Source organism: Euphorbia lathyris, chromosome 10 (assembly GCF_963576675.1).
Source record: "Euphorbia lathyris chromosome 10, ddEupLath1.1, whole genome shotgun sequence".
Classification (NCBI taxonomy): Eukaryota; Viridiplantae; Streptophyta; class Magnoliopsida; order Malpighiales; family Euphorbiaceae; genus Euphorbia; species Euphorbia lathyris.
The window spans coordinates 24,592,765-24,664,853 of NC_088919.1; the positions used below are offsets into that span (position 1 = coordinate 24,592,765).

General features: G+C 35.4%; 2 protein-coding genes across 2 annotated transcripts; both read left to right on the top strand.

Annotated features, from left to right (window-relative positions):
- The first annotated feature begins 19,346 nt into the window (after positions 1–19,346).
- Positions 19,347–24,005, top strand: LOC136209461 (cyclin-SDS). Its single transcript, XM_066000928.1, has 7 exons — positions 19,347–20,480; positions 20,789–20,956; positions 21,632–21,798; positions 22,339–22,467; positions 22,631–22,811; positions 23,033–23,077; positions 23,742–24,005. Exons 1-7 carry the CDS (start codon positions 19,428–19,430, stop codon positions 23,772–23,774), a joined length of 1,776 nt encoding a protein of 591 aa, XP_065857000.1. The 5' UTR covers positions 19,347–19,427; the 3' UTR covers positions 23,775–24,005.
- A 614-nt stretch (positions 24,006–24,619) lies between these two features.
- On the top strand, positions 24,620–27,237 carry LOC136209448 (PHD finger protein At2g01810). Its single transcript, XM_066000912.1, has 3 exons — positions 24,620–24,982; positions 25,334–25,574; positions 25,680–27,237. Exons 1-3 carry the CDS (start codon positions 24,682–24,684, stop codon positions 27,070–27,072), a joined length of 1,935 nt encoding a protein of 644 aa, XP_065856984.1. The 5' UTR covers positions 24,620–24,681; the 3' UTR covers positions 27,073–27,237.
- Positions 27,238–72,089: the final 44,852 nt, after the last annotated feature.

Below are 72,089 nucleotides of genomic sequence, written 5' to 3' on the forward strand. Positions count from 1 at the left end.
GGCATCTTCATTAGTCAGACCAAGTATGCCAAAGAAATATTAAAGAAATTTAATATGGAAGAATGTAAGCCCATATCTACCCCAATGTGTACTGACACTGTGCTTTGTGCTGATGAGAAAGGTAAGTCAGTAGACAGCAAGTTATATCGAGGTATGATTGGCTCTCTACTTTATCTAACTGCTAGTAGGCCTGACATTCAGTACTCAGTATGTTATTGTGCAAGATATCAAGCTGACCCCAGTGAATCTCACTATATAGTTGTCAAAAGAATTTTTAGATATTTGCATAGCTCAGTTAATGCAGGTTTATGGTATCCAAATACAAATGACTTCACACTCATTAGATACACTGACGCTGACTATGGACGAGATAAGCTAGAGCGTAAGAGCACTTCAAGAGGGTGTTGTTGAAACACCTTTCCACAAGATTTTGATTTGACAAAATCATCCATGATTAAGAGGCAATTAAATTTAAATGCTTTGATTTAACTGTACTAATGTGTTTGTTCAATATTGAGTGCAAAAATATATATAAAGTAAAGACAGGACAAAAGTCAGCACAAGCAAAGCTGAGTAGAACGGAACTCAGCATGACAGAATGTAAGCGGAGTGGAGTAGAACTTAGAAGCAAAACGAAGCTGACTAAAGTTAAAGATTTCTTCAGAAGCGGTTACACAGAGCGGAGCTGACCAAGAATGAACTCAGCTTAGAAGTTGAACATCTGAAGATTACGAAGAAAGCTGAATGACAGTCAGGACAGCATGAAGGATCTGTTCACTAAAGGACAAAGTCTGCAAATCTTCTGCACCAATAATTGGAACCTCGAAGACACATAAAAGACTAATTCCAAGAGTCATGGGTCATTGGATTATTGGTAAAAGACAACTGGCACAAACAGACAAGCCAGACGCAAGAAGACAAATCTGACGCCTGAAGAAAATAGAGAAAGGGAATGGCGGAGCAGTCTGAAGCTGGCCAGAAATTGTTCCCCAAAAGAGCCGTTTTGGTGTTAACGGTAACAACAATTCAAGATCCAAATCTGCAATTTCCTTCTATAAAAGGACAATGAAGAACCTTGGTTTATTACTGAAGAATTAAGAGAAAAATACAAAGAGAGAAAATCTTGAAAGCACTCAAATACAAAAAGATCTTACACCAACTTTTCATTCTCTGTGTAAATGCTAGATTGATTGTTGTATAATCATCTAAAGTGTTCTTTAGCATAAAAAGAACAAGTTTGTGATCAATAGGAATATTGAGAGTGTTAAGCTGAGTGCTTGGTTGTAAGCATTCAGTGGTAGAGAAATCTAGGTGTTGGGTTGTAGCACTTAGTAGGAGTTGAGTAGACGAATAGAGGAAGGTACTCTTGCATATTCAACTGCCTTGTAATTGGTTTGTGCTCTACCGTTAAAGAGCTCAGTATTGGATTCAAAAAGCCCGGAGGACTCTGGGGACTGGACGTAGGCAGAGAGGCCGAACCAGGATAAGTGATACTGAGTAATCTCTGAACTCTCTCTTATATTGTATGTGTTGTTTGCTATATTTACTCATCATATAAATTGCCTAAGCTGACCTTGAGAAAATAAGTGGTGCTGAGTTAGAAGCTGACCTCCAAGAGTGTCAATTCTCAACTCACAAGAAAACAACTTTAGTCAACATCTGACTAAAGCTGTCTTCAAACATATCTCACCAAGCTGACCAAAAGCCGAGTTAATAAACTCTCAAAATTACTTCCAGTCAGCTTAATTAAAACGCGAAAAAGTTATATTAGTTCCTAACCCCCCCTTGGAACTAATTACCAGGGACCAACAAGTGGTATCAGAGCCTAAGCTCACTACTCAAAGATTTAACAATCTTGAGCTGATCCCTAAAAATGGGTCAGAATAGCACTCGGTTCCTTCCAAGAAACCAAACAACACAGATACTCCCTGAGGGACTATCAATCACTAGACCTCCCCTATTCTTTGGGTCAAATTATACATTCTGGAAGAATAGGATGAAAAACTTTATTCAAGCCACAAACATGAGTGCATGGCTTGCAATTGTTCAAGGTCCACATGTGCCATACAAAACTGTTAACGATGAGAAAATCGTTAAAAGTGAGGCTGAGTGGACAGAGGATGACCTCAGAAAATTACAAAATAATGCTTCGGCTATAAACATGCTTCACTGTGCGTTAGATGCTGCAGAATACAATAAGATTTCAGGTTGCAAGTCAGCACAGGAGATTTGGAAGAAGCTTGAAGTAACCTATGAAGGCACAAGCAAAGTTAAGGAGTCTAAAGTCAATCAACATATGAGACTCTACGAGCTGTTTGAGATGAATGAGAATGAAGACATCTCAGAAATGAACGCAAGGTTCACAAATATTATAAACGAGCTAAAAAGGCTTGGAAAGAACTTCACTGAAGAGGAACAGGTGAAGAAAATTCTGAGAAGTCTGCCTAAGAGTTGGCAAGCAAAGAAAACAGCCGTAGAAGAAGCTCAAGACTTGACTACCTATAAATATGATGAGTTGATCGGATCCCTGCTGACCCATGAAATCTCTATGAAAAACTTTGAAGCTAAAGAGAAAGAAAAATCAGAAGATAAGAAACAAAAGTCACTTGTCATGAAAGCTGACTCGACTGAAGCTGAATCAACTGATGATGAGGAAATAGCCATGTTCACCAGAAAAATGAAGAAGCTGTTCAGAAGGAATGATAGAAACGGCAAAAGGTCATTTAGAAGAAATGACAAGTATAAAGCCGAGTCAAGTGACAAGTACAAGAAGGACAGCTCGAAGTCTGTCACATGCTTTGAGTGTCATCAAACTGGGCACATCAAGTCAAGTTGTCCCAACCTCAAAAAGGAGAAGAAGGGAAGCAAAAAGGCTATGGTAGCCACATGGAGTGACAGTGATGTGTCAACATCATCCGAAGCTGAGCAAAATGAAACAGCCAACATATGTTTCATGGCAGATGATGGAGCTGACCAATCCCAATCTGAGCAAGATGACCTCTCTGAAGATTCCGAGCAGGAGGAAAACAACAATGAGGTAACATCCTTACTTTTGCTTAGAAATGAAATGGTAAATGCCCTGAGTGACTTATATACACTAACTAAGAAGTGTAACAAAAAGATTAAGGCACTCAGCAAGCGCTGTGATGAGATTGAAGAGGTCAAACTGAGTGACCTCCGATATCTTCTCCAGGACAACTCTGACCTGCATACCAACATTCAAATCTTACATAAGTTTGTCACGGAGGTTCAATCTGAGTCAAGGAAACTTAGAAAGGATATCACAATGTTACAGAGTCAAGGGAAGGGCTCAAATAGAAATAAACCCCATGCTGAGTACGCAAATACTAGTCAGCGTAAGCAATTCACTCAATGTGAGTGTTGTGGAAAAAGGGGGCACACAAAGGATGTGTGTTGGCATAACAAGCGGATTGTCCAATGTGACTTCTGCGGAAGAAAAGGGCATACCACAAAAGTATGTTGGCATGCCCAACACAATAATGCTGACCATACTCAGTTCAACCCACAAAGGGTACCTTTTTGTGATTTTTGTGGTAAGCCAGGCCACACCATAAAAGTATGCCGTCACAAGTTAAAATATGATTTTGCACCTGTTTATACTAACAAGAAAGGACCCAAAAGGAATTGGGTACCTAAAAATGAATAGTTTAAACTGCAGGTCAGCTTGACATGCGTGGAGAAGTCAAAACTATGGTATATAGACAGCGCATGCTCAAGGCATATGACAGGTGATGAAACTCAGTTCATCACACTAGAGCTTAAACGAGGTGTAAGTGTAAGCTTTGGAGACAACAAGAAGGGTAAGATAGCCGGCTCAGGTACTATCGGAGGTAACCCAACTATTGAGTCTGTCTCCTTAGTTAAAGGTCTCAAATACAGTCTGCTGAGTGTAGCTCAGCTTTGCAAGAGCGGCAGAAAGGTTGTATTTGATGATACTAAGTGTCAAATACTCGAGGGAAATACAAATGAATTAATTTTAAGTGCCCCTCATGTAGAAAATGTATACATGTTAAACTTAGAAAAACAGTTTTCTAAAAACATATGCTTAGTGTCTAAAGAGGACAACTCCTGGCTATGGCATAGAAGACTTGGGCATGTCAGCATGGACCTTCTTGCCAAATTAGCTAGAAAGCAATTAGTTAAGGGATTACCCAAATTAAAGTTTGAAAAAGATCAATTGTGTAAAGCTTGTCAGCAAGGCAAACAAAGTAAAAAGTCATTTCATAGCAAAAATATTGTCTCAACCAAAAGACCATTGGAATTACTACACTTGGATCTTTTCGGACCTATCCAGCCACTCAGCTTGGGAGGTAAGAAATTTTCCTTGGTTATTGTAGATGATTTCTCTCGGTACACTTGGATCATCTTGCTGAGCTGCAAGGATGTAACTTTTGAGATGTTTACCACACTGATTAAAAAGCTTGAAAATGACAAAGACCTAAGAGTAGCTCAAATTAGAAGCGACAATGGTGGAGAATTCAAAAACCAACAGTTTGATGAATTTTGTGAAATCAGTGGTATTGACCACAATTTCTCCGCTCCTAGAACACCTCAACAAAATGGGGTTGTTGAAAGGAAAAATAGAACTATTGTCGAAATAGCTAGGACAATGCTGAGTGAAAATAGGCTTCCAAAGTACTTCTGGGGTGAAGCTGTTCACACGGCATGTTACATACTGAATAGGGCTCTAGTTAGACCTATACTTAAGAAAACCCCATATGAACTTTGGAAAGGTCGAAAGCCCAACATTGGATACTTTCGTGCCTTTGGGTGTAAATGCTTTATACTCAATACAAAAGACAACCTTGCTAAATTTGATGCTAAAGCTGACGAGGCGATCTTTTTAGGATACTCAACAAACAGTAAAGCATATAGAGTATTTAATAAAAGAACTCAGGTTGTAGAAGAGTCTGTACATGTTGAGTTCGATGAAACTGACCCTACAGGTAAGTCAGCTCAGCCTGAAGAAGATGAACCAGGCTCAGCTTCCGCTGCTCATCCAGAAGCCTCTGTGTCATCTATACAGGAGCTGACCTAAGGTAAGCAACAAATTGAAATATCATTTGCTGACCAATCTATTCCTGTAGAGATTGTAGAAACACCTCTTCCAAACGACTCAACACTGCCCAAGGAAATAAAGATCCCAAGAGGACATACAGAACAGGCCATTCTTGATGCCGCCAACAACAAATTAATGACTAGAGATCAGCTTATAAAATACCTCAGCAATGTTGCATTCGTCTCAATATATGAGCCAAAGAACTTTGCCGATGCTGAGCAAGACGAGTATTGGATCAATGCTATGCAAGAGGAACTTGACCAATTCACTAGAAATGAGTTGATGCAGGTCTATGGTATCCAACCTCAAATGACTTCACACTCATTGGATATACTGATGCTGACTATGGACGAGATAAGCTAGAACGGAAGAGCACTTCGGGAGGATGTCATTTCCTTGGAAGCTGTCTAGTATCTTGGTTCAGCAAGAAGCAATCATCCGTAGCTCTGTCTACAACTGAAGCTGAGTACGTGGCTGTTGGAAGCTGTGTTGCATAAGTCCTATGGATAAAGCAACAGCTTGAGGATTACGGAGTCAAAACAAAGACAATAGAGATCAAATGTGACAACAAAAGTGCCATTGATCTATCAAAGAACCCAGTCCAACACAGCAGGATGAAGCATGTTAGCATAAGGCATCACTTCATCAGAGATCATGTATTAAAAGATGAGATCAAGCTGACCTATGTGCCAACAAATGATCAGCTTGCAGATATCTTCACAAAGCCCTTGGCACGAGAACAATTCAACACACTAAGGGAAGCCATTGGTATGTCAAATCCACTCTAAATAATTCTGTATGATTGAATGATTGCTATACTGAGTGGAAATTTGAATGAATGTGCAAATGCCATGCTAAGTAAATTAACAATAAATGTCTACTCTCTATTAAGTTTAAAAATAGAAAAATAACCTCATGCTAAATAGACATAAACATTGAGTGGTTATACTGAGTAGATACAAATGTTGAGTAAATATCCTATGCTGAGTAGATAGACATATTGAGTCTTCATCCTATGCTGAGTAGAAACACATACTGAGTGCTCAAACGTATGCTGAGTTATTTCGAGATAGACAAAACATGGGCACTCAACATCACAAATGCTTCGAATTCTAGAAAAATAAAAAAGAAACCCACTTGCGTAAAATGAACCTACACGTGTAACCTCTGGCACCTTGGAAAGACGCACATTAATGGCAAATCCCATGCACCGAAGATGTTATAAATGATAGAATCTTTGTCGGTTGAACGTCCCTAGGTAAAACGGCTAGTTAATGAATAGGGGCCGCCGTAAATCTATATAAAAAGTGGAAGAATCCCCACTCTTCACTCTTTATGCTTGTAATCTCCTGCAATCTAACTTCTCTCTCTCCTTAAAACCTCAAAACCTTCAACAATGGCTTTCGGCAAAGACAAAACCCCTAAAACTCAAACCTCAAACAAACCCACTCAGGCTGACCTCGCCGGTTCCTCACAACCAGTGAAAAGAACCATGATTAAGGTTCACAAAAAGATTGCCAATCTGGAGGTTCTAAAATGCCGATGGTTTTCTCCAAGCTTTGTCTCGTCTGAGAAACCATTCTGTGAATGGATCGAGAAGAACAAGTGGAAAGGTCTCTTCTCTCTTTCAGGAACAACCTATCCCAGGTTAGTACGGGAATTCTACTCGAATCTACATGTTGATGCAGATGACTCTGACTATTTGGAGACCACAGTTAAAGGTCAGAAAATCATCATAACCCCTGCTTATCTAGCCACCTTACTAGATTTACCAGACGAATGAATTCAGTTTAGAACGACGAAGGAGAAAGTGCCAAAAGACACGGCTGAGAAGCTCAAGGGGTTCTGTAAACCCAAGGATCATAAGGGTGAAATTCCCAGCACCTGCATGGGTAAAGAACAAAAGATGGCCCACTACATGCTGACCACCTTTATCTTCCCCAAACTCAGCTCAGCTTCATCCGCCTCCAACTTCGAGCAGTGCTTCATCTGGCACATGCTAACCTACACTCCACTCAACCTTCCCGTCTTCCTAGTTGGAGCTCTTCAACGAGGTGGTAAGAAACTCCGCTTAGGATCTCTAATCACAAAAATTCTCGAAGACAAGCAGATCGAGACAAAAAATGAAACAAGTAGCTTGGGGAGTGAAATCACTGCAGTTCTACTGGATGGACTGTTGTACAATCAACCCTTAAAGGGATATGAAGGAGCTGGAGATGCTGAAGAAGATGAAGAAGCTGAGCAACCAGAAATTGAGCTCGAAACTGAGCCTGCAAGAGATGTTGAGGCTCATGCTGAGTCACCTAAGACAGCTCAGCCTGAGAGGAAGAAGAAGAGGAAGGCTATAGAAACCTGCTCAAAAGACATTCATGCAGTCCCAAAGAAAGTAAGGCTATTATCAAAAGAAAAAGCTAAAGCTGACAAGGCTAAGGAGCAAGCTGAGTTAGCTGAGAAAAGAAAAAGGAAAGAAGAGCCTGAGGATGAGGAAGAGGAAACTCCAGAATCCCCTTTAAAGAAAAAGAAAAAGGGTAACTCCTTAAAGATAGTGGAAGCTGTCCCACTAGACTGTGCTCAACCTGAAGGTCATGGAACTGACCAAGAAAAGGAAGCTGTGGAAGAAACTGAGCCACATGTTGAGCACCAAGAAGCAAATACTGAGCAGGAAGAACATCCCAATGTTGAGAAATCTCAGGATGATGCTGAGCAAGGAGAAAGAGAAAGTAATGCTGTTGAGGGTCATGTTGAGCAACTTGTAGAAGAGACAGTTGCTACTGAGTCCTGTGAAGGTATTCGAACAGACCATTCACCGCCAAGAGCTGAGACACGACGAAGACTCAAAAAGAAAGCGCAAAAGAAAATTGATCTCATGGACGACTTTCCTATTGATGAGCTTGAAACTGACCTCTCTACAATCCAGTTCCAGTACTTCTCTAATGAGACTGAGTCACCACCAGAAAATCCTGTAGAAAAACAAGCCTCTGTTACTCAGGATGAGGAACAAGCCAAAAACCCTATAGATCCAATCCAAGCTGCTCAAGGTGACACACTTCCTATTTCCACTTCACCTCTTCAAGCTGAGCAGATTAACTTGTCTAATCAAACTCCACCTTCAACTCAATATGTTAATGACCCAGCTCATCCAATCAATCAAAGTCCAGGTACCAATCAAGGTACACAATCTGGCAGAGAGGCAACTCCTCCTCCACTATCAAACTCAGTACCAGCCTCTGAGTCTAACACTGCTAGATTTGCATACTTGAATGCTACTAAGTCTGGCCGACGTGTCATTGCTTCTGCTCAGTCCTTGCTTCAAGATTTCAATACTACTCAAGCTGATGGTCACCAATCTACTCAAGCTGAGTCCTCCCACCTGTCAGGTATTACTCAGCTTCTGAATGAACTTCGAGGACTAAAGGATCTGGTTAGCGTTATCACTACGGTTCAAACTCAGCAACCGAATCAAGGGCAAATAGCAAAACTGACTGAACTGATGCTTACAATGGCAACCCATATGAATTCCCTTGAAGGGCAAGTTCAAAAATTGTCGGCAGTCAATCCAGGGTATGCAACTTCAACTGAACTGCACGAATATTTTGTTAAGTTACATGCGGAACTGACCAAATCTGGTGCCACTGCCCATACTGAGTATGCTACCTCTGCTGAGTTGCATGATTGCTTTACCAAGCTGAATGCTGAGCTGACCAAATCAAGTCCACCCGGCAATGCTGAGTTTTCCACCTCTACCGAACTTCAACAATGCTTCACCAAGCTTCATACTGAGCTGACCAGTACACGTGACTTAGTATCCTCCTCTTCTCAGTGCACTATTGACCAACTAAGTGAAGCAGTCAGACTCCTCAACATAGACAGAGCACAAATGGATGTTGATCTTGTCTCCAACAGTGAACTCATGAGCTTTTCACAAGCTATCATGAAGGCAATGCGCATCAACAATGCCCAGTGCATGTTTTATGATTCTGCTTTGCTAAAACTGTACCATCAATCTTTTGGTCAGATCACAAGCTCACTCACCTGCCTGAGCAAATCCCATGAATGCCTCCTCAGCATGATCAGCAGCTCCCTTCGAGTTCCTAGGCATATCCAGGACGATAGTGTACCAGTCATTGATGGATTGGGTGAAAGCACTAAAAGGCTTCAGCGCTACTCCCATTATCTCTCATCTGCAGCACGAAATGAAACCTTCCTCTACAAACCCGATGATGGCAAAACGGGGGAGACAAGTCAAGGAGGAACTCAGCCTCAGCCTGCAGGTAATGCTTCTGGAAGTAAAGAGAAAGAGAAAGGCAAAGGAATTGCTCATACTGATCACTCGGCTCAGAAAAAGAAGAAGTAGAACTAGCTTAGTCAATATCTAGGACTTAGCTTTATATCCTGTCTGTCTTTGAATGTATGTTTTTTTAAGGTCAATATATAACAAGTATTAGTTTTCTTCCTGACCTGACTAATAAAATTTGAACAAACAAATCAAGAAGTTAAATACACTCAGTATGCATTAACACCAACTTATGCAATAAACTGAGAGACAACATACTTCTAATATTTTTGAAATACTGACTTAAATCCAAACAAGCTCAAAACTCAAACTAAGTCAGTATACACAAATGTCTTAAGTCTAATTCAGTTAGATCTTGGAAGGTTTAGAATTAAGTTAAGACAATATGTGCAACCCTTACGGGGGAGTCATTTCAAAAATCAATCATGGGGCAACTTATAACTGAGTTCCGTAATCATGTATTTTGCCAACATCAAAATGGGGGAGTTTGTTGAAACACCTTTCCACAAGATTTTGATTTGACAAAATCATCCATGATTAAGAGGCAATTAAATTTAAATGCTTTGATTTAATTGTACTAATGTGTTTGTTCAATATTGAGTGCAAAAATATATATAAAGTAAAGACAGGACAAAAGTCAGCACAAGCAAAGCTGAGTAGAACGGAACTCAGCATGACAGAATGTAAGCGGAGTGGAGTAGAACTTAGAAGCAAAACGAAGCTGACTAAAGTTAAAGATTTCTTCAGAAGCGGTTACACAGAGCGGAGCTGACCAAGAATGAACTCAGCTTAGAAGTTGAACATCCGAAGATTACGAAGAAAGCTAAATGACAGTTAGGACAGCATGAAGGATCCGTTCACTAAAGGACAAAGTCTGCAAATCTTCTGCACCAATAATTGGAACCTCGAAGACACATAAAAGACTAATTCCAAGAGTCATGGGTCATTGGATTATTGGTAAAAGACAACTGGCACAAACAGACAAGCCAGACACAAGAAGACAAATCTGACGCCTGAAGAAAACAGAGAAAAGGAATGGCGGAGAAGTCTGAAGCTGGCCAGAAATTGTTCCCCAAAAGAGCCGTTTTGGTGTTAACGGTAACAACAATTCAAGATCCAAATCTGCAATTTCCTTCTATAAAAGGACAATGAAGAACCTTGGTTTATTACTGAAGAATTAAGAGAAAAATACAAAGAGAGAAAATCTTGAAAGCATTCAAATACAAAAAGATCTTACACCAACTTTTCATTCTCTGTGTAAATGCTAGATTGATTGTTGTATAATCATCTAAAGTGTTCTTTAGCATAAAAAGAACAAGTTTGTGATCAATAGGAATATTGAGAGTGTTAAGTTGAGTGCTTGGTTGTAAGCATTCAGTGGTAGAAAAATCTAGGTGCTGGGTTGTAGCACTTAGTAGGAGTTGAGTAGATGAATAGAGGAAGGTACTCTTGCATATTCAACTGCCTTGTAATTGGTTTGTGCTCTACCGTTAAAGAGCTCAGTATTGGATTCAAAAAGCCCGGAGGACTCTGGGGACTGGACGTAGGCAGAGAGGCCGAACCAGGATAAGTGATACTGAGTAATCTCTGAACTCTCTCTTATATTGTATGTGTTGTTTGCTATATTTACTCATCATATAAATTGCCTAAGCTGACCTTGAGAAAATAAGTGGTGCTGAGTTAGAAGCTGACCTCCAAGAGTGTCAATTCTCAACTCACAAGAAAACAACTTTAGTCAACATCTGGCTAAAGCTGTCTTCAAACATATCTCACCAAGCTGACCAAAAGCCGAGTTAATAAACTCTCAAAATTACTTCCAGTCAGCTTAATTAAAACGCAAAAAAGTTATATTAGTTCCTAACCCCCCCTTGGAACTAATTACCAGGGACCAACAGGTGTCACTTCCTTGGAAGCTGTATAGTGTTTTGGTTCAGTAAGAAGCAATCGTTAGTGGCCCTGTCAACAACTGAAGCTGAGTACATTGCTGCTGGAAGCTGTGTGGCCCAAGTCCTATGGGTTAAGCAAGAGCTGGAGGATTATGGAGTACAAACTGAAACAATCGAAGTCAAATGCGACAACAAGAGTGCCATTAACTTATCCAAAAATCCAATCCAACACAGCAGGATGAAGCATGTCAGCATTCGCTATCGATTCATTAGAGACCATGTACTCAAAGGTGAGATCAAGCTGACCTATGTTCCAACAGATGAACATCTTGCGGATATCTTCACGAAGCCTTTGGCTCGTGAGCAATTTAACATACTAAGGGAAGCTATCGGTATGTTTAATCCTCTTCAATAGTTTTTAACGCTTAAATGAATGTTGAATGATTATTACATGCTGAGTGATTAGTAAATATTGCATGCTGAACTAATATGAATAACATAAAATCACCTTATGCTGAGTATACATACATACTGAGTGATTACCATGAGCTGAATTATTAAGCATACAAAAATCCCTTCTACGTAAAACTGAGCACTCAGAACTTTAAAAACGTTTAGTATTCTAGATACTGAGTAAAGCCAGTTGCATAATAAATGTTAGCACGCGCATTAAAGTAGCCACCTAGGATGACATAAGCGTAATAAATAGAAAACACATGCGCCGAATATGTCATAAATGCCAGGGATAACGGTCGATTGATCAACTCGAGGTGAAACCGCCATTCCGACCTATCAGATCAACCCAAAACAACTATAAATAGTGGACGATTTCCCACTAAACTCTCTTTACACTTGAAATCTTTGGCATTCGATTTCTCTCTCTTTAATCCCAAATCCTCTAAACTCTCTCAAGAACATCATGTCTGACGATTCCCAGAACAACTCTGGTCGGGATTACGACGATAATAACTCTGATCTAAACCCTCCGTCTCCTGCTCAGCAGGACTATAAAGAGACTTCCACTGAGTCTCAATGACATGGTCAGCATGACCAATCCAAGGTCAGCACTCCTAACAAAAAGCCCTAAGCTGACCAAGCAACTCCCTCAAGGAAGAAGAAGGAAAAGAACAAGCAACCCCAAGAAAGGGTTTTTCTTCCAGTCTACAAAAGTGTGCAGAAATTTAAAGTCTTCCGTTCCCATTGGTTCTCCAAAGGATTTGTTGAAGCTGAGAAACCTTTTTACGAGTTGATTTCTAAGAACGGCTGGACCGAGATATTCTCTCTTCCCGGCACCGCTTACCCACAGTTAGTAAGAGAATTCTACGCAAATCTGAGGGTTGCCGAAGATGATGTTGACCACTTAGTCACTAAGGTCAAAAACAAGGACATCACCATCACACCATCCTACCACGCCAAACTTCTAAAACTGACGGCAAAAGGTTCAGAACTCAGGACCACGAATGACTATTTACGCGTCGATTACCCTATCGAGTTCTGTAAACCAAAGAACCACAAAGGAGAAATAGCCAGTACTTGCATGGGTCAGCCTCAAAAGATGGCTCACTATATCCTGACCAATTTTCTTTTCCCCAAGGTCAACTCCTCCTCATCAGCTTCAAACTTTGAGCAGTGCTTCATCTGGCACATGCTGAACTATAAGCCGCTCAACATGCCCGTATTTCTAATCGGTGCTTTCCAACGTAGTACCAGAACACTCAGGATGGGTTCCCTTATCACCAGAACACTCCAGGATTACAAGGTTAGTATTGTAGAGGAGATTGAAATTTCTGGTACTGAAATCACCGCTGCCGTACTGTTCAGTTTAGCCTACAACCAACCCATCAAGCCCAAGAAAGGAAAGGGGGCTATGGTTGAAGAAGATCCCACTGATGAAAATGAATAAGGGGATAATATGGTTGAAGGGGATAATATGGTTGAAGCAGCACAGGATGCGCTGACCAAGAAAGGGAAGAATATGATGGGTGACAAAGAACCCGCTGACCGTACTAGGCAAGATAAGAAGCGGAAAGCTGACCAGTCCGCAAAATATATTAGCACAGCTCCGAGGAAGATTCGGATAATCTCTAGTGCGAAGAAAGCTACTGCTGAGCAAGCTCAAGAGGAACCTAAGTCAGCGGAGAAGAAGAAAAGGCAAGCTGAGCCTGAGGAAGAAAGTGAGGATACACCTGACCAGCCTCTGAAGAGGAAGAAAACCTCTGGGTTGAAGCCGATTGAAGCTGACCCACTTGACTTCGTGATCACCAAGGAATCACACTTTGTGCGAAGTCAAGAGATTGATCTGGAGAAAACTCCTTGTGATCAAGAGGATGAACTGGGTAATACTGAGGGATAGCCTCAAGCTGACAAGATGGGTGATGCTGAGCAAAGTAAACCAGTTGATGCTGAGCAAACTGAGAACACTGCTGAGTCACCAGTGAAGGACAAGGTTGTGGAAGGCCTTGATACTGACCTTAAACTCTCTTCTGAGTCCATTGAGTCCATTTATGCTGATCCGTCTCCACCAACCAAAACTCCTAAGGACAATACGGATAAGCGTTTCAAACGCAAAGCTCAAAAGCCAAATCTTATCGATCTGTTAGATGATTCCCCACTCAGATATCCAATCACTGACCTAACCGGACTTTAGTTTCAGTTTTTCACCACCGTCGTTGAACCGACTCCAGATCAAATCAAGGAAAAACAAGCCTCTGTTTCTCGAGCTAAGGAACAAGCCGACCCAACAGTTCCTAAGGGTCCACTCTCTGCCGACACTTCTGCTCAACCTTCCACTGAGCAAGTGCTCGAAGTCCTTGCTGCTCAACCCAACGAGCTAGCAAAGGAAACTCCTGCTCAAGACAGCTCTGAATTGCCTCAACCTCCTAAATCTACTCAACTTCAGACTGACACTAAGCAGGTCATTGTCTCTGTTGATCCACCTCTTCCTACTCCTTCAAAGCAGAATGAGCATCTGTCAGCTCCTGCTGCTGACCAAGCTGGCACCTCCACTTCTCAGCACCAAACACCTCCTCCATCCGGTGCTGATAAAATTCCGGCCTCTGAACCACAAACTGATGAATCCTATGCCTACTTAAATGCTTCTGAGTCTGGCAGGAAGATTATCGACTCAGCTCAAGCTCTACTTCAGGATATTCATCAAACTAACGCCGATGCTGCTGGGTCTGATCATGTTGAGCCAACACAACTCTCCTCTGTCACTCAGCTTCTAACCGAAATCAAGGGTCTCAAAGACTTGATGAGTGTCATGACGTCTTTTGCATCTCAACAACCCAAGCAAGAGTCAATAGTGAAGTTGGCCAAACTCCAGATGATGGTGAATCATATGAACTCCATCCAAGGTCAACTCAATGCCTTATCAGCTGTGAACTCAACATATGCAACCTCTGCTGAGGTCAACCAACATTTCTCCCAGCTGACCTCTGAGGTGACCGGAGCTCGTGACCTTATCTCCTCCTCCTCTTAGTGTTCCATCGAACAGATTGGTGAAGCCATTCGCCTACTCAACCTGAATAAAGAGGAAATGGACACTGACCTAGTAAAGACAAACGAGATTCTGTAATGCACTCAAACCACCCTTGCGCAGGTCCGGCAAACCAATACTCAACGTCAACAATACGACACTGCCCTGCTCATGATGTATCATCAATCCTATGCCCGGATGATAGAATCGATAACTTGGATCGAGAAATCTCAAGAGTATCTGCTAAGTATGCTCAGTGCCAATATTAAGATCCCCGCTTCCACCATGTCCGATGGCATGCAAGTCTTCCAAGGTCTTAGGGAGAGTACGAGTCAACTCCAACTGTACTCATCAAAACTGACTCATGTTGTTCAATAGGGAACCTTCTATCCTCCTCCTCCAACTCCCGATGCTGGTAAAACGGGGGAGAAAGAACGCCCAAGGCAAGCTGCTGGAACTCAGCAGAAAACGGGGGAGACATCTAGGCCAGCTGCCGGCACTCAGCAACAACGAACTGCCCAAACCAAACCAAAGACGAATCAAGTTGAAGCCAACATTAGGAGATAGTGCTAGCAATAGTCTATAGTGCTTGTAACTTATTTTGTATGGCATGTTCTTGTTATGCTGAGCTATATAATTTGAAAGCATCTTTTTATCCAAACTGACTTATATATATGCGATGCTTACTTGTTATGCTTATATGCTGATCTGTCATACTTAACCATTCATTGAACAACAAATTAAAGCTTGTGAACATAAGAAATATACAAGTAAAAATTTACTCAGCACACAACTCTGATGCTTATATGCGACACCGAGTAAAAACTATAAGTTCCAAGTATTGACCCTCTTTTGAAAGCTGACCTAGGCTCATCTGAATTAGATCTTGGAAGGTCTAGAATTGAACTAAGTCAGTAAAAGCATGTCTTAATTTCACTCGATTAAATCTTAGAAGGTTTAGAGTTAAATTGAGTCAATAGATGCAACCTTTACGGGGGAGTAACTTCAGAAGTATAAAAGGTAAATCGATCATGGGGAATCTCAATGCTGAGTTCCATAATTAAATATTTTTGCCAACATCAAAATGGGGGAGTTTGTTGAAACACCTTTCCACATGATTTTGATTTGACAAAATTATTTAAGTTAATCCCATGATTAAGACAATTAAATTTATGTGCTTTGATTTAATTGTACTAATGTGTTTGTTCAATGTTGAGTATATTGATAAATGAGAACGAAAATAAAAAGTAAGACAGAATGAAGTCAGCATGAGCCAAAGAAGCTGAGTAGAATACAAGTCAGCGTCAGAGAAGAAAAGTCTTCTTCAGAACTAACGCTTGCAGACGAAGCTGACCGAGGAAGCTGAGTAGAACGTAACTCAGCATCATCAAAGATGAAGATCGAAGGCAACATCTATTAAGTCAAGCTGAGTGTTCATCAGGACAGCGCCAATGATCCGTTAACTAGAAGACAAAATCCGACAGAGATCTGCGCCAATTCAGAAGCTTTGGAATTATGCAAAGAGACCTTTTCGAGATGCATGGGTCAACTGGCATTTGGCTAAAAGACGAAACTGACGCTAGAAGACGAACCTGGCGGAAGAAGATAAGCCTGACGCCTGCTAATTTCAGACGACAGGATTGGCCTACAAATCTGTATGCTGACCAATGAATGACGCAAGAAGACCGTTTGAATCCAACGGATATGTCCGAATTCAAATGATTGAAGCATCAGATTTCACTATAAAAGGACAAGTTCATCACTTGGATCCTTTGCCGAAGTACAAAAAGAAAAACAATACATACAAGCACATACAAACAAGAAAAGCAAATACTTACACCCAAATCCTATCTCTGTGTAAAAGTCTAAATTGAATTTGTATTCATCTAAAGTGTTCTTCATCTAGAAAGAACAAATTTGTATCAATTGTAAAGATTGAGAGAGTGGTGCTGAGTACTCGGTTTTTATTACTCAGCGGTAGAGAAAATCTGAGTGTTTGGTTATAGCGCTCAGTAGGGTTGAGTAGACGAATAGAGGAAGGTACTCTTGCATACTCAATTGCTTGTAAACGGTTTGTGCTCTACCTTTAAAGAGCTCAGTAGTGGATTGAAAAAGCCCGGAAGGATTCTGGGGACTGGACGTAGGCGGTGAGGCCGAACCAGGATAAGATTGCTGAGTAATTTCTAACCCTTCTCTTGATATATATATGTATGTGTTGCTTGTTTAAATTACTTAGTATATAATCTGTATAAGCCGACGCTGAGTAATCAGAGTGCTAAGTTGGAAGCTGAGCTTAAGCGTTATTTCCCAACTCACAAGTAAAACAGTTCTAGTCAGCCTCTGACTAAAGCTGTCTTGCATCGCGCTTAGCCTTGCTGACCTAAACTGAGTGAAGTTGTTTAATGAATTAAATTAAGTCAGCAATTAAGCGAAAAAGTTACATTAGTTCCTAACCCCCCATTGGAACTAATCCTATTACATTACACGGGACCAACAGACCGGTCAAAGAACCGGAAAGGACAAAGGGTCAAGGGTTAGAGGTTCAATCGGGGTTGAACCGAGGTTCAACCGGTATTAAAAAATTATATAAAAAATAATATTTTATCCATATTTTAACTTATAAAAATTATATAAATAAAATTAAAAATATTAAAATTATAAATCCAATCATGAATTAAAAACATAATAAAAATAACCACGGGATTGTGGTAGAGTGGTAAAGGCTCCTCCTCCCTTAACCAAAGGTCCAGGGTTCGATCCTCGCCTTTGGGAGTGGTAAAAGCAATTTTTTTTATTGAGTATAAAATGTAACTCGACCAGTCCGGTTAATCGCGACTGGTTCAGACGGGTCACGATTCAACCGACCGGATTAGATGGTTCTGGCCGATTTTCAAGCATTTAAAAACCGAACCACTTTCGGTCCGGAATGATGACTGGTTTCGGTCGAACCGGTCGGTTCGATTCGGTTCTCAAAACCATGCTTTTTTATGTTGATAATTTTTTTTTTTTTGGAGAATATGTTGATAGTTTTTAATAACTGAGATTCCAATAGTTATTGTATTGTAACTAAAATAAGTTTTGAATTTTATAAATAAAAAGTTAGAATCAAAGACGTCCGAAATTGGGAGGCCCTAGGTGGGCGCTAGGCCGGCTCCTCTGGTTTTCCTTCATGGAAAAATATAAGAGTTTTGTTTATCATTACATATATTTGACTTATTGATAGATCATAAAGTTATTAATGGAGAAAAAGACTATAAAGTCAATTATGGACGATGTTTGTTTCTTGCCGTTGTGTCAAAACCAGTTTCAAACACTGTCTAATATTTCCTATCACGGTCTATGATATTGAAAATGCGAATTTAAATTTCTCTGATATACTTTTGTAATATGTGTCGAGGTATATTATTTAATAAAATAATTATTTTACTCTTAAAATATACTGATATTTTGTTTTCTCTAATACTAATAAATAGTACTCCCTTCATTTTCGGATTAAGTTTATGTAACATATTGTAGACTAATATACATTTTATTTATCTTTATTAGTAATTCTAATTTTTTTTTTATCATTCATTAAATTGAACCATTCTTTATACACTGAAAACTTAAAAATAAAAAATATATAATTAATTATGAATTAAAACTTAATTAATAAAAGTAAAATAAGAAAAAATTACCTTAAAAACTAAACATCATAAATAATATGAAATTAAAAAAATAAATTATGACCCTGTTTGGGAATTAGCTGTTAGCTGATTACATTAGCTGTTAGCTGTTAGCTGATTACATTAGCTGATTTGACTAGCTGTTTGTGTAAACCTGTTTGGTAAAAATTAGCTGATTGATAATAGCGGTTTGTGCAAAAAAGACGAATAAGGACATTTCTTTTTTTAATTTTAGGACCTGTAAACTAAAAGTAGGGTTAAAGAAGTCCATTAATTTTAATATTGCAAAACGCTAATTGAAAAAGCTCCTAAAAGGAGCTTTTTCAAAATTAGCGTTTTCATCCCAAAACTCTCTCCCAAACCTCTCTCCACCAAACACTCCAATCAGCGGTTTCAGTGGTCAAACTGCTAAAGTTGGTCAAAAACGCTCTTTTTATCCCAAAACGCTCTTTACCAAACAGGGCCTATATGTGATAATTTAGGGCCCGTTTGGTTGCTACTTTTCACGCTCCTGTTTGCCTTTTCATTTCAAAAGGGAGAGTTTTAGGTGTTTGGTTAGTTATCTCCTGTTTGCCTTTTAAATCTGAAAAGCAGCATTAGTTGTTTGGTTAGTGACCTCCTGTTTGCATTTCACATCTGAAAAGCAGCCTAGCAGAGAATCTCTGCTTTTCGGAAAATCAGTTTTTTCAAAAAGCAAACAGCAAACCGTAACAGTAAATGGCAACAGCAAACAGTAACAATAAACAGCAAACAGTAGGTAAAACAAACGGTGAGCTTAAAATTGAGGGGTATATATTTCCTTGTTTTTGAAAGTTAGCATAATTAATTAAATACAGTATTCAGTGCGTGCAGAATAAACAGAATTTCATGTGGGTCCAAACGCACACTATAAATCTCCCCGCATACCCTCTACGCACTTCACTCCCAACTTCCATAACTGCTCTTACTCAGCTTTTCACTCAGAAATCAAAACCAGTAAAGCACCACCTCTCTTTCTCTGTTCGCTGATCAAAACTATCAGAAAATGAAGCTGAGGTCCAGTAAACTCAAGTCAAAAGAGGAACTACAGCCTCAAATCATGAAGAAGCAGAGAACCAAAAGATCTCGCCGGGTCCGCTCTCAAATATCTTCGATTCTTATCTCCAATTTGATCTCACTCTCTCCTCAAAAGAACAAAGGTTTTCCTGTGGATGCGAACTCCTCCTTGCAAGGAGATGAAGTATCTTGCAATTTGAGCAGAGTTTTAGTCGACTCTAGCGCCAGGAAGAGAAAATTACGTGAGCCGTATGAAAAAAAGAGCAACGACGATTTGCAATTACGAAGGAACACGAGATCTTACTTTAATCAAAATGGAAGGAAAATAAATGAAGTGGAATTGAGTGAATCATCGTGTGTGGATTCGAATTTTGGAATTGATTGTGTTGTTTCCGGAAACAGAAGTACGAAGTTGAAGAGGAGAATTGAAAGCGCCAAGGATAGTAAAACGAAAAGAACTTCGATATCGGTTAATAAATCAGAGATTTCTTATGTTGAGCGTTCTGCACTCTCCGGCTCTCGAGATTTGGAAAAGTTGCCGTCAGAGAGTAACGAGAACGACGCAGTCTCTATTGCTTCCGTAGTGGATTCTAGCTTCTCACGTAGAACGGACATAGAAGGGAAAAAAAGAGCAATCGAAGCAGAGTTTGAGATTTTGAAAAATGATGCAGTCTCCATTGAAGAGTCTGTAGTGAAGCCAAAACAGAACAGCTTGAAAATCGAAGCAGATCTCTCCTGTGCAGAGCATTTTTCTTTCGATTATGCTGTTTCAGAACACTCTTCTAGTCATGGTACAGCATTCTCGGAGTTGCAATCGGAATTATTCGTCGACTGCTCGTCGGAGCTCGAGTTCTCAGATTACACGCCGTCAATTTTCTTGGATTCTGGAAGTGAATTCTCTGTCAAATCAGCCGATGATTCTCCTCCTTCCCGTACTTACTCATTTTTGCTCGAGTTTAGGCAGCAATTCTCAAGATCAAGCGTTCCTCTGGATAGCAAAAGATCCTTGTTCGCTGAAGCAGAGTGCCTAGAACATCTCAGCGTATGTCCTCTTGACTTTTTGAACTATGATTCAAGTTGTGATGTATAATTTCTGGCATTTTCAGGGAATTCAAACAGAACCGTATACTTTCTCTTTATATTTCATGCTTTCTTTTAGTGAAGTTTGATTGTACTTTGCTATTTTGTGTGTTAAAATCCTAGTTCACGTGTTATTTTAATTAGTTATGATGCATATTTATCTTTTAATATTTAGCAAAACACATAAATATATATAGTTCTTCTCTCTTTTTCTAGGCAGCCAAACACATCGATTTTTATTTCAAATCCATTGGAATCCTTCTTTTTCAGTTTGTAAAGTTCGTAGATGAGGATGATGAGGAGAGCTACCGGAGGTTTAGAGAAAGGGAGAGAAGGAAATTATTTTTGTACGATTACGTGGACATGTATCGCACCACGACGGAGTGTGGTGATCTTATCTTTCATCAACGACTGCAGATGGTTCACTGGATAATTGAGGTGAGTTTCTTCTCCACTTTCTTTCTAGTCTTTGATCTCGTACTTACTCTTGCTCCGTTTTGGCGACTCGAGGCAGTTTACTTGTCTCTGTGATCAGTAAAGTAACGTGTACGATGACAGCTGGCATGTTGTTTCTGTTATAGGAGCGAATCATTCCCTAGTACCATGTATTGGAATACACCCAATTATATCGCTACAAGTAATTGAGTAAGGGTACTTCGTGTTGCCTGTAGAAGTTTTAATTTGTTACGGATGATCGTCTCTTCTTCTAGAGCACATTAGTATTTCTAGCAGATAGGGAACTAACTAGATTTTATCCATTCATACCCAAAAACTCGATTCTCATTTCTATTGGGTATTTATTTAAGCTTTGGCAGTGGAAATCCTTAAGGGTGCCTGTGTCGTTTGGGTTTGGCAGTATTCTTAAACCATGGCTGGACGAGTTCCAAAATCAGCTTCCGCGTTCTTGATGCACAAAATTGTCATACCTTTACCTTTATGTTACAGTTATGCCCCTAATCGAAAGAAATAGGGAGTAACTGAGGGTAATATGGCTTCTATTGTTATTATTGTCATGTACTAATACTTTTGAATACTATCTAGTATTTAAACTGCATTGGAGTTTATTTTTGATAAATCAGTCATTTATTGGTGGATATTGCTTTGAATGAGCAGCAATCAACTGCTAAGGAGTTTCATCATGAGACGATGTTCCTCGGAGTCAGCCTCCTGGATAGGTTCCTAGGCAAAGGATATTTCAAGAACAAAAGGAACCTTCAGATTGTTGGAATAGCCTGTCTTACATTGGCCACTAGAATTGAAGAAAATCAGCCCTACAATAGGTAGTTATCTTCACCTTACCTTTTCTCTTTTTGCGATTAATATATAGAGACAGAGAAATAAGTCTAGTAACTTTGTAACAGAATTTTCAACACACAATTATGAATAGGAGGATTAAAAGAAAGTTGATGATAAGCTCACAATATGGGTTATACCAAGTAAAAAAATTCATTACTAAATGGCCTAACAGGTTTCGCTCTACCATTTTACCCTTTTAAGTTTTCCGATGAAAAATGTATCTTCAATTTACAAATCAACATTCGTCATATCATTAAATGTTTTAGCTATACTTTATATGAATGAGAACGAGCAACTCGTGAACTTGACATGTGCAGCTCCCAATTGAACTTGAAAACATCAACCATAGATGGATGAAAAATCAGAAAAACAACATGATGCATTGGCATCCAAGTTATTTGTGGTCATATCATAGCTGCAGAGTCACTTGAGGAACAAAGATATGAAATATGCACCTAGCTGCAAGATTTGTGCCAGAAAAAAAGGGACTCCATTTTAACTTAATTTCACTGTTGACAATTCAGTGTGAGGCAAAAGAACTTTCACATAGAGAACAATGTGTACAGCAGATCTGAAGTAGTAGCCATGGAGTGGCTGGTGCAGGAGGTTCTTAACTTCCAGTGCTTCTTGCCCACCATTCACACCTTCATGTGGTAATTTCCACTCTTCCCTTGCATTATATATCCCGTCTGTCTTCGCTCAGCAACAATATGCAAATAGCATCTGACTAGACATATGATTCCTTTTGTTCTTCCTATTATATATTATTTTAGTCAAGAGCTTGAAATATAATATCCAATCATGAACGGATTTTAGGTTCTACCTGAAAGCTGCTAGAGCTAATGCAAAATTAGAGAGGAGGGCCAGATACCTGGCAAAGCTAGCGCTATCAGATTATGAGCATCTTCGGCACTGGCCTTCCACAGTTGCAGCAGGCCTTGTCATTCTGGCTTCCCTTGAGACTGATCAAATTGAATCATACCAAAGGGTCATTGAGGTAAATAGTAAGCATAGAAGCATTGCCGCCGAAGTTGTTGAACTTATAATTACATATCAGTAGCTTGAAAATATACATGATTTAAGCTGTTAATAGGGTGAGAAAACATTAAGTCAATGCATTATCATTTTGGACTAGATTCTTTCACTACTAGTAATATCCTTCTGTTGTCAATATATAGTATGCTTCCGGATTCTGATTAATCGCCTAATCAATTGCAGGTTCATGTCAGAACAAATGAAAACGACTTGCACGAATGCATAAAGGTAAAAGACCAATCATAAAGCCATTCCACGAGCATCTCGAATGGGACATAATGAACCACTCATTATACTAATCTATTAAACTCTCTCCAATGGAACCACTCATTGATATTGAGTAGTTGGTTAAACCTTTTGACTATCTTTATGTATATATTTTTAATTTTTAAAATAATATCATATAGTTGGTAGTTGAGGGCGAGCCTTGGCGCAACGGTAAACGTTGTTGTCGTGTGACCAAGAGGCCACGGGTTCGAGTCTTAGGAGCGGCTTCTTGCCAAATAAATTGGCAGGGGAAGGCTTGCTCCCAGTACACCCTTGTAGTGGGACCCCTCCCCGGACCCTCGCTCAGCGGGGACGCATAGTGCACCGGGCCGCCCTTTTATAGTTGGTAGTTTCCGGTTGTAGAATTTAACCATTGGAGTGGATAGTTTAATAAATAAAGTTTATTAAATAGATCTTACAATGATGATGCAACATGTATATTGAGTAGCTGATGGTATGAACCATTGGAATTGCTCTTAGTTTCGTTTTTGATAGACTTTTACATGATTTTTCTTTTAGAAATTCTTATGTTAGCTGTTATAACTATTAATTTACACTTTCCAAAAGTACTATCATGGTGTGACAGTATCATTATTAATCATCGATTATGCCAATTTTTTAACAGACATTGGAGTGGCTGCTACAGTATGTAAGCTAGCCTTGGCGTACAGATTAGAAGAGATGACTCTGATCTCAAATTTTTGTAACTTCTTGTACTCCACAGCATAAATGTCCGATTCATATTCCATTATAGCATAAATGCCTGATGTCATCTGTCCAAATCAAAGGGTGGACAGATTTTGTATTCAATATTCATGTATCAGTTACCTTATCTAGCTTATCTTCAGCTGGAGACATTATATGGCTTCATAGCATAAACTTCTGCATATCGTCCTTTTTTATATATATGAAAAAAGGAGAGAGTTCTCTTAAATAAAAAAAAAAGGAGAGAGTTGTAGTATGCTAATGTTTACAGATTGTGTTGTGTTCCAAGATAGTATCTCCCTTAACATTTTCGCTATGCATTTGGAAATGCTAGGGCTGAACTTCATAAACATAAGCAAATTATATTATTTGGTTTCAATATATTAGGTTTTACGACAAACCATTGTTGAATTGTAATACAACAGTCAGTGAAATTTAATTTGACGTAAGTAGTTCAAATTTTTAACTTATAGAAATTTATCAAGTGCGATTTTTAATTCACATATGATCTCAAGTATCAATTGTAAACAATACCCAATTTGCGACTTTCAAGTCAGACTAATTTCTGCAATCAAAAGCAAAATTTGGTTTTAGTGGTAGAAAAAAATGGAAGAAGAAGAAAAAAACGTGTGTATGGCGAGTCCTTTAACATTCCCAACTTTTCGCAAAAAGCTAATAAAACGTGAGAATCGTATAAAGCAAACAAAATCTAGTTAGTTATAAAACTGAAATGACCAAAATACCACTCCGCAGCGCATCAAACTCTCCCGCCTCTCCCCTTTAGAAAACCTTCTCTTCCACACACTCTCTCCACTTCTACGTGAACTGAAGATCTTGCAGTTTTCCTCTCCTCTCCTCAAATGCCGATAACCATATATGAAGCTTGCAAGAAAAGGAAGAGAACTCCAAATATCTTCTCTCTCTCTCACTTCGCCGCCACTGAAACCGCGATGGACTTTGGCGGTTCTTTCAGGGATAATATTAGGGACTTTCTCAAACGGTGCTCTGAACAAGAAGATTATAGTGTTGGAAGCAATCCTGTTTGGTGCACATTGCTTGTCAGCGAATCCAACGGCGTCGTTTTCCCTCTCTACACTGTTGAAGATACAGTGAAAAACTTATCCTCGGGGCAACCTCCTTGTGACTTGTGCAGATTCGTGGGTATTTATATGATCATGCTGCCCTGATTTTGTTATCATCTTTTCTTCCGGTTTTTAACTTTTTATCATCTCTTTTCTTCTGATGATCATGGATTTGCGTTTTCATTAAGATATGCAGTTTTGATGTTTGAATTTTTGATTCTGTGATCTATTGATTTTCTTTTGCACTTTTCACTACCAATTTTATCTCAGCTTGCTATTTTGGTATTTGAACTTTGTATTTCATTTGTTTGGTTCTAATCAGTTGTGAATAATTTTCCCAAATTCAATCCATTTGTCTTTGTCTGGTTTCTTTTTTTGATTGAGTTTCTCTTAGTTGGTTAGCGAGTTTGAATGTTGATGAATTTTGTAGGCTGGGGTCACCATTTTGTCTCCAAGAGAAACTATCACTTTATAATTCCAGAGGATAGTAAATGGAACAAACCTCTTAAGAAGGAGTCCCTTAAGCTTCAAACCCATTTGTTACATGGTGTCATTCACTGCAATGGCTTTGGCCACCTACTCTGCGTGAGAACTGAATCAAACTCTAACTATCTCCATGGAGAAGAGCTCATGAATCTCTGGGGTCATCTTTGTGCAAGTCTTCTTACCCGGTACTAAAATCATCAAAATCAAACAAGTTTCCTTTAGTTTCATATCAGAGTCAATTTTTGAATTTCTGCTTGCTTTTTCCTAATATGGCCATTTTTTATGTTCAGGGACATTTCAGTGCATGATCTGTCAAAGAAGGGATCCATGGATCTCAGGTTGCTTTACGGAGTTGCATACGGGCGTTCTTGGTTTGGGAAATGGGGTTACAAGTTATCCCGTGGAAGCTTTGGGATCACAAAGCAGGATTACAACAGAGCTCTTGAAATCGTCGGTTCAATAGACCTCAGTAAGATTATTTCTGACTCTGCCATTAAAAGCCAAGGCAAATCAATTGAACAAATCATTCAAATTTATAGGAATATTAGCGAGAGCGAATTGACAACTATCAGTGAATTGCTCAAATTCATGCTTGCTTTTGAGTCAAAACCCCTAATCCAAAGGAAAACAGCCTTAGCATTAGCTACAATTTCGTCTAAATACTCAACAGAACCAAATCAACAACCCGAAACTCCTTTGCCTAGACATTCAAGTAACACTGCATCACTTGCTTCTGTTCTTGCTGCAATGCAAACCAGGTGGTCTGCAAGAAGATTGGAGCATGTAGTTAAGGTTATTTTTGAAATTCTGGAGGACTATGGGGCGAAAATGCTTCGAGAAGAATTGAGAAACGCAATCAGAGGTAAAGCTGACATTGGTGACACTGGTTTGATTGATTTTGTTCTTAAACATATTAATAAGGTCATCCTTGGGAATCAAATTATAGTACGTGCAAACGAGCCGCAAAGCAAATTGTTAGCATTCTCACTTGAGGATGCATCAGAAGTAGCTAAAAGTGAAAGGGAAGTAGAGTTAGATAGCGATATTCCAACTCTACTACCAGGACTAAATGTTTGCAAGGATTTGCTCTTATTATACAAGAAAGTTTTACTTGGTTACTCAGAGTATGATGCAGTTAGTATGGCAGTCAGAATAATCTTAGACAGCAAGCATTTTGTAAAAAAATCGGATACTAATGATTCATCATCATCATCGTCGTCGTCATCATCCCTGAGGTTAATGTACCAAGTGAGACCAAGTTATGATGAGTTAGTAAATGAGCTAACTCGGCCATTGCCTCCAGGTGAGCAAGTGGTGGTTCCAGAAAATGCAACAGTTGGTGAGTTCAAATTAATGTTGCAAAATGCATTAAGGGACACATATTGGTTAATGGATGAGTTTGTAGTGAAGGATATAGAGATTGATGAATTAAAGGTATGGGTAAGAGGGCATGGGATGAACTTGGATACGAAATTGAGGTATCAAGGTGGAGATAATGATTGGACAATAGATTGTAAATGTAGGGCTAAAGATGATGATGGAGAAAGAATGGTGGCTTGTGATGTTTGCCATGTTTGGCAGCATACCAGATGCAATAGCATTAAAGATGATCATGTTCCTCCTCCTTTGTTTCTATGTCGTATCTGCACAAACAGGATCAACAAAACTAAGACCAGCAAGTAACAAAGTAATCAAGAATCATCCAAATTACTTGGTTAGTTTTCTTTATCTAACTACAACATTAGGATTATTCTTTTTTTTTTTTTTTAATTATTGATAGGAAAATATTTTTGTTCATAAAAGATTACATTTTACAAGTCAACTTATTGTTTTAGTGGGGCTAGTGAAAATTTGATTATGTATTTAGAATTAAAAGGTTAATTGCTTTATATATATATATATATATATAAATATATATATATATATACATATATTTCATTTGATTATATATGATTTAGATGCAAAAAAAAATAATAATCATGTTAATCGTATTACGTCAATCGAGTTGTCTATATAAATTGGAGTAAATTTCAGTCATGGATTATGCTTCTGAATTTCAAATTTGAAAATTATGCTTTGAACTTTGTACTTTATTACATAATGACTCTTTTTACTGATTATTAAGTCAAAACAATTGATACAACCTCAAAATGAAAAAAAAATCAAAGAATTCAAGTTTGTTTAGAACCACATTACAATATACCATTGTTTTTTATTTTCTAAATCACTACTTTTGAAGTTTTCTCCCTCTAATAAACAATCACTTTGTCCTTTCTAACCAAATAATATTTAAATGACATCAAAATCAAAAAGTTAAAAAAAATCAAAGTTGCTTATAATATCATTTCCATCGGCTCTATCATGAAGAGTTGCAGCTCTATCATGAAGAATTGCTTGCTATTGAAGTGATCATCTTGATCAATAGTAAAAAAGGTTATTAAATTAGTAAAGTACAAAATTCAAAGGTCATAATTAAAATAATGTTAAATAATAAAGGAACCATGGGTGTAATTTATCTATATAAATCGTGGTCCTAATAGATATGAAGTGATATCGCTGAATCCTGTAAGTCCTCTTGTAAGCCTACTATAAGACAGAAATAGGATCAAAGGAGGGGCTGAAGCCCGACTAACTTGTTCTAATGCCTAAGTCAGCTTAGTAGGACGACTTAAGGATAAACGCAACAATAAATCAAAGCTATAATGTAAGCTTAGTGAATGAATGGAGTAGTGTATCTTGAGGAGTGCCTTACCCTATTTATACTGTGATGGAGCTATGAGATGTGGTTATAAGCTTTGAAAGTAATGTTATGTGTCACCTGTTGATAGGTAAACATGTGCATGTAAATCGGGGTTATCCCTCAAGCCCACTTAGTCCATGATTCACGAGATTGGGCGTGATTGCTATAAAGGGCTATCCTTGATGGGGTCTATAGAGATTTCCGGAGCCAAGACCATAAGATTGGGTCGTACCAAGAGTAGGTTCTCTATGATGACTCCACACTTTCTTTTCCTCGAGTGGTGGTTCTGAAGTGCTAGAGCACGTCTATCTATGTTTGAGTGTCTTTTGAGTTGACAGAGGTTTGTCTTTGCTTGCCACGTGTTGCGTTTCACATTCTTTGAGGGGCGTGTTAAGAGAAATTAATGCTCTTTTATCATTACTATTAGTAATGATAATGGCTGTCATTTCATTTTTTTCGTCCATAATATAAAAGGGAGAAGGGGTTTCATGAGTTTCTTTTTACATTTCGCTTATTATCTTCTTGGTCTCATTTTTCTAGCTATTAGATTTGAATGTAAGTATTTATTTATCTTGCTTTTGATCTTCCCGTTCTTTTCATTTTCTATTATAGCTCCTAAGAAACAGAACCCAAAGAAGCCTTCAGAGGTCGATAAGGCGTTTGAGAAGAAGGCGACTGGGAAGAAGGTTTACCCACGGGCTGAGAAGCAACCCTCTAAAATTATAGTCTTTCTTATTTGGTCGTCCTAATTCACAAAGGATGGACATCCATTTTCGTTATGTCTCTTGCAAGGTGAACACTGACCATAATGACTATTTTGGGTATTTATACCCAACATGTATAACTGGGGCTACAATTCCCCCTACTCAACATTATTGTAGATATTCTGAGGGAGTTTTCTCTTTGCCCTTCCCAGATTTCTACCAATTCTTGGGTGAAAATTCTGGCCTTTGCAAAAATTACACAAGATTTTGGGGATTAAATTGAATGGGTCTATCTTTCGCTGCATCTGGACACCCATGTTGAGGGCTATAAATGACCTCATTATTTGGAAGATGTAAAAGGACCAGACCTTTTTTCTGGCATAGAAGAAAGGCAACTTTAAAGGCTTCAAGATGAAGTGGTTCTTGGTTGGTTCGAATGAGAAGGATGGAAATAGCCCGTATTCCAGCGGCTTCCTTTTCCGCATGTATTGGAACCTGAACCCTGAAGATCCCGAGATGGAGCTGACTGAGGCAAAGAAGGGGACTATGGAGTAGCTAATGGGTTTTGATATTGAATGGGATTGTGTAGACATGATTGAGATGCTTAGGTGATGCATGCTTTGTGTTTCAAAGGCTCGGATGGGATATTTTATGCTACTGGCACGAATGAGTATGCCATACTTCTCAGAGTTGAATTGTTTGTTTTGCATTACAGGTATTTATCATGTCTAACTTGAATATTCATGCTCGTATGTTAGCAATGAGAGAGAAGGAGGTCGTGCTAGAGTTGTTGTTGTTGTGGCTGGGTGTGTTCTTTCCCCGAGGATGAATAAGGCTTTAGAGAATGAACCTACCCCTGTTGTGATGGGGTTGGAAACAGTAGAGGATGTTATTTCTCATGAAGATGCTACTTGGATTGGATCTGCTGGTGTGGTTGGTCCCCGTGAAGATGCCTCACATATTGGATTTGTGGGTTAGATTGGGAGAGGCATGGTTCGTTTTGGACTCATTATACATGCTTCACTATTGTTAGACTTATTCTTCCCAACCCTATGGGGTTAATTCTGAGCCCGAGACCATTTTTAGTTACATGCCTCCAGTGGAGGTTAAAGTGTGTGTGTGTTTGAGGCAGATGTGGCTGCTGAGCAGCCTATTGTGGTGCCAAATGTGGAAGTTCCAGCTAGGGATGGTGGGGAAGCCACCGAAGAAGTCAATGTGGTTACATTGTCCGATTCAGATTCCTCCTGGAAGGATGTCATGGAGAGGGCTCCTTAAGGGACCGGGCCCGATCCTCAAGTTCCTTTGAGGAAGGTTGTGGGAACTGTTCCAAAGGGGGCTTATTAGGGGAATGTGCCTAAGGTTCAAGCTCTTTTGCAGGAGGACATGATATTGGAGGGACCGTCTTTTGTTGAGGTTGAGGCCCATGTTTTGGTCCGCGTCTAAAGGCTTAAGGTTAATCACAAACGCAATAAGAGGAAAATGTCTACCTTAGAAGATGCTTCTTCCAGCCGTTCAAGGAAGACGACTTGATCTTCCAAGTGGTCCTTAAAGGAGAAGGACGTGGAGGTGGCTCCGAAGGATGGGCCATTGACTGCGGAGGAAAAGGCTCGGTTTCACAGTTTGACATTTCCAGGGTTAGTGGTTTTGCTTTAATCTTTTTATATTTCTTAGGACTTTTTTTGACTTTTTTATTTCTTGTCTTAGCTTTGTGCCTGACATTATGAGGATGATCGAATTACCCTAAGTAATTTCGAGATTGCCCACGATTCGGTCGTCTTGCTTTGGTTTCGACCGAGGGCAAAGTTTTTCTTCAGACGATGATCAACAAGATGACCAATATACACATTACTCATGTTGATAAAGTAAGTCGCCATTTGATTAATTTACCTTTGTATCTTGCACGATCGTAACCTTTCATTTGTTATTAGGCTTTGACATCGACTGAAGAGGTAAGTCATTAATATAACTCTTTGGCCCGACATTACGTGAGGCTGGAAATTCGATTAGACAGAACACAAAAAAATCTTACAGCCTCTGCTCTCCGTGTGTGGGAGCTCAAAGCGGCGGAACAATGTTTTGCAGCGTCTTTCCGTCGAGTGGAAGAGCTGGAGAGGGAGTTGAGCTAGGCCTAAACGAGTGTTGATTTTGCCGAAGAATTGAAGATGACTGAGATTAGAGTAGATGAAGATGCTACTTCAGCTGTTCGGGCTTGGAAAGCTGCTCGTGCCCGGGAGTAGGAGTCTTTAAGTCTTGTTGGCATTTGGAGAGTAGGCTATATGGTGTACAATATTGTGAGGCGAAAGGAAGCTCATGCTAAAATTGTCGTTTGGATAAAAGGATGAAGGAGGAGAGGCCAGGTCGTGTTTGGTGGGCGGAAGCTCACTCCATTGTGCAAATTCATGCGCAAGGTTTGGAGGAACGCCTACGTGGATAAAGTCATTCGCTTGTGGCTACTAAGCGGGGTTTGGATCAGGAGCTTTTTCTCTCGCAATAACTTCAGCGCTCTGTATCTCATCTTGACAGAGATTGTTGGCTGCTGAAGAGCCATGGCAGAAGCTTGTGAATATAGGTGGGCAAAAAACCTGGAAACCGGTAACCAAACTGAAAACCCGTAAACTAAACTAAAAAAACGGTTAACCGAACCCATGGTTTTTGTTTAGGGTTGAAAAATTAGTGTGAGTTTTGTGTCGGTTTCGGTTTGAGGTGTTAAAAATCATGGTTTACGGTTAACCGAACCGTTTAAAATATATGTGTTTTAAAATATATATACTTTGTAATGGCATACAAAATACATACAAAATAAATACAAATTATACACTTAAAATTTAAGACAGACACTTTGTAATTACAAAATATATATTTAATATATATATATATATATAATAATTACATACAAATTACTATTACATAAAAATTATATACACATTATATACTTAAAATTATATTCAAATTACCAGACCAGTATACTAACTTATTATTATTAGTATTATTATTATTATTATTTTTATGAAAGATTGGGACGCGATTAAGAGGTTAGACATCCCAACTAGGTTGGCACCCCTAATGCACTTAATCAACCCTGAATATTATTAATAAAAAAAGAAAATTACAAAAGGGGGAGAAAATTAAAGGAAACGAATATGAGCAACATTACAAAGGTCATCGAAAACATGAAATTGGCAAAAATAAGGCGCAGAGTGCCACCAGTGGAGCGCTGACGCAGATTTGCCAAAACAGGCAAGACGATCCGCAGCTTGATTTCCTTCCCTGAAGATATGAGTGATTTTGCAGTTCATAGTCGAACAACGTGATAAGCAGCTTAACCATTCTTGCTTAACCCTCCATGGAACCGCAATAGATTTTTCACTGAGCAACTTAACCGAATATGCCGAGTCAGATTCAATCCACAAATTGTGCTAGCCTCTTTCCCAGGCAGCTTCAATAGCAAAGACGATCGCCATCAGCTCAGCCGTATGAGCATAAGAATCAGCAATGGGAAAGGCGAAACAGCCCATTACAAAACCTCTTCCGTTTCTGAAAATCCCCCCAGCGCCAGCGATGCCAGGAGCACCCTCAGCAGCCCCGTCGGTGTTAACCTTAATCCAGCCTGTCGGGGGCAGACACCAGCGCACCGTAACGAAGTCCGGTTCCGGAGGTGGCCTGACCCGAGACGTTGAAGAGGAGGTCCATTTAGGCTCATGGAAGAGGAAGAAGAGACGGTTCAGAAGAACTTGGATTAAAGGGAGTTCGTTTTCAAACACAGCCAGGTTCCTGATATGCCAAATATACTAAACCGTAGTAACCGTCGCCAAGTTCCACAAGCGGCGTTTCTTCGATCGGAAGCCAACCGCTCGAATAATGCTAAATAAAGCTTCAAAAGTAGTCACAAAGCAGAGAGTAACCGCAAAGTTATTAAAGACCATCGCCCAAAGACGTCTCGCAATCCAACACGTAACAAAAAGATGATCCAAAGTCTCGATATTGAAATTACACAAGGCACATCTCGAAGCAAGAGAGAAGCCGCGTACCTGAAGATTAACCTGAACCGAAATTTTCCCATGAATTACCAGCCAGCAGGCAAACGAACGTCGGGGAGGGACAAATGCATTCCAGATAAAGCGATTCCAGGGAACCGCCGGCGAAATAGAGCGGAGCGAGCTGTACATGGATTTTGTCGTAAGTTCTCCCGACATGGAATGTTTCCAAATGCAGGTGTCGGTTCCATCCCGATTACATTGAACCCGAAGAATACGAGTCTGGACTTGTTCGGGAAGCCGATCCAACTTATACCACGAGTTATCCAACCTGTAATTTCGCACCGGCTCAAAAAGTGTGTGCTGATTTTTAGGCGGAATGCCAAGCTGATCAGCGACAGACGGGGATATCCACAAGTCGGTCCAAAAATTTAGTCAGGAGTTGTCCCCGAACCACCACACAATGTCCTCTCTAACTTGTTCATATACCCTCCTCATGGAAGACCAGACCGCCGAGTTTGAGATGTATGGATTTGGTAAGCCCGAATGCGTGTGAAAGCGAGTAATCAGAAGCTTAGGGATGAAGCCGTCGCCCTTTAAAAGTTCCCAACTGAACTTCCCAAGAAGTGCTGAATTAAACATACCCATGTTTTTAATTCCCAGTCCACCACACTCTAAAGGTTGACAACAGATACGCCAGGCAACAGTGCAAAGTTTCCGCTGATCCCTATTTCCCGTCCAAAGAAAATTCCGGAGGGCTTTATCAATTTTTGTGATAAGCGAGACAGGCCATCTGTAAACCATGAATGAGTGGATCAAAGCTCCCGTTAAAGCAGATTTAATTAGAGTGAGTCTGCCCGCTAGAGAAAGCGCTTGCCCTTTCCAGAGATTGAATTTAGCAATAAAGCGATCCATTAAAGGTTGCAAAAACTTTGCCTTCGGGGCCCCCTGAAAAAGCGGAACACCAAGGTAATTGAAAGGTAAGCTCGCACGCCGAATTCCCAATATGCCGACAAGTCTGTTTTGGCGCTGAATGTTGATCCGATTCCCAAAAAACACCTCAGATTTTTCCCAATTAACCATCTGACCCGAAATTGCTAAATAGAAATAAAAAAGATCCTTGATGCACTTCATGTTCTTTAGGGTAGCCCTAGCAAACAACAACATATCATCTGCATAGAGGAGGTGCGAAGGAAAAGAAGCTTGCCTGTTATATGTCATAGTCTGAAACTGATTGTTCCTGACCAGCTTAGCTAGCCATCGGCTAAAAAAGTCTTAAGCAATGCCAAAAACAATCGGGGAAAGAGGATCGCCCTGTCGCACACCACAAGAACATCCAAAAAACCCCTTAATTCTAACTCCCAGAGCAATAGAGATTCTAGCTGATCGAAGAACTTCCAAAATCCAGTCTCTAAATTGCAATGAGAAACCAAATGCTTCCAGAACAGCCAAGAGGAAGTTCCAATCAAGTGTATCAAAAGCCTTTCTAATATCAATCTTCAAGGCCATGTTACCACCATAACAGTTTTTATTCAACATGTTAATACCTTCAGAAGCTGCAGCAATACAATGATGAATACTTCGACCAGAAATGAATCCGAATTGATTGTCAGACACAATACGAGAAGCAATAGGGGCCAGCCTGTCTACGAGAATTTTCGAGATAATTTTATAATTGAAATTACCCATAGCAATTGGCCTAAACTGTTGAATTTCTATAGCATCAACAGATTTGGGAAGCAGAGTCATAATACTGGAATTCATCCCTGGCAACATGTAGCCTGAAGCAAAAAAACTCTGAACCATCTTACAAAGATCCGTGCTAATTATGTCCCAATACTGTTGATAGAATACTCCCCCGAAACCGTCAGGTCCCGGGGAGCTATCTCGGTTCAGATCAAAGACTGCAGACTTAATCTCATCAACCGAAGGCTGCCTGAGTTAAAAGCTTATTATCCATTGATGTGATGCAAACCGGAATTACCTCAGTGATTGGGGCATGGTCGACTAGAGGCCTGCTGCTTGTGAACAGACTTGAATAATAATCCACGACATGCTGTGCGATCAGATTCTCATCATTGACCAGGACACCATCAATAATAAGGGTATCAAGAGAGGAATGAGTTTTCCTACCCTTAGCTGCGCGATGGAAATAGCTCGAGTTACGATCCCCCGCTTCAAGCCATTTTTCTCTACTTTTATCCCGAAGGAGAAGCTCCTGTCTGAATAGCTAAAGATCTAAATCTTGTTTTGCTTCCACTTCCTGCACACGGTTTACCTCATTCAGACCCTGAGAAGAAATAACTTGCTGTATACTCGAGAGGCGCGAATTTGCAGCTGCTATATTATTCTCAACTCTGCCAAAGATTTCTCTGTTCCAGACCCGGAGCTTAGCCCTTAAAGATTCCAGTTTGTAGTAGAAAAGTTGTGCTGGTGGTAAAGAGACATGAGTACCTTGCCAGTGCGTAAAAACCAAATCCCGCAGCGAGATATGGGTAGTCCACATGGAAAAGAACCGAAACCGGGAATGCCTTACTATACCATTTTTGCAAACTAATAACAAAGGACTATGATCTGATTGGTAGCGGGAGAGAGCCGTATAGCTGATAGTACTCCAGGAATCAACAAAATCCTTAGACACAAGAGCCCTATCAAGTCTACTTTCAACATGTCCAGTGCCAAACCGACCGTTTGACCAAGTGTACTGCAAGCCTGCATTAGCCACTTCGATAAGCTCATTGTTGTTAATAAAATCACGGAACTCCCTGCAGCTAATATCAGACGAAATGCGTCCGGTTTTTTCATGAGCCCCTGTAATCTCATTGAAATCTCCAATAACCATTTTTTCTGCTATCATCAATAGCACTGACAGAATCCCAAAGCAGACGCCGTCGATCAAAATAATTGCTGCCATATACAAAAGTAAATTGGGAAAAACCCACTGCAGTACCATATCTAATCGTAATGTGCTGATCATGATTCAAAATGATGTTGCAAAGATTGATATTACCGATTTTGCAGAAAAGCCAAATAGAATTACAAGGATTGCTTTCAACAAACTGTAAGCCAATCGAATTCTAGAAAAACGTAGGAATTTTATCCAAAGTAACCATGGGTTCAGAAATACATACCAAATCCGGATGATTTACTTGACAAATGAGCTTCAATGCCCGTTGTTATACTAAGTATTTAACTTATTCTATTCTTATTCTATTCTAATTTCTAACTTGAAAATATGTGTATTTTAATACTATTTAAAAATTTAGGTTTGGGTAAAAATTATGGTCAATCATTGATATTGGTTAAAAAGCGTTAACTAAAAAATCTAACCGAAATTAATGATTAATCGTTTGTATGGTTAACCGATATGCATGGGCCAGTTTCGGTTTCGAAGCTTAAAAAACCGATAGTTTTAGTTCGCTTAATTTTTTTTAACCTCGTGGACCGGTTAACGGAACCGTGCCCACCCGTACTTGTGAATGATCCGGCTCTTCGGACCACTACTGCAGTAGAAGCTTGGAGGGAGTTGGGTTTTCGTCGCTTGAACTGTTATCAAACTCTTTTCCTTTAGAATCTGCATGAGAGACATCCGGATGGTGTCTTTCAGTTCAGGGTGAATCTTTTTCCTCTCACATATAATGAGGTTGGTGATGAGTTTTCGTATGAGGTTGAATTTCCCTCCCCTGAACGCCTCCCTCTAATTAGCGATGAGCTGGATGACAATGATCCTCTTTTAGAATTATTGCTTTGTTTTTCTTTTTGCTTGTAAAGAAATTTTATAATAAATATAAAGTACTTTTTATCAATTGTTTCTCTTGTCAATTTCTAGCTGATCTTTCCAAGTTTTTTCTTTGATCTGTTGTGATATGATTTTATGTTAATCGAATAGACGTAGATGCGAGCCTTAGAGGGATCAAAAGTCGTTTATGTGTTTATGAGGTGTACGTTAGAGTTTTTTTGACCATAGTTTGTGATGGAAATCCTTGTAGCATGTATAAGATTGACCTTTAATATAATCTAAGTGAAATTTAACACACACTAATGCCAAAGTGAAGATGAAGAAATGATGTAATCTTTATTATTTATTTTCGACCATCTGTGTAGATATGAAGCTAAATTAACAATTACAACCGAAAATCTTTATTCGAGGGGCATGATGTGGCCGTGAAGGACCTTTATTGGTAGAACTTTTTGAGTGCGTTTATGTTCGGGGTTCTCGTGTTGCATCCAATTCTTTCAACTTGTAAGTGTGCAAATTTACACATTCTGTTATTTGGTATGGGCCTTCCTACCAAGCTCTTAGTTTGCCCTTACCTTTTTTTGGATTGAGTTGCCTCGGTGTTGTACATTATGAAGTCACCCAAGAATAATTGCCTCGGTCTGACTTTTTTTCATGGGCAAGCTTGATATTTTGCATGTATGCATACCTTCATATGAGGGCACTTTCTCTCATTTCTCTGAGGAGATCCAACTGATGCCTCATGTTGGTCTCATTGTCTGCTCGGAGTATAAAGTTTGGCAAAGCCTAACTGCTCCAATCTCGACTGGGATGAAGACATTGGCTTGGTCATAATCTTTTTGCATAACGATTTTCAAATTATGTTATGTCAGGTTGCTTAGAGTCGATCCCTACTTCAGCGATGGTGCTCTTCAGCTCAACCAACTCTTTTCGGATCGCTTCGTACTTAGCTTCAAATTCTCTAGCTTTTTTTAGGGTGCCTATTTCTTTGGGTGGCCATAGATCCTGGGTCTTGGGCTTAGTAACCTTCTTCTTATCCTCATAGCTCATGGAACGGGACTCGACCAATCATTGTTTGATCCTTCTGCGATTTGAGTCCAGGGTCCTCTTGTTCATGGAGAGCTATTTTCTTCTCTCACCCGAGTTGATCTCAAGGGAGATATCTTAATGGCACACTTCATGTTTCATGCGGGGGGAGTTCTGGATCTATGTCACTTCTCTTCCCATTTACTGACCGATAGACCCTCTTGGTCGATTCATCGGTGATCCGTCTCGATGGTGACAATAATATTTCAGACGATGTGATGTCCGATAGAGCAGACTGTATTCTCATATTTATTAATGTAATTGATGGTCTCTTCTATTATCTCCAAGCTCTCTATGAATTCTGCCTTTTCGAGGGCATGCTCCTGTGCATTATATTGACGACGACCTAGATTGATCTGAGGTTTTTTGTCCATTTTCTAGAGATTGCGTGTAAGAGCCTTTGTTGTTGCAATTCTAAGGCTTCACCATCTTCCACCATTTCCAAAGCTAGGTCGTTATTGACCCGTTGCAGTCGACGTGCTTCTTCCACTGTTCTCTAGACTCCAGATGTATGGAGTATGCCAGAGGAAAGGAAATGAATAGAACTATTTAAGCGGGTTGTTGATATGGCTAGTCCATGCTCACCACACCAATTTGATACGGTTGAATCTTGTAGGTCCTTTTGTAAGCCTACAATAAGACAGAAACAATGTCAAATGAGGAGTCGGAGTCCGGCTAACCCGCTCTGATGTCTAAGTCAACTTTGTGGGACGACTTGAGGATGAACGTAATAGTAAATTAAAGCTACAATGTAAGTCCAATGAATGAATAAAGTGATGTACCGTGAGAAGTGCTTTACCTATGAGAGGTGGTTATAAGCTTTTGAACGGGCCGTGCTGCGTGTCACTTGTTGATAGGTGAACATGTGCTCGTATATCGGGTTTAGTATCCCTCAAGCCCACTTGGTCCGTGATTCACAGGATTAGCGTGATTGTTGTAAAAGGCTGATCCTTGACGAGATCTACGAAAATTTCTCAATCCAATACCATAAGACTGGGTCATATCGAGAGTACGTTCTTTGTGATGACTCCACGTGTTCTCTTTCCCAGGTGGTGGTTCAAACTTTATAAGTGCCATGCATGTGTATTTATATTCGACTGATAAAGCATGCTTTATGTAGTAGGTCATATTCTCACTAGACATGTTCAAATTTTTACTAAAAAATGCTTATCACATGCCAAATTTAATCCGCTATTATTTTAGGTGGGTTTGGACTTAAAATTATCTAATAGCCCTCCTTTATTTATATAGTTTTTATAATAAAAATAATTTATGCTTAAAAATAAATATTTAATATATAAATTTAATAATTAATATTAATAGGTAGATCGGTCCGTACTATTCTTATAAAATCAAAACTCATCCTAGATATAAATAGGTTTTAATGAATTTGGATCGGACTTGGTCTAAAATCATTTTTTTCTTATTCAAACGTGTCCAGAACGGATAACCGAACCGTGAACATGTATAAATTTGTCACGAGTATTAACTATTATGTTTTGCATTAGAAGTAGTGGTATATATATTGATGAAGAAAACTGCATCTGAGAAAGAGATATTATTGTGTTTCCATGGGTTAGGCTTTTGAGACTATCATTATCATGTCATGTAAATCCATAAAAATCCTAAAGTAACGTTTAAAGTTTGAAGCTGGCTGGTCAAACACTACTCAAATTTGTCTCTATGTTGACACAGCACAGCACAGCAGAAGCCAAAGATGGTAATTGCCAGAATTAAACGACGGTTACAAATATCATTTCCCTAAACTACCCATAAAATAATCATTACCCTTTAGTTTTTAAACAAATAAATAAATAAATCTTTTTCTTTTAATTGGGTCCATAAATGGAATTTTAAAGAAAAACAAAAAGAATTGGGTCCATAAAACGCCTTATACCAAGCTTCTTGATAATCATAGTAGCTGTAGATCATTCTTCCGGGATTCCTTGATAATGTCTTCATAGAATAAGGTTTCTGATTCCATTCTTTCTAAGTGATCACCTTGATAATTTTAACCTTGCTATAACCAATTCTGGTAGCATCCTCTGAATTAGAATTGTGTTCAATTTCTACTGATTCGGTATCTATTAGAATCGTCTGATAAAACTCTCTTGTTCTGTTCATATCGTCTTCATGAAAATGAAATCCATTGGGGAATATAAAGCCGATTAACCTATAGAAACTTTGATTTTCTACCAAGCTGATCTCTTCAGGTTCAAGGATTTTGACAAACTGTGGATTGGGATTTTGAAAAATATTGAGTAGCTGTTTTCTTGGGAGTAGAGGTGGAGGGAGAGGTTTGAGACTTTGGAGAATTAGGAGAATGTGCGAGAACTGATGAATATGTAGAGGATTTGGTTTGCGGTAATTGGGGTCTTAGTATAGGTGAGGCAAAGGCTGGATGTCTAGGTATAGGGCTAAGAGGAGCAAACTGGTTAGGGGAGATAAACTGATTAGAATTGGTTGACTGAGGAGAATTTTGAGAAAGAGTAGCTTTAGTTAAAATAACTTTCTTATTAGAATTTAGACTCATTTTCCCTGTAAAAATTCACGAGAAAGAAAATCAGGTAAGCTATTATTTTTTCCTTTTATAAATTCAATATCAAAATCAAAATTACTTAATAGAGCTTGCCATCTAGCAAAAATTTGTTTTGAAATAAGGTTTTTAACATCTTTTTCTAAAACATGCTTTGTCGATAAACAGTCGATTCTAAGTAAAAACCTTTTCATATATAAATCGTCTTCAAAGTTTGTAATGCACAATACTATGCTTAAAATTTCTTTCTTAATAGTAGAATAATTCTTTTGAGCCTGATTCCAACTTCCTGAATAAAATCTTACTAATTCTTCTTTATCGAATCCTTTTCTTTTTTGTTTAAGAACACCCCCGTATCCTATATCACTTGCATCGGTTTCAACAATAAGAAAAGCACCGGATGAGGGATATTAAGACAAGGAAGACTTTTGATCTTTTCTTTAATTTCTCTAACTATTTTAGAATGTTCTTCGGTCCATGGTTCTGGATTCTTTTTTAACCTATTATATAATGGCTTGCATAATTTTCCTAAATCTTTGAAAAAATCATGAACATAGTTTAAACATCCTATTAACCTTTGTAGTTGTTTTTTATCTTTTATTTCGTTGGGAAATTTACTGGTAAACTCTAAACTCCTATTGATAGGTTTTATTGTCCCTTGGTCAATGTCATGTCCTAGAAATCTAATATTCGTTTGAAAAAGTTTCATTTTACTAGCAGAAACAACAAGCCCGTTTGAGTGTATAACATTATAATTTTTTTTAAATGACTAATGTGCTGATTAATAGAGGATGAGAATATTAAGACATCATCGATATAAACTATTGAGAATTCATTTAAAGGTTTTAATATATCATTCATAATATTTTGAAATTCTGATGGGGCATGTATTAAGCCAAAAGGCATAACATTCCATTCAAAATGACCAAAAGGTACATTAAATCCAGTTTTATATCTTTCTTTTTCTTCAATCTGAATTTGCCAAAAACCTGATTTCATATCGAATTTGGAGAAAATCTTTGCATTATAAAGCCTTTTTAATAAATCTCTTTTATTTGGTATTGGATATCTAATCCATTGAAGTACCTTATTTAAGGGTTTATAATTAATAACTAACCTAGGAGTCCCTCTTTCAATTTCTGATGCATTCATAACATAGAAGGCAGAACATGACCATATGGAGACTTAGAATCTCTAATTAAACCCTTTTCTTTTAAATCTTGAATCTCTTTTCTACAAAACTTCTCTAATTCTTCTGACATATGAATAGCTTTAGACCTAGTAGGCATTTTCTTCTCATCAAATTCTTTAATATATGGTAAGCTTACAATATGTTGTTTTCTATTCCAAAAAGCATTAGGAACAGGAGCACAAATGTCTTTTGAAAATGTCTCTTCTATCTCTTTGATTTTTTTCTTAGTCTCTAAATCTTCTAATTGGATTCCAATCCTTTTTTCTTCGATTTCATTTATCAAATATTTAATTTGTTTTTGCTTATTCTGAATTAAATTGATTTTCTGAATATTATTTTTTAATTGACTAACTTCTTTTGTTATCATTGGAAAAGCAAACTCAAAGAGAATATCTTTATCTAAAACTTTTGTTAAAATACCATTATCACAAACTTGAAATGGATACAACATAGTTATAAAAGGAGTTCCTAAGATTACTCCTGAGTTTAGATTTTTTACTAGAATCAAATGAGTCTTATAACAATATCATTTGTTACAAATCTTTACTCTAGGTAATTTATAGTTTATAATTAACTTTGCACCACTAGCCGTACTTAGTCTTTCCGAGGTCTTTTCATAATATTGGGTTGGCACAATTCCTTCTTGAATACAATTTCGATCAGCTCCACTGTCAATGAGTGCTAAAGTTTCTAAATAAAAATCATTATTAATTATTATACTTGACTTTACATACCATTTTTTATAGTTAATTTGAGAGATATAATTTATATATTCTTCTTTTTCTTTTCCAACATCCTTGATTACAATTTTACTAGAAGAGGCTTCGTTCTTCTTCTCTTGAATGGTATTGCTTAAATTTATCTGAAAATTTTATATTTCTAAATTCTGAATTTTCCCTTTTAATATTCTTATCTCTTGTTTTATGTTTTTTTATTTCTTCTTGTAGATCTTGAATTGAGGTTTCTTTGGGAATATTAAATCTGTCACAATTTTTTTTGAAATTATAAGGCTTAAAATTCTTATCTCTTGCTCCTATAATGTCTTTTAACTTTAATAAATAACTTTTCTTAACTTCTGGGTCATCTATTTTATCAATAATATCTAATAAAAATTCTTTTTCATTATTTAACATATTTATACTATTACATTGACAGGGCCCTTCACAAGCACATGAATCAGTTTCAGTGCTCGTATTTACTTCTTCACTTATAATATTCAAATCATCATCAGAGTAATAAGAAATTTCACTATTTTCTGAAGAGTCATTAATCATTATTTTCATTATTTCTTCCTTTAATTCTTCTGTTATATCTAAGTTATTTATTCTCTTTTTTACCCTACAGTCCCTAGAATAATGTCCTTGCTTACCACACTTATAGCAAATTACTATATCCTTTTTAGAATATTGCTTAGGTTTTTTAGCTTTATAATGTCTCTTTTTTACGAGTCTTTTCTCTTGATAATTTTCTCCTTTTTGATTATAACCCCTAGGGTTCCTTTTTCTAGGAACATTTCTTCTTTTTAATCTTTTCTTATGTCTAGCTGATGGAGCACTTATCTGTTCATAACCATATTGTTGGCAAAATGAACCTTACTATTTCCTTCCTAGCATACTCTCCTTTTTTAATTTGGCTCTAAGTTTTAAATCTGTACAAATGGCTAAACCTTCATTATTAATATAATTTATTAACTGTCCATAGGTTAACTCCTGATAAGGAACCATTCCATTATAATCAGCTTTTAATTTAGTTCGAATTCTTTCTGCAAATAATTTGGGTAAACCTGCAATAAACCTTTCTTTCCAATAAGCATTATTACAGTCTTCTCTAGACATTACTTTGGTTAAAAATAAAGCTTTATACCACCTAAAATCTTGTAATTTATGACAAGTTAAGTTTTGTAAGATTTCTGAATTTCTATCTTGGTATTGTCTTGGGTCTCCTACAAAACTTTTCATAATAGCAAAGACTAAAGTTGCTACCATATCATCTTGAGATGTTTCTATTGCTTGACCATGTTCTTCTTTAATAATTATCTTTTTTGCAGTTAAAACCTTTTGCTTATCATGGAAGGAAATATAGTAATCCCACCATCCTTTTAACTGACCAGTAAAACCAGATATTAAGGCTTGGACAACTTGTAACTCAGTATTTCCTCTTGCTTTGTAGGCGGTAGCTGCCATAGACATTTCTTGCAAAGTATTTAATATTTGATATTCTGCTAGACCATCTATATTCCATTCATAAACTGAGTCACCATCATACCTAGCTTGAACTATATTTCTTTCTTCATATTGAACATCAGGTGGTGTTGGTCGTGGATAAAAAATTTTTGTTTCAGGTCTCGGAGTGTATGTATTAAACCTTATTTTTTGAACTGTAAATTGCTCTTCTATATTTCTTATATTTTTCTGTTCTTCATCAGATTGTTCATCATCAGTCTCTGATTGAATGTTCTTATTAATAACTGTAATTTGCTTATCTTTTAACTTTTTGTTTAGGCTTAATAGTGATAATTTTTCTTCAATTTTCTTTAAAACTGAATCTTCACCTTTTAGGCTAATCATTGTTCCTGGAGAAAATTCAAATGGCTTAAATAAGGATGATTCTCCATTAACTGATTTTGAAGTACTTGGGAATGATACTGTTTTACTATCAATTATTTTAGAATCTTGAACTATAGATTCTACTCTATTTAACTGAGTGGCCACTGTATTTAGAATCTGATTTGTATAATTATTTTGTAAAATAACATGTTGTACTTCCTTATTAACATGTATATCACCCCTTATTTCTCTGAATGGTTCTGCAATATATGCTTTTTCTTCCCCTTTTATAATAATCTTTTCTAATGGTGGATGTATGGCAATTACCGTTTTATTATTTACTGTGGTCCAAGTTTTAGTAATTTTAGAACACGTATTGAGTTCTTTGTTAAAAGGAAACTCAATTTTATTTTCATAACAGTAGTTTTCAAACCATAAGAATAGTGGAATGTTAATTTTCATTTTTTCCATATCTTCATACCAAATCGTTCTAAATGTGTTTAATTCCTATTGAGTAAAATTACTAAAATACCATTCTCTTTTTTCTCTATTATATTCGGCTTTCAATTCTTCTCTTAAGTATTCTTTATTTATTTGAAAATCTCTCATTTTTAATTTATTTGGGAAAATGCTTCCATTTGAGATCTAGTTGGACTTATTGAAGATTCACTTTTTTGTTCTTCAGTATAAATTGGCCTAGGAATATTTTCATTAAAATCTACTCCTCTTATATCTAAATTCCTGACTGAAGCACTACGTGGGATAGAACTCATAGAACTAGTTGAAGGTCTATTATTTGAATAGGTGGAAATTTTGGCTGGCTGAAACATACTGGCTGAAAAGTCAATTCTGACCGAACCATCGCTCTGTTCACCATCTTCCACCATTTCCAAAGCTAGGTCGTTATTGACCCGTTGCAGTCGACGTGCTTCTTCCACTGTTCTCTAGACTCCAGATGTATGGAGTATGCCGGAGGAAAGGAAATGAATAGAACTATTTAAGCGGGTTGTTGATATGGCTAGTCCATGCTCACCACACCAATTTGATACGGTTGAATCTTGTAGGTCCTTTTGTAAGCCTACAATAAGACAGAAACAATGTCAAATGAGGAGTCGGAGTCCGGCTAACCCGCTCTGATGTCTAAGTGAACTTTGTGGGACGACTTGAGGATGAACGTAATAGTAAATTAAAGCTACAATGTAAGTCTAATGAATGAATAAAGTGATGTACCGTGAGAAGTGCTTTACCTATGAGAGGTGGTTATAAGCTTTTGAACGGGTCGTGCTGCGTGTCACTTGTTGATAGGTGAACATGTGCTCGTATATCGGGTTTAGTATCCCTCAAGCCCACTTGGTCCGTGATTCACAGGATTAGCGTGATTGTTGTAAAAGGCTGATCCTTGACGAGATCTACGAAAATTTCTCAATCCAATACCATAAGACTGGGTCATATCGAGAGTACGTTCTCTGTGATGACTCCACGTGTTCTCTTTCCCAGGTGGTGGTTCAAACTTTATAAGTGCCATGCATGTGTATTTATATTCGACTGATAAAGCATGCTTTATGTAGTAGGTCATATTCTCACTAGACATGTTCAAATTTTTACTAAAAAATGCTTATCACATGCCAAATTTAATCCGCTATTATTTTAGGTGGGTTTGGACTTAAAATTATCTAATATCCCTCCTTTATTTATATAGTTTTTATAATAAAAATAATTTATGCTTAAAAATAAATATTTAATATATAAATTTAATAATTAATATTAATAGGTAGATCGGTCCGTACTATTCTTATAAAATCAAAACTCATCCTAGATATAAATAGGTTTTAATGAATTTGGATCGGACTTGGTCTAAAATCATTTTTTCTTATTCAAACGTGTCCAGAACGGATAACCGAACCATGAACATGTATAAATTTGTCACGAGTATTAACTATTATGTTTTGCATTAGAAGTAGTGGTATATATATTGATGAAGAAAACTGCATCTGAGAAAGAGATATTATTGTGTTTCCATGGGTTAGGCTTTTGAGACTATCATTATCATGTCATGTAAATCCATAAAAATCCTAAAGTAACGTTTAAAGTTTGAAGCTGGCTGGTCAAACACTACTCAAATTTGTCTCTATGTTGACACAGCACAGCACAGCACAGCATAGCAGAAGCCAAAGATGGTAATTGCCAGAATTAAACGACGGTTACAAATATCATTTCCCTAAACTACCCATAAAATAATCATTACCCTTTAGTTTTTAAACAAATAAATAAATAAATCTTTTTCTTTTAATTGGGTCCATAAATGGAATTTTAAAGAAAAACAAAAAGAATTGGGTCCATAAAACGCCTTATACCAAGCTTCTTGATAATCATAGTAGCTGTAGATCATTCTTCCGGGATTCCTTGATAATGTCTTCATAGAATAAGGTTTCTGATTCCATTCTTTCTAAGTGATCACCTTGATAATTTTAACCTTGCTATAACCAATTCTGGTAGCATCCTCTGAATTAGAATTGTGTTCAATTTCTACTGATTCGGTATCTATTAGAATCGTCTGATAAAACTCTCTTGTTCTGTTCATATCGTCTTCATGAAAATGAAATCCATTGGGGAATATAAAGCCGATTAACCTATAGAAACTTTGATTTTCTACCAAGCTGATCTCTTCAGGTTCAAGGATTTTGACAAACTGTGGATTGGGATTTTGAAAAATATTGAGTAGCTGTTTTCTTGGGAGTAGAGGTGGAGGGAGAGGTTTGAGACTTTGGAGAATTAGGAGAATGTGCGAGAACTGATGAATATGTAGAGGATTTGGTTTGCGGTAATTGGGGTCTTAGTATAGGTGAGGCAAAGGCTGGATGTCTAGGTATAGGGCTAAGAGGAGCAAACTGGTTAGGGGAGATAAACTGATTAGAATTGGTTGACTGAGGAGAATTTTGAGAAAGAGTAGCTTTAGTTAAAATAACTTTCTTATTAGAATTTAGACTCATTTTCCCTGTAAAAATTCACGAGAAAGAAAATCAGGTAAGCTATTATTTTTTCCTTTTATAAATTCAATATCAAAATCAAAATTACTTAATAGAGCTTGCCATCTAGCAAAAATTTGTTTTGAAATAAGGTTTTTAACATCTTTTTCTAAAACATGCTTTGTCGATAAACAGTCGATTCTAAGTAAAAACCTTTTCATATATAAATCGTCTTCAAAGTTTGTAATGCACAATACTATGCTTAAAATTTCTTTCTTAATAGTAGAATAATTCTTTTGAGCCTGATTCCAACTTCCTGAATAAAATCTTACTAATTCTTCTTTATCGAATCCTTTTCTTTTTTGTTTAAGAACACCCCCGTATCCTATATCACTTGCATCGGTTTCAACAATAAGAAAAGCATCCGGATGAGGGATATTAAGACAAGGAAGACTTTTGATCTTTTCTTTAATTTCTCTAACTATTTTAGAATGTTCTTCGGTCCATGGTTCTGGATTCTTTTTTAACCTATTATATAATGGCTTGCATAATTTTCCTAAATCTTTGAAAAAATCATGAACATAGTTTAAACATCCTATGAACCTTTGTAGTTGTTTTTTATCTTTTATTTCGTTGGGAAATTTACTGGTAAACTCTAAACTCCTATTGATAGGTTTATTGTCCCTTGGTCAATGTCATGTCCTAGAAATCTAATATTCGTTTGAAAAAGTTTCATTTTACTAGCAGAAACAACAAGCCCGTTTGAGTGTATAACATTATAATTTTTTTTTTAAATGACTAATGTGCTGATTAATAGAGGATGAGAATATTAAGACATCATCGATATAAACTATTGAGAATTCATTTAAAGGTTTTATAATATATCATTCATAATATTTTGAAATTCTGATGGGGCATGTATTAAGCCAAAAGGCATAACATTCCATTCAAAATGACCAAAAGGTACATTAAATCCAGTTTTATATCTTTCTTTTTCTTCAATCTGAATTTGCCAAAAACCTGATTTCATATCGAATTTGGAGAAAATCTTTGCATTATAAAGCCTTTTTTAATAAATCTCTTTTATTTGGTATTGGATATCTAATCCATTGAAGTACCTTATTTAAGGGTTTATAATTAATAACTAACCTAGGAGTCCCTCTTTCAATTTCTGATGCATTCATAACATAGAAGGCAGAACATGACCATATGGAGACTTAGAATCTCTAATTAAACCCTTTTCTTTTAAATCTTGAATCTCTTTTCTACAAAACTTCTCTAATTCTTCTGACATATGAATAGCTTTAGATCTAGTAGGGATTTTCTTCTCATCAAATTCTTTAATATATGGTAAGCTTACAATATGTTGTTTTCTATTCCAAAAAGCATTAGGAACAGGAGCACAAATGTCTTTTGAAAATGTCTCTTCTATCTCTTTGATTTTTTTCTTAGTCTCTAAATCTTCTAATTGGATTCCAATCCTTTTTTCTTCGATTTCATTTATCAAATATTTAATTTGTTTTTGCTTATTCTGAATTAAATTGATTTTCTGAATATTATTTTTTAATTGACTAACATCTTTTGTTATCATTGGAAAAGCAAACTCAAAGAGAATATCTTTATCTAAAACTTTTGTTAAAATACCATTATCACAAACTTGAAATGGATACAACATAGTTATAAAAGGAGTTCCTAAGATTACTCCTGAGTTTAGATTTTTTACTAGAATCAAATGAGTCTTATAACAATATCATTTGTTACAAATCTTTACTCTAGGTAATTTATAGTTTATAATTAACTTTGCACCACTAGCCGTACTTAGTCTTTCCGAGGTCTTTTCATAATATTGGGTTGGCACAATTCCTTCTTGAATACAATTTCGATCAGCTCCACTGTCAATGAGTGCTAAAGTTTCTAAATGAAAATCATTATTAATTATTATACTTGACTTTACATACCATTTTTTATAGTTAATTTGAGAGATATAATTTATATATTCTTCCTTTTCTTTTCCAACATCCTTGATTACAATTTTACTAGAAGAGGCTTCGTTCTTCTTCTCTTGAATGGTATTGCTTAAATTTATCTGAAAATTTTATATTTCTAAATTCTGAATTTTCCCTTTTAATATTCTTATCTCTTGTTTTATGTTTTTTTTATTTCTTCTTGTAGATCTTGAATTGAGGTTTCTTTGGGAATATTAAATCTGTCACAATTTTTTTTGAAATTATAAGGCTTAAAATTCTTATCTCTTGCTCCTATAATGTCTTTTAACTTTAATAAATAACTTTTCTTAACTTCTGGGTCATCTATTTTATCAATAATATCTAATAAAAATTCTTTTTCATTATTTAACATATTTATACTATTACATTGACAGGGCCCTTCACAAGCACATGAATCAGTTTCAGTGCTCGTATTTACTTCTTCACTTATAATATTCAAATCATCATCAGAGTAATAAGAAATTTCACTATTTTCTGAAGAGTCATTAATCATTATTTTCATTATTTCTTCCTTTAATTCTTCTGTTATATCTAAGTTATTTATTCTCTTTTTTACCCTACAGTCCCTAGAATAATGTCCTTGCTTACCACACTTATAGCAAATTACTATATCCTTTTTAGAATATTGCTTAGGTTTTTTAGCTTTATAATGTCTCTTTTTTACGGGTCTTTTCTCTTGATAATTTTCTCCTTTTTGATTATAACCCCTAGGGTTCCTTTTTCTAGGAACATTTCTTCTTTTTAATCTTTTCTTATGTCTAGCTGATGGATCACTTATCTGTTCATAACCATATTATTGGCAAAATGAACCTAACTCTTTCCTTCCTAGCATACTCTCCTTTTTTTAATTTGGCTCTAAGTTTTAAATCTGTACAAATGGCTAAACCTTCATTATTAATATAATTTATTAACTGTCCATAGGTTAACTCCTGATAAGGAACCATTCCATTATAATCAGCTTTTAATTTAGTTCGAATTCTTTCTGCAAATAATTTGGGTAAACCTGCAATAAACCTTTCTTTCCAATAAGCATTATTACAGTCTTCTCTAGACATTACTTTGGTTAAAAATAAAGCTTTATACCACCTAAAATCTTGTAATTTAGGACAAGTTAAGTTTTGTAAGATTTCTGAATATCTATCTTGGTATTGTCTTGGGTCTCCTACAAAACTTTTCATAATAGCAAAGACTAAATTTGCTACCATATCATCTTGAGATGTTTCTATTGCTTGACCATGTTCTTCTTTAATAATTATCTTTTTTGCAGATAAAACCTTTTGCTTATCATGGAAGGAAATATAGTAATCCCACCATCTTTTTAACTAACCAGTAAAACCAGATATTAAGACTTGGACAACTTGTAACTCAGTATTTCTTCTTGCTTTGTAGGCGGTAGCTGCCATATTCATTTCTTGCAAAGTATTTAATATTTGATATTCTGCTAGACCATCTATATTCCATTCATAAACTGAGTCACCATCATACCTAGCTTGAACTATATTTCTTTCTTCATATTGAACATCAGGTGGTGTTGGTCATGGATAAAAAAATTTTGTTCCAGGTCTCGGAGTGTATGTATTAAACCTTATTTTTTGAACTGTAAATTGCTCTTCTATATTTCTTATATTTTGCTGTTCTTCATCAGATTGTTCATAATCAGTCTCTGATTGAATGTTCTTATTAATAACTGTAATTTGCTTATCTTTTAACTTTTCGTTTAGGCTTAATAGTGATAATTTTTCTTCAATTTTCTTTAAAACTGAATCTTCACCTTTTAGGCTAATCATTGTTCCTGGAGAAAATTCAAATGGCTTAAATAAGGATGATTCTCCATTAACTGATTTTGAAGTACTTGGGAATGATACTGTTTTACTATCAATTATATTAGAATCTTGAACTATAGATTCTACTCTATTTAACTGAGTGGCCGCTGTATTTAGAATCTGATTTGTATAATTATTTTGTAAAATAACATGTTGTACTTCCTTATTAACATGTATATCACCCCTTATTTCTCTAAATGGTTCTGCAATATATGCTTTTTCTTCCCCATTTATAATAATCTTTTCTAATGGTGGATGTATGGCAATTACAGTTTTATTATCTATTGTGGTCCAAGTTTTAGTAATTTTAGAACACGTATTGAGTTCTTTGTTAAAAGGAAACTCAATTTTATTTTCATAACAGTAGTTTTCAAACCATAAGAATAGTGGAATGTTAATTTTCATTTTTTCCATATCTTCATACCAAATCGTTCTAAATGTGTTTAATTCCTATTGAGTAAAATTACTAAAATACCATTCTCTTTTTTCTCTATTATATTCGGCTTTCAATTCTTCTCTTAAGTATTCTTTATTTATTTGAAAATCTCTCATTTTTAATTTATATGGGAAAATGCTTCCATTTGAGATCTAGTTGGACTTATTGAAGATTCACTTTTTTGTTCTTCAGTATAAATTGGCCTAGGAATATTTTCATTAAAATCTACTCCTCTTATATCTAAATTCCTGACTGAAGCACTACATGGAATAGAACTCATAGAACTAGTTGAAGGTCTATTATTTGAATAGGTGGAAATTCTGGCTGGCTGAAACATACTGGTTGAAAAGTCAATTCTGACTGAACGATCGCTCTGTTCACCATCTTCCACCATTTCCAAAGCTAGGTCGTTATTGACCCGTTGCAGTCGACGTGCTTCTTCTTCCACTGTTCTCTAGACTCCAGATGTATGGAGTATGCCGGAGGAAAGGAAATGAATAGAACTATTTAAGCGGGTTGTTGATATGGCTAGTCCATGATCACCACACCAATTTGATACGATTGAATCTTGTAGGTCCTTTTGTAAGCCTACAATAAGACAGAAACAATGTCAAATGAGGAGTCGGAGTCCGGCTAACCCGCTCTGATGTCTAAGTGAACTTTGTGGGACGACTTGAGGATGAACGTAATAGTAAATTAAAGCTATAATGTAAGTCCAATGAATGAATAAAGTGATGTACCTTGAGAAGTGCTTTACCTATGAGAGGTGGTTATAAGCTTTTGAACGGGTCGTGCTGCGTGTCACTTGTTGATAGGTGAACATGTGCTCGTATATCAGGTTTAGTATTCCTCAAGCCCACTTGGTCCGTGATTCACAGGATTAGCGTGATTGTTGTAAAAGGCTGATCCTTGACGAGATCTACGAAAATTTCTCAATCCAATACCATAAGACTGGGTCATACCGAGAGTACGTTCTCTGTGATGACTCCACGTGTTCTCTTTCCCAAGTGGTGGTTCAAACTTTATAAGTGCCATGCATGTGTATTTATATTCGACTGATAAAGCATGCTTTATGTAGTAGGTCATATTCTCACTAGACATGTTCAAATTTTTACTAAAAAAATGCTTATCACATGCCAAATTTAATCCGCTATTATTTTAGGTGGGCTTGGACTTAAAATTATCTAATAGCCCTCATTTATTTATATAGTTTTTATAATAAAAATAATTTATGCTTAAAAATAAATATTTAATATATAAATTTAATAATTAATATTAATAGGTAGATCGGTCTGTACTATTCTTATAAAATCAAAACTCATCCTAGATATAAATAGGTTTTAATGAATTTGGATCGGACTAGGTCTAAAATCATTTTTTCTTATTCAAACGTGTCCAGAATGGATAACCGAACCGTGAACATGTATAAATTTGTCACGAGTATTAACTATTATGTTTTGCATTAGAAGTAGTGGTATATATATTGATGAAGAAAACTGCATCTGAAAAAGAGATATCATTGTGTTTCCATGGGTTAGGCTTTTGAGACTATCATTATTATGTCATGTAAATCCATAAAAATCCTAAAGTAACGTTTAAAGTTTGAAGCTGGCTGGTCAAACACTACTCAAATTTGTCTCTATGTTGACACAGCACAGCACAGCACAACATAGCAGAAGCCAAAGATGGTAATTGCCAGAATTAAACGACGGTTACAAATATCATTTCCCTAAACGACCCATAAAATAATCATTACCCTTTAGTTTTTAAACAAATAAATAAATAAATCTTTTTCTTTTAATTAGGTCCATAAATGGAATTTTAAAGAAAAACAAAAAGAATTGGGTCCATAAAACGCCTTATACCAAGCTTCTTGATAATCATAGTAGCTGTAGATCATTCTTCCGGGATTCCCTGATAATGTCTTCATAGAATAAGGTTTCTGATTCCATTCTTTTTAAGTGATCACCTTGATAATTTTAACCTTGCTATAACCAATTCTGGTAGCATCCTCTGAATTAGAATTGTGTTCAATATCAAAATCAACATTACTTAATAGAGCTTGCCATCTAGCAAAAAATTTGTTTTGAAATAAGGTTTTTAACATCTTTTTCTAAAACATGCTTTGCCGATAAACAGTCGATTCTAAGTAAAAACCTTTTCATATATAAATCGTCTTCAAAGTTTGTAATGCACAATACTATGCTTAAAATTTCTTTCTTAATAGTAGAATAATTCTTTTGAGCCTGATTCCAACTTCCTGAATAAAATCTTACTAATTCTTCTTTATCGAATCCTTTTCTTTTTTGTTTAAGAACACCCCTGTATCCTATATCACTTGCATCGGTTTCAACAATAAGAAAAGCATCCGGATGAGGGATATTAAGACAAGGAAGACTTTTGATCTTTTCTTTAATTTCTCTAACTATTTTAGAATGTTCTTCGGTCCATGGTTCTGGATTCTTTTTTAACCTATTATATAATGGCTTGCATAATTTTCCTAAATCTTTGAAAAAATCATGAACATAGTTTAAACATCCTATGAACCTTTGTAGTTGTTTTTTATCTTTTATTTCGTTGGGAAATTTACTGGTAAACTCTAAACTCCTATTGATAGGTTTTATTGTCCCTTGGTCAATGTCATGTCCTAGAAATCTAATATTCGTTTGAAAAAGTTTCATTTTACTAGCAGAAACAACAAGCCCGTTTGAGTGTATAACATTATAATTTTTTTTTTAAATGACTAATGTGCTGATTAATAGAGGATGAGAATATTAAGACATCATCGATATAAACTATTGAGAATTCATTTAAAGGTTTTATAATATATCATTCATAATATTTTGAAATTCTGATGGGGCATGTATTAAGCCAAAAGGCATAACATTCCATTCAAAATGACCAAAAGGTACATTAAATCCAGTTTTATATCTTTCTTTTTCTTCAATCTGAATTTGCCAAAAACCTGATTTCATATCGAATTTGGAGAAAATCTTTGCATTATAAAGCCTTTTTTAATAAATCTCTTTTATTTGGTATTGGATATCTAATCCATTGAAGTACCTTATTTAAGGGTTTATAATTAATAACTAACCTAGGAGTCCCTCTTTCAATTTCTGATGCATTCATAACATAGAAGGCAGAACATGACCATATGGAGACTTAGAATCTCTAATTAAACCCTTTTCTTTTAAATCTTGAATCTCTTTTCTACAAAACTTCTCTAATTCTTCTGACATATGAATAGCTTTAGATCTAGTAGGGATTTTCTTCTCATCAAATTCTTTAATATATGGTAAGCTTACAATATGTTGTTTTCTATTCCAAAAAGCATTAGGAACAGGAGCACAAATGTCTTTTGAAAATGTCTCTTCTATCTCTTTGATTTTTTTCTTAGTCTCTAAATCTTCTAATTGGATTCCAATCCTTTTTTCTTCGATTTCATTTATCAAATATTTAATTTGTTTTTGCTTATTCTGAATTAAATTGATTTTCTGAATATTATTTTTTAATTGACTAACATCTTTTGTTATCATTGGAAAAGCAAACTCAAAGAGAATATCTTTATCTAAAACTTTTGTTAAAATACCATTATCACAAACTTGAAATGGATACAACATAGTTATAAAAGGAGTTCCTAAGATTACTCCTGAGTTTAGATTTTTTACTAGAATCAAATGAGTCTTATAACAATATCATTTGTTACAAATCTTTACTCTAGGTAATTTATAGTTTATAATTAACTTTGCACCACTAGCCGTACTTAGTCTTTCCGAGGTCTTTTCATAATATTGGGTTGGCACAATTCCTTCTTGAATACAATTTCGATCAGCTCCACTGTCAATGAGTGCTAAAGTTTCTAAATGAAAATCATTATTAATTATTATACTTGACTTTACATACCATTTTTTATAGTTAATTTGAGAGATATAATTTATATATTCTTCCTTTTCTTTTCCAACATCCTTGATTACAATTTTACTAGAAGAGGCTTCGTTCTTCTTCTCTTGAATGGTATTGCTTAAATTTATCTGAAAATTTTATATTTCTAAATTCTGAATTTTCCCTTTTAATATTCTTATCTCTTGTTTTATGTTTTTTTTATTTCTTCTTGTAGATCTTGAATTGAGGTTTCTTTGGGAATATTAAATCTGTCACAATTTTTTTTGAAATTATAAGGCTTAAAATTCTTATCTCTTGCTCCTATAATGTCTTTTAACTTTAATAAATAACTTTTCTTAACTTCTGGGTCATCTATTTTATCAATAATATCTAATAAAAATTCTTTTTCATTATTTAACATATTTATACTATTACATTGACAGGGCCCTTCACAAGCACATGAATCAGTTTCAGTGCTCGTATTTACTTCTTCACTTATAATATTCAAATCATCATCAGAGTAATAAGAAATTTCACTATTTTCTGAAGAGTCATTAATCATTATTTTCATTATTTCTTCCTTTAATTCTTCTGTTATATCTAAGTTATTTATTCTCTTTTTTACCCTACAGTCCCTAGAATAATGTCCTTGCTTACCACACTTATAGCAAATTACTATATCCTTTTTAGAATATTGCTTAGGTTTTTTAGCTTTATAATGTCTCTTTTTTACGGGTCTTTTCTCTTGATAATTTTCTCCTTTTTGATTATAACCCCTAGGGTTCCTTTTTCTAGGAACATTTCTTCTTTTTAATCTTTTCTTATGTCTAGCTGATGGATCACTTATCTGTTCATAACCATATTATTGGCAAAATGAACCTAACTCTTTCCTTCCTAGCATACTCTCCTTTTTTAATTTGGCTCTAAGTTTTAAATCTGTACAAATGGCTAAACCTTCATTATTAATATAATTTATTAACTGTCCATAGGTTAACTCCTGATAAGGAACCATTCCATTATAATCAGCTTTTAATTTAGCTCGAATTCTTTCTGCAAATAATTTGGGTAAACCTGCAATAAACCTTTCTTTCCAATAAGCATTATTACAGTCTTCTCTAGACATTACTTTGGTTAAAAATAAAGCTTTATACCACCTAAAATCTTGTAATTTAGGACAAGTTAAGTTTTGTAAGATTTCTGAATATCTATCTTGGTATTGTCTTGGGTCTCCTACAAAACTTTTCATAATAGCAAAGACTAAATTTGCTACCATATCATCTTGAGATGTTTCTATTGCTTGACCATGTTCTTCTTTAATAATTATCTTTTTTTGCAGATAAAACCTTTTGCTTATCATGGAAGGAAATATAGTAATCCCACCATCTTTTTAACTAACCAGTAAAACCAGATATTAAGACTTGGACAACTTGTAACTCAGTATTTCCTCTTGCTTTGTAGGCGGTAGCTGCCATATTCATTTCTTGCAAAGTATTTAATATTTGATATTCTGCTAGACCATCTATATTCCATTCATAAACTGAGTCACCATCATACCTAGCTTGAACTATATTTCTTTCTTCATATTGAACATCAGGTGGTGTTGGTCATGGATAAAAAAATTTTGTTCCAGGTCTCGGAGTGTATGTATTAAACCTTATTTTTTGAACTGTAAATTGCTCTTCTATATTTCTTATATTTTGCTGTTCTTCATCAGATTGTTCATAATCAGTCTCTGATTGAATGTTCTTATTAATAACTGTAATTTGCTTATCTTTTAACTTTTCGTTTAGGCTTAATAGTGATAATTTTTCTTCAATTTTCTTTAAAACTGAATCTTCACCTTTTAGGCTAATCATTGTTCCTGGAGAAAATTCAAATGGCTTAAATAAGGATGATTCTCCATTAACTGATTTTGAAGTACTTGGGAATGATACTGTTTTACTATCAATTATATTAGAATCTTGAACTATAGATTCTACTCTATTTAACTGAGTGGCCACTGTATTTAGAATCTGATTTGTATAATTATTTTGTAAAATAACATGTTGTACTTCCTTATTAACATGTATATCACCCCTTATTTCTCTAAATGGTTGTGCAATATATGCTTTTTCTTCCCCATTTATAATAATCTTTTCTAATGGTGGATGTATGGCAATTACAGTTTTATTATCTATTGTGGTCCAAGTTTTAGTAATTTTAGAACACGTATTGAGTTCTTTGTTAAAAGGAAACTCAATTTTATTTTCATAACAGTAGTTTTCAAACCATAAGAATAGTGGAATGTTAATTTTCATTTTTTCCATATCTTCATACCAAATCGTTCTAAATGTGTTTAATTCCTATTGAGTAAAATTACTAAAATACCATTCTCTTTTTTCTCTATTATATTCGGCTTTCAATTCTTCTCTTAAGTATTCTTTATTTATTTGAAAATCTCTCATTTTTAATTTATATGGGAAAATGCTTCCATTTGAGATCTAGTTGGACTTATTGAAGATTCACTTTTTTGTTCTTCAGTATAAATTGGCCTAGGAATATTTTCATTAAAATCTACTCCTCTTATATCTAAATTCCTGACTGAAGCACTACATGGAATAGAACTCATAGAACTAGTTGAAGGTCTATTATTTGAATAGGTGGAAATTCTGGCTGGCTGAAACATACTGGTTGAAAAGTCAATTCTGACTGAACGATCGCTCTGTTCACCATCTTCCACCATTTCCAAAGCTAGGTCGTTATTGACCCGTTGCAGTCGACGTGCTTCTTCTTCCACTGTTCTCTAGACTCCAGATGTATGGAGTATGCCGGAGGAAAGGAAATGAATAGAACTATTTAAGCGGGTTGTTGATATGGCTAGTCCATGATCACCACACCAATTTGATACGATTGAATCTTGTAGGTCCTTTTGTAAGCCTACAATAAGACAGAAACAATGTCAAATGAGGAGTCGGAGTCCGGCTAACCCGCTCTGATGTCTAAGTGAACTTTGTGGGACGACTTGAGGATGAACGTAATAGTAAATTAAAGCTATAATGTAAGTCCAATGAATGAATAAAGTGATGTACCTTGAGAAGTGCTTTACCTATGAGAGGTGGTTATAAGCTTTTGAACGGGTCGTGCTGCGTGTCACTTGTTGATAGGTGAACATGTGCTCGTATATCAGGTTTAGTATTCCTCAAGCCCACTTGGTCCGTGATTCACAGGATTAGCGTGATTGTTGTAAAAGGCTGATCCTTGACGAGATCTACGAAAATTTCTCAATCCAATACCATAAGACTGGGTCATACCGAGAGTACGTTCTCTGTGATGACTCCACGTGTTCTCTTTCCCAAGTGGTGGTTCAAACTTTATAAGTGCCATGCATGTGTATTTATATTCGACTGATAAAGCATGCTTTATGTAGTAGGTCATATTCTCACTAGACATGTTCAAATTTTTACTAAAAAAATGCTTATCACATGCCAAATTTAACCCGCTATTATTTTAGGTGGGCTTGGACTTAAAATTATCTAATAGCCCTCCTTTATTTATATAGTTTTTATAATAAAAATAATTTATGCTTAAAAATAAATATTTAATATATAAATTTAATAATTAATATTAATAGGTAGATCGGTCTGTACTATTCTTATAAAATCAAAACTCATCCTAGATATAAATAGGTTTTAATGAATTTGGATCGGACTAGGTCTAAAATCATTTTTTCTTATTCAAACGTGTCCAGAATGGATAACCGAACCGTGAACATGTATAAATTTGTCACGAGTATTAACTATTATGTTTTGCATTAGAAGTAGTGGTATATATATTGATGAAGAAAACTGCATCTGAAAAAGAGATATCATTGTGTTTCCATGGGTTAGGCTTTTGAGACTATCATTATTATGTCATGTAAATCCATAAAAATCCTAAAGTAACGTTTAAAGTTTGAAGCTGGCTGGTCAAACACTACTCAAATTTGTCTCTATGTTGACACAGCACAGCACAGCACAACATAGCAGAAGCCAAAGATGGTAATTGCCAGAATTAAACGACGGTTACAAATATCATTTCCCTAAACGACCCATAAAATAATCATTACCCTTTAGTTTTTAAACAAATAAATAAATAAATCTTTTTCTTTTAATTAGGTCCATAAATGGAATTTTAAAGAAAAACAAAAAGAATTGGGTCCATAAAACGCCTTATACCAAGCTTCTTGATAATCATAGTAGCTGTAGATCATTCTTCCGGGATTCCCTGATAATGTCTTCATAGAATAAGGTTTCTGATTCCATTCTTTCTAAGTGATCACCTTGATAATTTTAACCTTGCTATAACCAATTCTGGTAGCATCCTCTGAATTAGAATTGTGTTCAATATCAAAATCAACATTACTTAATAGAGCTTGCCATCTAGCAAAAATTTGTTTTGAAATAAGGTTTTTAACATCTTTTTCTAAAACATGCTTTGCCGATAAACAGTCGATTCTAAGTAAAAACCTTTTCATATATAAATCGTCTTCAAAGTTTGTAATGCACAATACTATGCTTAAAATTTCTTTCTTAATAGTAGAATAATTCTTTTGAGCCTGATTCCAACTTCCTGAATAAAATCTTACTAATTCTTCTTTATCGAATCCTTTTCTTTTTTGTTTAAGAACACCCCCGTATCCTATTTCGCTTGCATCGGTTTCAACAATAAGAAAAGCATCCGGATGAGGGATATTAAGACAAGGAAGACTTTTGATCTTTTCTTTAATTTCTCTAACTATTTTAGAATGTTCTTCAGTCCATGGTTCTGGATTCTTTTTTAACCTATTATATAATGGCTTGCATAATTTTCCTAAATCTTTGAAAAAATCATGAACATAGTTTAAACATCCTATGAACCTTTGTAGTTGTTTTTTTATCTTTTATTTCGTTGGGAAATTTACTGGTAAACTCTAAACTCCTATTTATAGGTTTTATTGTCCCTTGGTCAATGTCATGTCCTAGAAATCTAATATTCGTTTGAAAAAGTTTCATTTTACTAGCAGAAACAACAAGCCCGTTTGAGTGTATAACATTATAATTTTTTTTAAATGACTAATGTGCTGATTAATAGAGGATGAGAATATTAAGACATCATCGATATAAACTATTGAGAATTCATTTAAAGGTTTTAGTATATCATTCATAATATTTTGAAATTCTGATGTGGCATTTTTTAAGCCAAAAGGCATAACATTCCATTCAAAATGACCAAAAGGTACATTAAATCCAGTTTTATATCTTTCTTTTTCTTTAATCTGAATTTGCCAAAAACCTGATTTCATATCGAATTTGGAGAAAATCTTTGCATTATAAAGCCTTTTTTAATAAATCTCTTTTATTTGGTATTGGATATCTAATCCATTGAAGTACCTTATTTAAGGGTTTATAATTAATAACTAACCTAGGAGTCCCTCTTTCAATTTCTGATGCATTCATAACATAGAAGGCAGAACATGACCATATGGAGACTTAGAATCTCTAATTAAACCCTTTTCTTTTAAATCTTGAATCTCTTTTCTACAAAACTTCTCTAATTCTTCTGACATATGAATAGCTTTAGATCTAGTAGGGATTTTCTTCTCATCAAATTCTTTAATATATGGTAAGCTTACAATATGTTGTTTTCTATTCCAAAAAGCATTAGGAACAGGAGCACAAATGTCTTTTGAAAATGTCTCTTCTATCTCTTTGATTTTTTTCTTAGTCTCTAAATCTTCTAATTGGATTCCAATCCTTTTTTCTTCGATTTCATTTATCAAATATTTAATTTGTTTTTGCTTATTCTGAATTAAATTGATTTTCTGAATATTATTTTTTAATTGACTAACATCTTTTGTTATCATTGGAAAAGCAAACTCAAAGAGAATATCTTTATCTAAAACTTTTGTTAAAATACCATTATCACAAACTTGAAATGGATACAACATAGTTATAAAAGGAGTTCCTAAGATTACTCCTGAGTTTAGATTTTTTACTAGAATCAAATGAGTCTTATAACAATATCATTTGTTACAAATCTTTACTCTAGGTAATTTATAGTTTATAATTAACTTTGCACCACTAGCCGTACTTAGTCTTTCCGAGGTCTTTTTATAATATTGGGTTGGCACAATTCCTTCTTGAATACAATTTCGATCAGCTCCACTGTCAATGAGTGCTAAAGTTTCTAAATGAAAATCATTATTAATTATTATACTTGACTTTACATACCATTTTTTATAGTTAATTTGAGAGATATAATTTATATATTCTTCCTTTTCTTTTCCAACATCCTTGATTACAATTTTACTAGAAGAGGCTTCGTTCTTCTTCTCTTGAATGGTATTGCTTAAATTTATCTGAAAATTTTATATTTCTAAATTCTGAATTTTCCCTTTTAATATTCTTATCTCTTGTTTTATGTTTTTTTTATTTCTTCTTGTAGATCTTGAATTGAGGTTTCTTTGGGAATATTAAATCTGTCACAATTTTTTTTGAAATTATAAGGCTTAAAATTCTTATCTCTTGCTCCTATAATGTCTTTTAACTTTAATAAATAACTTTTCTTAACTTCTGGGTCATCTATTTTATCAATAATATCTAATAAAAATTCTTTTTCATTATTTAACATATTTATACTATTACATTGACAGGGCCCTTCACAAGCACATGAATCAGTTTCAGTGCTCGTATTTACTTCTTCACTTATAATATTCAAATCATCATCAGAGTAATAAGAAATTTCACTATTTTCTGAAGAGTCATTAATCATTATTTTCATTATTTCTTCCTTTAATTCTTCTGTTATATCTAAGTTATTTATTCTCTTTTTTACCCTACAGTCCCTAGAATAATGTCCTTGCTTACCACACTTATAGCAAATTACTATATCCTTTTTAGAATATTGCTTAGGTTTTTTAGCTTTATAATGTCTCTTTTTTACGGGTCTTTTCTCTTGATAATTTTCTCCTTTTTGATTATAACCCCTAGGGTTCCTTTTTCTAGGAACATTTCTTCTTTTTAATCTTTTCTTATGTCTAGCTGATGGATCACTTATCTGTTCATAACCATATTATTGGCAAAATGAACCTAACTCTTTCCTTCCTAGCATACTCTCCTTTTTTAATTTGGCTCTAAGTTTTAAATCTGTACAAATGGCTAAACCTTCATTATTAATATAATTTATTAACTGTCCATAGGTTAACTCCTGATAAGGAACCATTCCATTATAATCAGCTTTTAATTTAGCTCGAATTCTTTCTGCAAATAATTTGGGTAAACCTGCAATAAACCTTTCTTTCCAATAAGCATTATTACAGTCTTCTCTAGACATTACTTTGGTTAAAAATAAAGCTTTATACCACCTAAAATCTTGTAATTTAGGACAAGTTAAGTTTTGTAAGATTTCTGAATATCTATCTTGGTATTGTCTTGGGTCTCCTACAAAACTTTTCATAATAGCAAAGACTAAATTTGCTACCATATCATCTTGAGATGTTTCTATTGCTTGACCATGTTCTTCTTTAATAATTATCTTTTTTGCAGATAAAACCTTTTGCTTATCATGGAAGGAAATATAGTAATCCCACCATCTTTTTAACTAACCAGTAAAACCAGATATTAAGACTTGGACAACTTGTAACTCAGTATTTCCTCTTGCTTTGTAGGCGGTAGCTGCCATATTCATTTCTTGCAAAGTATTTAATATTTGATATTCTGCTAGACCATCTATATTCCATTCATAAACTGAGTCACCATCATACCTAGCTTGAACTATATTTCTTTCTTCATATTGAACATCAGGTGGTGTTGGTCATGGATAAAAAAATTTTGTTCCAGGTCTCGGAGTGTATGTATTAAACCTTATTTTTTGAACTGTAAATTGCTCTTCTATATTTCTTATATTTTGCTGTTCTTCATCAGATTGTTCATAATCAGTCTCTGATTGAATGTTCTTATTAATAACTGTAATTTGCTTATCTTTTAACTTTTCGTTTAGGCTTAATAGTGATAATTTTTCTTCAATTTTCTTTAAAACTGAATCTTCACCTTTTAGGCTAATCATTGTTCCTGGAGAAAATTCAAATGGCTTAAATAAGGATGATTCTCCATTAACTGATTTTGAAGTACTTGGGAATGATACTGTTTTACTATCAATTATATTAGAATCTTGAACTATAGATTCTACTCTATTTAACTGAGTGGCCGCTGTATTTAGAATCTGATTTGTATAATTATTTTGTAAAATAACATGTTGTACTTCCTTATTAACATGTATATCACCCCTTATTTCTCTAAATGGTTCTGCAATATATGCTTTTTCTTCCCCATTTATAATAATCTTTTCTAATGGTGGATGTATGGCAATTACAGTTTTATTATCTATTGTGGTCCAAGTTTTAGTAATTTTAGAACACGTATTGAGTTCTTTGTTAAAAGGAAACTCAATTTTATTTTCATAACAGTAGTTTTCAAACCATAAGAATAGTGGAATGTTAATTTTCATTTTTTCCATATCTTCATACCAAATCGTTCTAAATGTGTTTAATTCCTATTGAGTAAAATTACTAAAATACCATTCTCTTTTTTCTCTATTATATTCGGCTTTCAATTCTTCTCTTAAGTATTCTTTATTTATTTGAAAATCTCTCATTTTTAATTTATATGGGAAAATGCTTCCATTTGAGATCTAGTTGGACTTATTGAAGATTCACTTTTTTGTTCTTCAGTATAAATTGGCCTAGGAATATTTTCATTAAAATCTACTCCTCTTATATCTAAATTCCTGACTGAAGCACTACATGGAATAGAACTCATAGAACTAGTTGAAGGTCTATTATTTGAATAGGTGGAAATTCTGGCTGGCTGAAACATACTGGTTGAAAAGTCAATTCTGACTGAACGATCGCTCTGTTCACCATCTTCCACCATTTCCAAAGCTAGGTCGTTATTGACCCGTTGCAGTCGACGTGCTTCTTCTTCCACTGTTCTCTAGACTCCAGATGTATGGAGTATGCCGGAGGAAAGGAAATGAATAGAACTATTTAAGCGGGTTGTTGATATGGCTAGTCCATGATCACCACACCAATTTGATACGATTGAATCTTGTAGGTCCTTTTGTAAGCCTACAATAAGACAGAAACAATGTCAAATGAGGAGTCGGAGTCCGGCTAACCCGCTCTGATGTCTAAGTGAACTTTGTGGGACGACTTGAGGATGAACGTAATAGTAAATTAAAGCTATAATGTAAGTCCAATGAATGAATAAAGTGATGTACCTTGAGAAGTGCTTTACCTATGAGAGGTGGTTATAAGCTTTTGAACGGGTCGTGCAGCGTGTCACTTGTTGATAGGTGAACATGTGCTCGTATATCAGGTTTAGTATTCCTCAAGCCCACTTGGTCCGTGATTCACAGGATTAGCGTGATTGTTGTAAAAGGCTGATCCTTGACGAGATCTACGAAAATTTCTCAATCCAATACCATAAGACTGGGTCATACCGAGAGTACGTTCTCTGTGATGACTCCACGTGTTCTCTTTCCCAAGTGGTGGTTCAAACTTTATAAGTGCCATGCATGTGTATTTATATTCGACTGATAAAGCATGCTTTATGTAGTAGGTCATATTCTCACTAGACATGTTCAAATTTTTACTAAAAAAATGCTTATCACATGCCAAATTTAATCCGCTATTATTTTAGGTGGGCTTGGACTTAAAATTATCTAATAGCCCTCCTTTATTTATATAGTTTTTATAATAAAAATAATTTATGCTTAAAAATAAATATTTAATATATAAATTTAATAATTAATATTAATAGGTAGATCGGTCTGTACTATTCTTATAAAATCAAAACTCATCCTAGATATAAATAGGTTTTAATGAATTTGGATCGGACTAGGTCTAAAATCATTTTTTCTTATTCAAACGTGTCCAGAATGGATAACCGAACCGTGAACATGTATAAATTTGTCACGAGTATTAACTATTATGTTTTGCATTAGAAGTAGTGGTATATATATTGATGAAGAAAACTGCATCTGAAAAAGAGATATCATTGTGTTTCCATGGGTTAGGCTTTTGAGACTATCATTATTATGTCATGTAAATCCATAAAAAATCCTAAAGTAACGTTTAAAGTTTGAAGCTGGCTGGTCAAACACTACTCAAATTTGTCTCTATGTTGACACAGCACAGCACAGCACAACATAGCAGAAGCCAAAGATGGTAATTGCCATAATTAAACGACGGTTACAAATATCATTTCCCTAAACGACCCATAAAATAATCATTACCCTTTAGTTTTTAAACAAATAAATAAATAAATCTTTTTCTTTTAATTAGGTCCATAAATGGAATTTTAAAGAAAAACAAAAAGAATTGGGTCCATAAAACGCCTTATACCAAGCTTCTTGATAATCATAGTAGCTGTAGATCATTCTTCCGGGATTCCCTGATAATGTCTTCATAGAATAAGGTTTCTGATTCCATTCTTTCTAAGTGATCACCTTGATAATTTTAACCTTGCTATAACCAATTCTGGTAGCATCCTCTGAATTAGAATTGTGTTCAATATCAAAATCAACATTACTTAATAGAGCTTGCCATCTAGCAAAAATTTGTTTTGAAATAAGGTTTTTAACATCTTTTTCTAAAACATGCTTTGCCGATAAACAGTCGATTCTAAGTAAAAACCTTTTCATATATAAATCGTCTTCAAAGTTTGTAATGCACAATACTATGCTTAAAATTTCTTTCTTAATAGTAGAATAATTCTTTTGAGCCTGATTCCAACTTCCTGAATAAAATCTTACTAATTCTTCTTTATCGAATCCTTTTCTTTTTTGTTTAAGAACACCCCCGTATCCTATTTCGCTTGCATCGGTTTCAACAATAAGAAAAGCATCCGGATGAGGGATATTAAGACAAGGAAGACTTTTGATCTTTTCTTTAATTTCTCTAACTATTTTAGAATGTTCTTCAGTCCATGGTTCTGGATTCTTTTTTAACCTATTATATAATGGCTTGCATAATTTTCCTAAATCTTTGAAAAAATCATGAACATAGTTTAAACATCCTATGAACCTTTGTAGTTGTTTTTTTATCTTTTATTTCGTTGGGAAATTTACTGGTAAACTCTAAACTCCTATTTATAGGTTTTATTGTCCCTTGGTCAATGTCATGTCCTAGAAATCTAATATTCGTTTGAAAAAGTTTCATTTTACTAGCAGAAACAACAAGCCCGTTTGAGTGTATAACATTATAATTTTTTTTAAATGACTAATGTGCTGATTAATAGAGGATGAGAATATTAAGACATCATCGATATAAACTATTGAGAATTCATTTAAAGGTTTTAGTATATCATTCATAATATTTTGAAATTCTGATGTGGCATTTTTTAAGCCAAAAGGCATAACATTCCATTCAAAATGACCAAAAGGTACATTAAATCCAGTTTTATATCTTTCTTTTTCTTCAATCTGAATTTGCCAAAAACCTGATTTCATATCGAATTTGGAGAAAATCTTTGCATTATAAAGACTTTTTAATAAATCTCTTTTATTTGGTATTGGATATCTAATCCATTGAAGTACCTTATTTAAGGGTTTATAATTAATAACTAACCTAGGAGTCCCTCTTTCAATTTCTGATGCATTCATAACATAGAAGGCAGAACATGACCATATGGAGACTTAGAATCTCTAATTAAACCCTTTTCTTTTAAATCTTGAATCTCTTTTCTACAAAACTTCTCCAATTCTTCTGACATATGAATAGCTTTAGACCTAGTAGGCATTTTCTTCTCATCAAATTCTTTAATATATGGTAAGCTTACAATATGTTGTTTTCTATTCCAAAAAGCATTAGGAACAGGAGCACAAATGTCTTTTGAAAATGTCTCTTCTATCTCTTTGATTTTTTTCTTAGTCTCTAAATCTTCTAATTGGATTCCAATCCTTTTTTCTTCGATTTCATTTATCAAATATTTAATTTGTTTTTGCTTATTCTGAATTAAATTGATTTTCTGAATATTATTTTTTAATTGACTAACTTCTTTTGTTATCATTGGAAAAGCAAACTCAAAGAGAATATCTTTATCTAAAACTTTTGTTAAAATACCATTATCACAAACTTGAAATGGATACAACATAGTTATAAAAGGAGTTCCTAAGATTACTCCTGAGTTTAGATTTTTTACTAGAATCAAATGAGTCTTATAACAATATCATTTGTTACAAATCTTTACTCTAGGTAATTTATAGTTTATAATTAATTTTGCACCACTAGCCGTACTTAGTCTTTCCGAGGTCTTTTCATAATATTGGGTTGGCACAATTCCTTCTTGAATACAATTTCGATCAGCTCCACTGTCAATGAGTGCTAAAGTTTCTAAATGAAAATCATTATTAATTATTATACTTGACTTTACATACCATTTTTTATAGTTAATTTGAGAGATATAATTTATATATTCTTCTTTTTCTTTTCCAACATCCTTGATTACAATTTTACTAGAAGAGGCTTCGTTCTTCTTCTCTTGAATGGTATTGCTTAAATTTATCTGAAAATTTTATATTTCTAAATTCTGAATTTTCCCTTTTAATATTCTTATCTCTTGTTTTATGTTTTTTTATTTCTTCTTGTAGATCTTGAATTGAGGTTTCTTTGGGAATATTAAATCTGTCACAATTTTTTTTGAAATTATAAGGCTTAAAATTCTTATCTCTTGCTCCTATAATGTCTTTTAACTTTAATAAATAACTTTTCTTAACTTCTGGGTCATCTATTTTATCAATAATATCTAATAAAAATTCTTTTTCATTATTTAACATATTTATACTATTACATTGACAGGGCCCTTCACAAGCACATGAATCAGTTTCAGTGCTCGTATTTACTTCTTCACTTATAATATTCAAATCATCATCAGAGTAATAAGAAATTTCACTATTTTCTAAAGAGTCATTAATCATTATTTTCATTATTTCTTCCTTTAATTCTTCTGTTATATCTAAGTTATTTATTCTCTTTTTTACCCTACAGTCCCTAGAATAATGTCCTTGCTTACCACACTTATAGCAAATTACTATATCCTTTTTAGAATATTGCTTAGGTTTTTTAGCTTTATAATGTCTCTTTTTTACGGGTCTTTTCTCTTGATAATTTTCTCCTTTTTGATTATAACCCCTAGGGTTCCTTTTTCTAGGAACATTTCTTCTTTTTAATCTTTTCTTATGTCTAGCTGATGGAGCACTTATCTGTTCATAACCATATTGTTGGCAAAATGAACCTTACTATTTCCTTCCTAGCATACTCTCCTTTTTTAATTTGGCTCTAAGTTTTAAATCTGTACAAATGGCTAAACCTTCATTATTAATATAATTTATTAACTGTCCATAGGTTAACTCCTGATAAGGAACCATTCCATTATAATCAGCTTTTAATTTAGTTCGAATTCTTTCTGCAAATAATTTGGGTAAACCTGCAATAAACCTTTCTTTCCAATAAGCATTATTACAGTCTTCTCTAGACATTACTTTGGTTAAAAATAAAGCTTTATACCACCTAAAATCTTGTAATTTATGACAAGTTAAGTTTTGTAAGATTTCTGAATTTCTATCTTGGTATTGTCTTGGGTCTCCTACAAAACTTTTCATAATAGCAAAGACTAAAGTTGCTACCATATCATCTTGAGATGTTTCTATTGCTTGACCATGTTCTTCTTTAATAATTATCTTTTTTGCAGTTAAAACCTTTTGCTTATCATGGAAGGAAATATAGTAATCCCACCATCCTTTTAACTGACCAGTAAAACCAGATATTAAGGCTTGGACAACTTGTAACTCAGTATTTCCTCTTGCTTTGTAGGCGGTAGCTGCCATAGACATTTCTTGCAAAGTATTTAATATTTGATATTCTGCTAGACCATCTATATTCCATTCATAAACTGAGTCACCATCATACCTAGCTTGAACTATATTTCTTTCTTCATATTGAACATCAGGTGGTGTTGGTCGTGGATAAAAAAATTTTGTTTCAGGTCTCGGAGTGTATGTATTAAACCTTATTTTTTGAACTGTAAATTGCTCTTTTATATTTCTTATATTTTGCTGTTCTTCATCAGATTGTTCATCATCAGTCTCTGATTGAATGTTCTTATTAATAACTGTAATTTGCTTATCTTTTAACTTTTCGTTTAGGCTTAATAGTGATAATTTTTCTTCAATTTTCTTTAAAACTGAATCTTCACCGTTTAGGCTAATCATTGTTCCTGGAGAAAATTCAAATGGCTTAAATAAGGATGATTCTCCATTAACTGATTTTGAAGTACTTGGGAATGATACTGTTTTACTATCAATTATATTAGAATCTTGAACTATAGATTCTACTCTATTTAACTGAGTGGCCACTGTATTTAGAATCTGATTTGTATAATTATTTTGTAAAATAACATATTGTACTTCCTTATTAACATCTATATCACCCCTTATTTCTCTAAATGGTTCTGCAATATATGCTTTTTCTTCCCCTTTTATAATAATCTTTTCTAATGGTGGATGTATGTCAATTACAGTTTTATTATCTACTGTGGTCCAAGTTTTAGTAATTTTAGAACACGTATTGAGTTCTTTGTTAAAAGGAAACTCAATTTTATTTTCATAACAGTAGTTTTCAAACCATAAGAATAGTGGAATGTTAATTTTCATTTTTTCCATATCTTCATACCAAATCGTTCTAAATGTGTTTAATTCCTATTGAGTAAAATTACTAAAATACCATTCTCTTTTTTCTCTATTATATTCGGCTTTCAATTCTTCTCTTAAGTATTCTTTATTTATTTGAAAATCTCTCATTTTTAATTTATTTGGGAAAATGCTTCCATTTGAGATCTAGTTGGACTTATTGAAGATTCACTTTTTTTTTCTTCAGTATAAATTGGCCTAGGAATATTTTCATTAAAATCTACTCCTCTTATATCTAAATTCCTGACTGAAGCACTACGTGGGATAGAACTCATAGAACTAGTTGAAGGTCTATTATTTGAATAGGTGGAAATTCTGGCTGGCTGAAACATACTGGCTGAAAAGTCAATTCTGACCGAACCATCGCTCTGTTCACCATCTTCCATCATTTCCAAAGCTAGGTCGTTATTGACCCGTTGCAGTCGACGTGCTTCTTCTTCCACTGTTCTCTAGACTCCAGATGTATAGAGTATGCTGGAGGAAAGGAAATGAATAGAACTATTTAAGCGGGTTGTTGATATGGCTAGTCCATGCTCACCACACCAATTTGATATGGTTGAATCTTGTAGGTCCCTTTGCAAGCCTACAATAAGAGAGAAACAATGTCAAATGAGGAGTTGGAGTCCGGCTAACCCGCTCTGATGTCTAAGTCAACTTTGTGGGACGACTTGAGGATGAACGTAATAGTAAATTAAAGCTACAATGTAAGTTCAATGAATGAATAAAGTGATGTACCTTGAGAAGTGCTTTACCTATGAGAGGTGGTTATAAGCTTTTGAACGGGTCGTGCTGCGTGTCACTTGTTGATAGGTGAACATGTGCTCGTATATCGGGTTTAGTATCCCTCAAGCCCACTTGGTCCGTGATTCACAGGATTAGCGTGATTGTTGTAAAAGGCTGATCCTTGACGAGATCTACGAAAATTTCTCAATCCAATACCATAAGACTGGGTCATATCGAGAGTACGTTCTCTGTGATGACTCCACGTGTTCTCTTTCCCAGGTGGTGGTTCAAACTTTATAAGTGCCATGCATATGTATTTATATTCGACTGATAAAGCATGCTTTATGTAGTAGGTCATATTCTAACTAGACATGTTCAAATTTTTACTAAAAAATGCTTATCACATGCTAAATTTAATCCGCTATTATTTTAGGTGGGTTTGGACTTAAAATTATCTAATATCCCTCCTTTATTTATATAGTTTTTATAATAAAAATAATTTATGCTTAAAAATAAATATTTAATATATAAATTTAATAATTAATATTAATAGGTAGATCGGTCCGTACTATTCTTATAAAATCAAAACTCATCCTAGATATAAATAGGTTTTAATGAATTTGGATCGGACTTGGTCTAAAATCATTTTTTCTTATTCAAACGTGTCCAGAACGGATAACCGAACCATGAACATGTATAAATTTGTCACGAGTATTAACTATTATGTTTTGCATTAGAAGTAGTGGTATATATATATTGATGAAGAAAAATGCATCTGAGAAAGAGATATTATTGTGTTTCCATGGGTTAGGCTTTTGAGACTATCATTATCATGTCATGTAAATCCATAAAAATCCTAAAGTAACGTTTAAAGTTTGAAGCTGGCTGGTCAAACACTACTCAAATTTGTCTCTATGTTGACACAGCACAGCACAGCATAGCATAGCAGAAGCCAAAGATGGTAATTGCCAGAATTAAACGACGGTTACAAATATCATTTCCCTAAACTACCCATAAAATAAGTGGGTTACTAAACGCAGCCACTAATTTATACTTCTAGCCCCGGGAATAGACCGAACTACCTTTTGCACTAAATTTGAAAAAACCCAAAACCTCTCAAGAACCTTATACGATTTTTGCTCAAATCCTGACAAATTAGTTAACCGAATCATGGATGGTGACAGAAACCGTAAAGAAAAAGCTAAAATGATAAGATTTACCGCTTTATTTCGTTTTTTTAGATTGAATTGAATCTGTTGGTGGTTTGAAAAAAATCACCGGAATCGCAGTCGGGCGTATGAGAATCACGCCCGATCTACGGTTCGGGCGTATGAGTATCACGCCCGACCAGTGGTGCGGGCGTGATAGCCACTTGTCCGCACCAGTGGTAGGGCGTGATACTCATACGCTCGAACCACTGATATGGCGTGATGTTCATACGTCCGCCCAGTGGTTCGGACGTGATTCCCTTACGCCCCACGTTGTTTTTTTTATAAAAAATTATATTATTTAACATTTTAGTTATTTAGTGTAATTTTATAATTTTAGTTTAATTTTAGTATAAATTTAGTATAATATTAGCATGATTTTTACAATTTTATTAAT

Bases quoted from the DNA above. Each gene is read 5' to 3' on its own strand.
- LOC136209461 (XM_066000928.1), top strand. From the start codon at position 19,428: ATGAAGCTGAGGTCCAGTAAACTCAAGTCAAAAGAGGAACTACAGCCT. The intron at 20,481-20,788 runs GTATGTCCTCTT...CTTCTTTTTCAG, and splicing joins AGTGCCTAGAACATCTCAGC to TTTGTAAAGTTCGTAGATGA. The intron at 23,078-23,741 runs GTAAAAGACCAA...ATTTTTTAACAG, and splicing joins ACTTGCACGAATGCATAAAG to ACATTGGAGTGGCTGCTACA.
- LOC136209448 (XM_066000912.1), top strand. From the start codon at position 24,682: ATGCCGATAACCATATATGAAGCTTGCAAGAAAAGGAAGAGAACTCCA. The intron at 24,983-25,333 runs GTATTTATATGA...TGAATTTTGTAG, and splicing joins TGACTTGTGCAGATTCGTGG to GCTGGGGTCACCATTTTGTC. The intron at 25,575-25,679 runs GTACTAAAATCA...TTTTATGTTCAG, and splicing joins TGTGCAAGTCTTCTTACCCG to GGACATTTCAGTGCATGATC.